This window comes from Onychomys torridus, chromosome 19 (genome assembly GCF_903995425.1).
Source record: "Onychomys torridus chromosome 19, mOncTor1.1, whole genome shotgun sequence".
Classification (NCBI taxonomy): Eukaryota; Metazoa; Chordata; class Mammalia; order Rodentia; family Cricetidae; genus Onychomys; species Onychomys torridus.
In genome coordinates, this window is record NC_050461.1 from 64,889,615 (window position 1) to 64,952,546 (window position 62,932).

General features: G+C 39.6%; 2 protein-coding genes and 2 pseudogenes across 2 annotated transcripts; 2 read left to right on the forward strand and 2 right to left on the reverse strand.

Moving 5' to 3' along the window:
• Positions 1-11,808: 11,808 nt before the first annotated feature.
• LOC118570505 (zinc finger protein 54-like) lies at positions 11,809-28,816 on the reverse strand. Its single transcript, XM_036169038.1, has 6 exons — positions 28,434-28,816; positions 25,656-25,819; positions 25,246-25,333; positions 21,419-22,426; positions 17,611-17,737; positions 11,809-13,709 (listed from the first exon to the last, which is right to left on the reverse strand). The coding sequence occupies exons 4-6, from the start codon at positions 21,446-21,448 to the stop codon at positions 12,655-12,657; spliced, it is 1,212 nt and encodes a 403-aa protein (XP_036024931.1). The 5' UTR covers positions 21,449-22,426; positions 25,246-25,333; positions 25,656-25,819; positions 28,434-28,816; the 3' UTR covers positions 11,809-12,654.
• A 4,062-nt stretch (positions 28,817-32,878) lies between these two features.
• On the reverse strand, positions 32,879-52,401 carry LOC118570367 (zinc finger protein 54-like). Its single transcript, XM_036168777.1, has 5 exons — positions 52,153-52,401; positions 42,161-42,240; positions 39,204-39,503; positions 36,428-36,554; positions 32,879-34,768 (listed from the first exon to the last, which is right to left on the reverse strand). Exons 2-5 carry the CDS (start codon positions 42,188-42,190, stop codon positions 33,120-33,122), a joined length of 2,106 nt encoding a protein of 701 aa, XP_036024670.1. The 5' UTR covers positions 42,191-42,240; positions 52,153-52,401; the 3' UTR covers positions 32,879-33,119.
• On the forward strand, positions 44,702-46,638 carry LOC118570368 (annotated as a pseudogene).
• LOC118570370 lies at positions 48,461-49,234 on the forward strand (annotated as a pseudogene).
• Positions 52,402-62,932: the final 10,531 nt, after the last annotated feature.

Sequence of the window (62,932 nt, forward strand, 5' to 3'; positions counted from 1 at the left end):
GTCTTTAATTTATTCATTTATTTCTTCCTTGACCCAGTGGTGATTCAGTTGAGCATTATTCAGTTTCTATGAGCTATAGGTTTTCTGTAATTTGTGTTGTTGTTGAATTTGAACTTTAAGCCATGGTGACCCAATACAATACATGGTGTTATTCCAATTATTTATATCTATTGAGATTGCTATGTGATTGATTATATGATCAATTTTAGAGAAGGTTTCATGCTGAAAAGAAGGTATATTCTTTTGTGTTTGGGTGGAATGCTCTGTAGATGTCTATTATGTCCATTTGAGTCATTACATCTGTTAGTTCCCTTATTTCTCTGTTAAGTTTCTGTCTGGCAGACCTGTCCATTGGTGAGAGTGGGGTATTGAAGTTTCCCAGTATTAGTCTATGGAGTTTTATGTGCAATTTAAGCTTGAGTAATGTTTTTTTTACATATGTGTGTGACCTTGTATTTGGAACATAAAAGTTCAGAATTGAGACTTCATCTTGATGGATTTTTCCTGTGATAAATATGTAATGTCCTTTTCTGTCTCTTTTTATTGATTTTAGTTTGGTCTATTTTGTTAGATATTAGGATAGCTACACCAGATTGCTTCTTAAGTCCATTTGATTGGAAAATCTCTTCCCAACTTCCCAGAAGTAGTTTCTGTCTTTGAAGTTGAGGTAAGTTTCCTGCATGCAGCAGAAGGATGGATCCTATTTTTGTATTCATTCTGCTAGTCTGTGTCTTTTTGTAGACAAATTGAGTCCATTGATATTAAGGGATATTAATGACCATTGATTGTTAATTTCTGTTGTTTTTTTGGTGTGTGTGTGTGAGTGTGTGTGTGTTTCCCTTCTTTGGGATTTGCTGGTATGGAATTATCTATTGCCTGTGTTTTTCTGGGTGCATCTAACTTCCTTTGTTTGGAGTTTTCCATCTAGTGCTTTCTGTGGGGCTAGATTTATGGATAGGTTATGTCATGAAATATCTTGATTACTTCTTCTATGGTGACTGAAAGTTTTGCTGGGTGTAGTAGTCTGGGCTGGCATCCATGCTCTCTTAGTGTCTGCATAACATCTCTCCAGGACCTTCTGGCTTTCAGAGTCTCCATTGAGAAGTCAGGTGTTATGTTGATGGGTCTACCTATATAAGTTACTTGGCCTTTTTTTCTTTGCAGCTCTTGATATTCTTTCTTTATTCTGTATGTTTAGTGGTTTGATTATTATGAAGCAAGGGGACTTTTTTGGGGGGTCTAGTCTATTTTGTGTTCTGTAAGCTTCTTGTGTCTTCATAAACATTTCCTTTATTAGGTTAGGAATAATTTCTTCTTTGATTTTGTTCAATATATTTTCTGTGCCTTTGAGCTGATATTCTCCTTGTCCTATCTCTAATATTCTTTGATTTTGTCTATTCATGGCATGTCAGTTTTCCTGGACTTTTTATGTTATGGCTTTGTTGGCTGTAATGTTTTCTTTGACCGACCAGTCTATTTCCTATCTTATCTTCAATGCCAGAGATTCTCTCTTCTATCTCTTGCATTCTCTTGGATATACTTGCATCTGTAGTTCCTTTTTATTTACTCAGATTTTTCATTTACAGCATTCTCTCAGTTTGTATCATCTTTATCGCCTCTACTTCAATTTTCAAGTCTTGAACTGTTTCCTTCACCTGTTTGATTGCTTTTTCTTGGCTTCTTTATGGAATTTATTGATTTTTTTCCATTTTTTTGTTTGTATTTTTCTTGATCTCTTTAATGGAAATTTTCATTTTCTCTTTAAATGCCCCTATCATCTTCTTAAAGTTGATTTTAAGGTCCTTAACAACTTCTGCTTCTTTTATATTGGGATGTCCAGGCTTTGCTGTTGTATAACCACTAGTTTCTGGTAGTGCCATATTGCTCTTTATGTTGTTGAGTGTATTCTTGCACTGACATCTTCCTGTCTCTTCCTCGAACCCATGCAGGTGATGTTTGTGTCTCAGGAAGCCATTCTTGGTCCAATCTCTTAGTCCAATTGGAGCTGGCAGAGTCTGTGTCTCAGGGAGCCACTGGGGTCACAGGGGATGGCAATCAAGTGTCTTTATGGAAGAAGGGAGTTTCTTCTGTGTATATGCACAAGAGTGGTATAGCTGGGTCTTGAGGTAGATTGATTCCCAGTTTTCTGAGGAACTGCTATATTGATTTCAATAGAGGCTGTGCAAGTTTGTACTCTCACCATCAATGGAAGGAGTGTTCTCCTTGCTCCACATCTTGCCAGCATGAGTTGTCACTTGTTATTGAACTTAGCCATTCTTACAGGTGTATGTTGACTATTTATCAGCCTTTTCCAATTCCTTTATTAAGAATTCTGTTAAGGCCTGTACCCGTTTTTTCATTGAATTATTTGGTTTATTGATGTCTTTTTTTTTTTTTGGTATCTATCTCTCAATTAGTTTGGTTTGAAGTCTATTTTGACAGATATTAAAATGGCTACACCAGTTTGCTTCCTAGGTCTATGTGGTGATTTGAAAGAAAATGGACCTGATAGGGAGTGGCACTTTTTACAAGCTTTGGCTTTGTTGGAGTAGGTATGGCCATGTTGGAGGAAGTATTACAGTGGGGGTGGGCTTTGAGGTCTCCTATGTTCAAGCTATGACCAGTGTGGTACACAGTTAACTTCTGCTATATGTGAATCAAGATGTATAACTCTCAGTTCCTTCTCCAGCACCATGTCTGCCTGCATGCCACCATGTTTCCTGCCATGACATCAATGGATTATACTTCTGAAAGTGTAAGCCAGCCCCAATTAGACATTTTCCTTTATAAAAGGTGCCATGTTCATGGTGTCTGTTCACAGCAATAGGAACCCTAACTATTTGCTTAGAATTGTTTTGTTTTTTTTTTACAACCCTTTATCCTATTTTTGATGTTGCAGTGTTTCTTGTATGCAGCAGAATGGATCCTGATTTTGTATTCATTCCTTTAGACTCCATCTTTTTATTGGGGGATTGAGTCTATTGATATTGAGAGTTATCAATGACCAATAATTACATGATTATTCTTTTTTTCTTGTTGTGGTTGATGGTGGTGGTGGTGGTTGTGTGTGTGTGTTTCCCTTCTTTTGGCTTTGCTGGTGTGAAATTTTTTTGTGTTTTCATGGATGTAGTTAACCTCCTTGGGTTGGTGTTTTCCTTCTAGTACTTTCTGTAAACCTAGATTTATGGATAGAGTGGTTTAAATCTGGTTCTGTCATAGAATATCTTGTTTTCCTCATCTATGGTGATTCAAAGTAGTCTGGGCTGGCATCTGTGGTTTCTTAGTCTATAAGACATCTCTCCAGACCCTTCCAGCTTTTAGAGTCCCATTGAGAAATCAGGTGTTAATTATAATAGGTATGAATTTTATGTTACTTGGGTCTTTTTCTTTTGCAGCTTTTAATATTCCTTCTTTGTTCTGTTCATTTAGTGTTTTGATTATTATGTGGTATAGGAACTATCTTTTCTGGTCAAATCTATTTGGTGTTAACATTTTGTGCCTTTATAGGCATGTACCGCTTAAGGTTAGCAAACTTTTCTTGTATGGTTTTGTTAAAAATATTTTCTGGGCCTTTGAGCTAGGATTCTTTTCCTTCTTCTATTCCTACTATTCTTAGTTTTGATCTTTTTATACTATCCCAGATTTCCTGGATGTTTTGTGTTAGGAAAACATTTTAGATTTAACATTTTTTTTTTAACAATGTGTCTGTTTCTTCTATCTTATCTTCTACACTTAAGATTCTCTCTTCCATCTCTTGTATTCTGTTGGTGATGTCCTGTAGTTTCTGTTTGCTTACCTAGATTTTCCATTTCGAGAATCCCCCTAGTTTTTATTTTCTTTATTGCTTCTATTCCCATTTTCAGGCCTTGAACAGTTTCCTTCACCTGTTTGTGTTTCCCCTCTTCCCCCTTGGATTTCTTGGCATTTTATAAAGGATTTATTAATCTTCCTCCCATTGTTTGTGTTTTCCTGGATTTCTTTGAGAACTTACTTTTTTCCTCAAGGATTTTTATCATCTTCAAAGAGTTGGTTTTATGTTTATTTTCCCATGCTTCAGCTGAGTTGGAATATTCAGGGCTTGCTACATTAGAATAACTGGGTTCTGATTGTGACATATTATCCTGACTCTTGTTATGTTCTCACTCTGGCATCTAGGCATCTGGGTTTGAGGCAATTATAAGTTTAGCTGATTTGAGCTTATTAGATGAATGCTTTTTTCTCTTGTTTTCCATTTCTTCTCTGGTCTTTTGGCCAGAGTCACCTATTGTTCTGGTGACTGTCAAGTCTTCTCATCTAGTAGGGTGCCTTCATTAGGGTTGTTTGTTTGTTTGCTTGTTTTTTGCTTTTTTTTTGTTGTTTGTTTGTTTGCCTGTGTGTGACCTCTGAACTTCTAGGTTTCTGGGTTCTGGCATTGCCTCTGGAGTCCTGAGATTCTGGGAACTCTTTTGGACTCTGGTAGAGCAGGGTCTTCTGGAGTTGTGGGCCTAGATATGGCCATAAGGGGAGGGGAGCTGCTAGAGAAAAACTTGGTCAGCTCTGAGGAAGTGTTGTTGGTGTGCAGTCTAGGTCTTACCTGGAGTTCTGGGAACCACTATGGCCTCTGGTAGATCAGTGGATTTCTGTTGGTGTTGTGGGCTCGGAAATGGTGAGGAGGGGAGGGAGATAGCTAGGGAAAAGCCGGATGGACTATGAGGAGTGTTGGCTGTCTATGGGTAGGGTCTTAATTGGGGTTGTGTGTACCCGTGTGGTCTCTGGTAGAGCAGGGGACTTCTGCTGGAGTTGTGTGCCTGGGGTCTGAAAAACAAGCATGGCCTCTCCTGTGTGGCCTCTGGTACAACAGGTACAACAGGGAGTTCTGATAAAGTTGTCAATTGGAATATGGTATCAAGGAGGGGGAACAGATGTTGGGGGAAAGATGAGTAGGCTCTGAGGAAGTGGTGATCTACAGGTGGCGCCTTACCTGGGGTTCTGGGAACCAGCCTGGTCTCTGGGAGAACAGGGCTACATATTATATATTTAACCAGGTTGTAATGACACCTAACATTACATAACTGTCCTTTGTACCACTGCAAACACATTAAAAATTTAGAATAGATGGCAATGTCCCTTGCAGGACGTTCTTTTAGTACCTTGAATTTAAATATGATAACCATTGATATCTCTTAATAGATGTTACAGCACAAATATTGGTACAAAAGCCATCCTTAACAAAATACAACAGAAACACTTCTGAAAACTATAATCCTCATTTAGGTTTTACACACATACCCACTCTAGCATTGCAATTTCCCTGAGCCTTAAAATCCCTTCATCAACACTAAGTCAACGGATATCAGGGATCCTCTTCAGTAGGCCATCTTTTGACATATGCTTCAGCCAACCATTCAAACAAATTTTGACACCTTTTAAACTGTATGATCTTTCATATTAAACCCAGAATCTCCACTCAATGCGTCCATATCAATGAACTCCGCCTGATCTAGTAGTATGTTCCTTCTACCATCATCCCACACCCTTGAAATCCATTCCCACACATATTCATTATTGTTCTGCTTGAATGAATCAGCAAAGTCATTAAGCTCTTTAGTAGCTTAGTGTACCTCCTTATGGACTGCACTTTCTTCCTCCCCTTTAAGAGCCTGCTCTGCCTTAAGTCTGATTATAGATCTAGAGGCAACTATTGGTAGACCCCAAGGGACATTAGTATTATCTTGCATGGCATTTCCCCCAGAGAAAGTCACTGCACTGCTGTTTTAGCAGACAATGGGGTTTAATTACTCAGCCAAGGTGTAAAAGGCAGTATTTCAAGGGTGGGGATACTATTTTCTCAGGTGAGATAAACCCTTGAGAATCTGAGGATTCCAAGTTCTCAGCTTCACTGGGGTCCTCCGACAAAGCCCCACCCCAAGTTATATGATCCCATTCTTTAGCAATTAATGCCATTACTTTAATCTTCAAAAGTCTCTGAGGCTGGGGCTTGAATTTTTGCTGTAATTCAACTAGTCATATGAGGACTTCAGTTTGATTTTCTGCAAGCTCTGTGGCTGTTGGAGGGAAGATTCTCTTTCAGGGCAAACTTAGAAATCTTTAGACTCTTATAAGGTGCATCTGTAGCTGATGAATTTTATCACTAAGTTCTTTGTTGTTCCTCACAGTATTCTGAGATGCTAGAAGTTGGTTGATTTTATCACAGAGCTCATTCCTGTCATTTATCAATTTACCCAGAGATGCTAAGACCAGCAAACCAGAAGCATCATTTTCCTTATTTTCTGTAAATTGTCAAAAATTTCATATATGGGGTCACCAAATACACTGCCAGTAACAACTGGTAAATCAGATAATCAAATGTATTTATCTCCTAAATTTGGGAATATAGTTCACACCATGTGCTTTCATTACTCTCCAAGTTCTCAGGAGAGGGACTGACAAGAGATGCTTCAGTAGTTGTAGGTGTTGGTGAATTGAAAATCCTAAATACTTAAAGGATTCATCCTTATTCTTCTACCAAAATCTGTATAGTCAGGCATCTCTAGAGTAACAGAACTTATAGAATCTCTCTCTCTCTCTCTCTCTCCCCACAAACACACACACAAATGATTTATGGGAATGACTTCAAGGCTGCTGTCCAGCTAACCCAACAATGGCTGGCTGTGAACAGAAAATCCAAAAATCCAGTAGTTGCTCACTCCCAGGTCTGGGTGTCTAGGCTGGTCTTCAAAATAAGCTGGAATCCCAAGGAAGTTGGCTCCAATGCCAGTGAAGGAATGCATGCACCAGCAAGGTGAAGGCAAACAGGTGATAAGCAAAAACTTCCTTCTTCCATGTCCTTATTTAGGCTTCCAGCAGAAGGTTGGGCCCAGATTAAAGGTGTATCTTCCAACCTCAACATCCAGATCAAAGGCATTTATTTGCCTTCCTAATTAAATGTGTGTCTTCCTACCTCAGAGGGCCAGACAAATGTGGATTCACCAACTTCAAACCAAGCAAAATAATATCTCACAGGTGTGCCTTCCACTTATGAATTGTAGTTCATTTCAGATGTAGTCAAATTGACAATCAAAAATAGCCATCATACCTAGCAATGCCAGAAGTTACACCTATAAAATCTTAACAACCTGACCACCCGAAAGTGCACTGAGCAAAGACAAAGCATTGGAGATGTCAAAGTGGTCAGCGAAAAGCCAACAGCCCTTAATCCTACAAAAAACTGGGGAATGGTGGTAGCAGGAGAAATAGTCTCCCTTGGGAGACTAGTTATTCAATCCCAGATGGTCAGCATTACAAAAATACAGAAAAATAACCTTAAAAGAGTTTACTTAGGAATATATATGTATGTATACAGAGAGAGACATATATGAATGCAAAAAAATTAATGAAAAAGCCACAAATTTGAAAGGAGAGGATTTGGTGGCAGTAAAGTGAGGGGAAGGTTCTAATTACACAATAAATTAAAAATGTAAAAAAAAAAAAAAGCAAAACTAAAAGGAACAAACAATACCAACAAATCCAAACTAAGACCTAAACAAAGAAAAATTATATGCCTATCCAGGAAATGGTTTTAGCTTCCATGCTACGATGGCAATGGCCATAAATAGAAATGATAACTAATGTTGGCAAAAATGTGGAGAAGGAAGTCAAACACTATTCAGTCTAGATGTCCCACACAATAAATGAATAAATGAAAAAAGAAAACTACTATGTGAGCCCATTACAGCACTGATATGTGACACAATTCCTATGTCAATGGCAAAGAATTCCTGGAAACAATGACAAGAATCTACTAAAGGCAGAAAAAGAGCCAATGAAAACCAAAGTTGGGAAATCAAAGTCTAATTTGGTGACTCAAAGAGGTTTCCTTTTTAGGAATGTTTTTTCTGAATATATGCCTCTGTACCTTGTGAGTTCCTGGTGCCAGCAGAGGCCAGAAGAGAGCATTGGATGCTCTGGAGTTGAGGTTATAGATTGAGTGCCCATGCGAGGGTCCTGGGAATTCAAAGTGAGTCTTCAGAAAGAGCAGACAGTGCTCTTAACCACTGAATCATCTCAAAAGCTAAGTGGACCAGTGAATTTTATTTGGGTGACAAGTCTGGGTGAGGGGTTACTTAAAGAAGACAAAGGATGGGCTGGGCGGTGGTGGCACATGCCTGTAATCCCAGCACTTGGGAGGCAGGAGCAGGCGTATCTTTGTGAGTTCGAGGCCAGCCTGATCTACAAATCGAGTTCCAGGAAAGGCGCAAAGCTACACGGAGAAACCTGTCTTGAAAAAAACAAAAAACAACAACAAAAAAGACAAAGGACATAATGACAGCTGCATCACCCTGTGAGGGTGATGGCTAATGAAGGTGAAACCTGGGCATCTCTGCACAGCTTGTAGGCAGCTCAAGGGAGGTTGGAAGTGTGTATTTCAAGCCACTCACTACCTCCTCCAGGCAGCTTGTGTTGTCTTGTCTGGTCCAGGCAGCTTGACTGGTGTCTGCTTCATGGCTGGTCTGAGCACCTTCTGTGCAGCTCAGTTTGTCTAACAATGTCAGCAGTTCTTACCAATTATATATACTTGAGGGCTTGAGGTGGGGAGGCATGAGTGAATTTTGCCAGTTTCTGTGAGTTCTTGAAGATATTGAGTCCTTTATTTCTGAGCTTAAAGAGCTGATCTGTAGGACTGAATTATCACCTCCAGTTATAGCATCTCATTAGTTTATCTCTTGTAAATCCTTGTATTTTAAAGAGCTTTCTCCAAGATGGAGGGGCTTCATTTCAGAGAAAATTGGTACACAGTAACCACTCCTGCCTATGAACTCCAAGAACTTGGCATCTTATCACTAAGCATTCACTCAACATGCTCATTGCTGCTTTTTTTTCTTCATACTAATGGAATCAACTCAGCTATCCATTGCTGTGGATATCGTTCTGTATAAGTAAAATGCTGATTGGTCAGTAGCCAGGCAGGAAGTATAGGCGGGACAAGCAAAGAAGAGAATAATTCTGGGAACAGGAATGCTGAGTCAGGAGATACTGCCGGCTGCTGCCATGAGTATCAACATGTTAAATATTGGTAAGCCACAAGCCATTGGCAAGGTATAGATTTATAGAAATGGGTTAATTTAAGATAGAAGAACAGACAGCAAGAAGCCTGCCATGGCCATACAGTTTGTAAGCAATATAAGACTCTGTGTGTTTACTTGGTTGCGTATGAGTGGCTGTGGATCTGGTGGGTGAGAGAGATTTGTCCTGAACGTAGGCCAGGCAGGACTGGAGAAAACTCCAGCTACAATCCATCAACTGACACATGGGTAACTGAACTGTCATACATATCCACAAAGCTGTGTTAGTTGCAAATAAAAATGAAAGTGTGAAATCTGGATGTAAATGTAGGCAATGGCAAATACAATGAGTGATGCCAACTAGATCTCAAATGTTAAACATCACGTTTTCTCTCATGTTAGTCCTAGTTTCGACCTTAAGTTTCCTTTGTTCAGTAAGAGTACACATAGAAGCCAGAAAGCTAGAGATGGACCATTAGAGGGAGATAGAAGAAGAGAGGGTAGGTAATAGAACATAGGTGAAATAAAATTGGAAGGCAGAATATTCGGGGCAGAATGGTTCAAATATGTACTATAGTGGTGGGGAAGAGGGGGCTGCTGAAATGTCAACTGAAACAAGATGTCCACAAAGAAGCTACATGGGAACCTATTATTTTGCAACCCAAGTAAAAAATACAACAAGAGTTTAGTAGAACACATACTATAAAAGAACGGAGTATTGGATAGTATTTGCTCGATGTTTAACTGGACATAAGGCAGGAAGGAAGAAGAAAAGTGGGTGGTTAACCAAAATAAAGATGTATGAAGAAGCCTCATGAAATCCCACTGTCTGTAGCTAGAGTTTTTCTGGTCCTGCTTGGCCCACAGTCAGGACAAATCTCTCACCTGCCAGTCCCACAGACACTCAGACCCAACCAAGTAAACACAGAGAGACTTATATGACTTATAAACTGTATGGCCATGGCTGGCTTCTTGCTAACTATTCTTATATCTTAAATCAACCCATTTCTATTATCTATATGTTGCCACATGGCTCATGGCTTACAGGTATCTTAACATGTTGCTTTTCATCATGGCAGCTGGCAGCATCTCTCTGCCTCAGCCTTCCACTTCCCTGAATTCTCTTCTCTGCTTGTCCCGCCTACTAAATGGAACTTTCTCTACCAAGTACTGGTTATCTGCCTAGGACTTACTGGTCAGGGAGGCCCTAAAGGCATCCCGAATAAAACAGGTCAGTCATTGCCAATGCTCTTGCTTAGTCACCATAAGTACATGGTGTTGCTGAAGACACCAAACTCTTTGGTAGCAAGACAAAGAGAAATCTTGAATTTACCAGGAAATTCTCCCTCCTGGTTAGCTTTTGCAGGACTGTAAAGAAAAGATGTCAATGGTCTTATCTACTCTTGCATCCTCTATCAACCTACAAGCTAGGATGTGTGCACTGGTGCAATACTGGCACAACTACTTATGGGCATAACTACCCATCTTGGATTTAATGCTTGCTTCATAAAGGAGAATTTGTGGCTTGTACTGTAAACACGATCAAAAAATCATGGCTTGGGGAGTATAGGCCAAGGACAGAACCTATTAATGTTTTCTTAATGATCATGTTGTTAATCTGCCATCTAAATATTCATGTTCATCAGGCTGGGGATTTAGCTCAGTGGTAGAGCGCTTGCCTAGCAAGCACAAGGCCCTGGGTTCGATCCTCAGCTCAAAAAAAATTTATGTTAATAATTATCAATTTGTACTATTACACCTTAGTGAAAGAAGCCTCTTGCAGCTGATAGTAGGTAATGCAAAGACTCATAATATTTAAAAACAAAATTGACTGCCAGGTGGTGGTGGTGCACACCTTTAATCCCAGCACTCGGGAGGTAGAGCCAAGTGGATCTCTGTGGAGTTTGAAGCCAGCCTGGTCTACAGGGTGAGATCCAGGACAGGCACCAAAAACTACACAGAGAAACCCTGTCTTGAAAAAACCAAAATAAATAAATAAGTAAAATGTGAGAACCAAACAACTGTGTTAGCTTGGGACAATTACAATTTCATCATGGCTAAGGGAGGGTCCCACGTATCTCCTTGAAGGTCTACTGGCAGTTAAGGGCAGCTATATTATTTTAGAGTTTTGAGTGAATACTTCCCCATTTCTCGCCACTATTTCAAAATTAGTTTCTGTATGCTCTTGGAGATTTCTTTTTTTATTGTTTTTGAGACAAGGTTTCTCTATGTAGACCAGGCTGGCCTTGAACTCACAGAGTTCAGCCTGCCTTTGCCTCCACAGAGCTGTGATTAAGGACATGTAGGACCACACTCTTAGCCTCTAGAGTTTTATAAGCTGTATGTGAGCATGCCCATGCTGTCACAGTCACAGCCAATCTCTTTACAGTTTCTCACCTTCTTGCTGTTTTTAAGGTTTGATTCTTGTATGAAGATTTTGAAGGTGAACGAAAGATGAGACTTTATTAGAGCATATTCTTGTTTCTTTCATAATGAATTCCTTGTATGTCTACAATTTCAGAACTAGGTAAAGGATTTATCAAACTGAACGCATTTCAAGAGTGGAATTTACAATGAACAGCAACACATGGGGATTATATACAGTATAACTTCATATTGTTTCTCAGAACTATGAATTTTGTGATGTACAGCAAAATTAGAGGGCTCTGTCACATTTCTCATCTTACTACATTTTGTCTTCATGTTTATGTAGTTCTGGCTGTCCTGGAACTCACTATGTAGACCAGGATGGCCTCTGACACACAGAGATCTTCCTGCTTCTGCATTCTAAGTGCTGGAATTAAAGGTGTGCACCACTTAGCCTGACATTATTATGATGTTTTTGCACATTGAACAAGATAAATGCTTTTATTACAGCATTTTCCACAGGCTGGAGATATAGCTTAGTGGTTAAAAGCACTGGATACTATTCCAGAGGACCCATGTTCAATTCCCAACACATGCACCGTTCACAACTTTCTGTTAATCCAGCTTCAGGGAACCTAATCACCTCTTCTGGCCTTGATAGGCACCAGGCATGAAATACTTGCATACATACAGAAGTACCTGCAGGCAAAGCAACCATATACATTAAGAAAAAACTTTTCCCATTACTTTTGCAGAATTTTAATAGAAACCCTGTGATATTTTTCTAATATTTAGACCTTCACTAAAGGCATTCAGAAGTTCTTATCTTCATGTTTCTATTATGTATATTGTTGGGATTTGTAAGCAGAGAGATTTGCAGATAAATGCTACATCACATTATTTACAATGGTATTTTTCTCTCTAGTATGAATTTACTGATATCTTCTAAGATTGGCAATATGGACATAGAATGTCAGTCTTTGCATTTGTAAGGTTTCTTTCCAGTATGAATTTTCTGATCTGCTCTAAGATAATTGCACCTAGTAAAAGATCTGTCACATTCCTTACAACTGTAAGTTCTCTCTCCAGTATGAACTCTGCGATGTGTTATGTGAGTCCTGGTTAAAGGATCTGTCACATACCTCACATTTCTAAGGTTTCTTTCCAGTATGGATCCTGTATTGCCTTTTAAGATATGATATTTCAGGAAAGGACTTACCACAATCTATGCCTTACCACAATATCTCTAAAGAATGAGTTTTATGATGCCTTCTAAATGGTTAATAGTGGGTAAAGGTACTGTTTCACAGTCATTGCATTCATAAGGCTCCTCTCCAGTATGGAGTCTGTAATGGCTTTTAAGATGTGAGAGCTGATGAAAGACCTTGCCACATGCTTCATAACTACAACGTTCCTCAGCAGTATGGATTTTCTGATGTCTCCTAAAACTAGAATAGTGGGCAAAGGATCGATTACATTCCTTACATTTGTAAGGCTTCTCTCCTGTATGCAATTTTTCATGGCTTTTGAGTGCTGAGGACTGACGAAATGACTTTCCACAATCTTTGCATTTATAAGGTTTCTCTCCAGTATGAAGTCTTTGATGTGTTTTAAGACTTGAGCACTGGGAAAAGGATCTGTCACATTCCTTACATTTGTAAGGCTTCTCTCCTGTATGCATTTTCTGATGATTTTTAAATGCTGACAAGTGACGAAATGACTTCCCACATTCTCTGCATTCATAAGGTCGCTCTCCAGTATGAAGTCTTTGATGTGTTTTAAGATTTGTGCACTGGGTAAAGGATTTGTCACAAATGTTGCATTTGTAGGGTTTCTTTCCAGTATGTATTCTCTGGTGTACACTGAGGCTTGTGGCATTACTGAAGTATTTCCCACATTCCTCACACTGGTATGGTTTCTCTCCAATATAGATTGTTTGTTGCATAAGATTGTACGTAGAGTCAAAATAGTCATCACATTCTTCCTGCTCTTTCTTTGCAATGTAGAGTCTCTGATCTTGAGTAATGTTGGAACACATATTTAAAGATTTCTCACAGTCTTTAGATTTGCAAGGCTCTTCTCCAGTTTGCATGCTTTCATGTCTATCTGGGTTTAATGAATCCATAGAGGCATCCCTGTGATTACTGCATCTGTAGTTACTGGCATTTTCTAGAGTTTCACTTGTTCTATAAAGTGCACATGTGGAGGGGTCATGAAGCACTTTGCCAAGATCAGTACACTGACAAGACTCCTTTTCATTATTCACATGTTGATGGACAGGATCACATTTGTAATCGTTCTCTGGAAAATGAGTACAATTCAGATTAATAGGGCTTGTTCCAGATTAAACATTTGATAAGTGACTGTGACTGTCTTCCTATGTTTTCTCTTAAGATATGTCAACCAGCAACTACTTCACACATAGCTCCTGATATTCGACATCTTCCTTTCACTATAATTGTATGGATTTTCCCAAAAACAGAGTGACAGGCTTCAAGGAAGAAGAAACAAATAAATTAGCTTGGGGATGGAGGTTACTGACTGATTATATTTAGAATACATGTCTCCATTTTTAATTTTTTTTTTTCTGTGAAATTGGTAAAGATTTTAATCCAATCCCAGGTTCACAATCTTTGTATTTACTAATGTACAGCAAGGAAGAGTACAGTTCAGAAGTCCCAGTTCCTTTGAAGATTAAAGGCTTACTTAAAAGCATCAAAGGAAAGCCAAGCAGTGGTGGCAAATGCATTTAATCCCAGCACTTGGGAAGCAGAGGCAGGTAGATCTCTGTGAGTTTGAGGCCAGCCTGGTCTATAGAGGAAGTTCCAGTACAGCCAAGGATACAAACCAAAACATTGTCTTGAAAAACAAGATAAAACAAAATTTTAAAAAAGCATCAAAGTGTTTATTTTTTCTAAAAAAACAAAAAACAAAACAAAACAAAACAAAACACATTAGATTCTTCAAAAGTAAGAGAAGCAAAGCAAGAATTTTGCTAGATCTGAATGGCTCTAGATATAGAGCCCAGAGTCTAGAACATTTGAGGCAGGGCTATCATGGACAGCTATTGCTTCTTTCTACACTCTACTGTCTGAGCTCCACACACTGCTGTTTCTTAACTTTCCTCATAGAGTTATTCTCAAGTCTACTCTGTATAACGACTCCACAGATTATTTTACAGAGGGTATGTGTATATTCTCTACTGGGAAGAAAATGAAGGATGTAATACGAAGACACACATGCATGGAAGACAGTTAAAGACTAATCCTACTTCATGGACTCACATTAGACTTCAAATCTGTAAGATTATTCCAATATGATGTGAGCATAGTCAAATAAAATTGCATTTTGTACTAGTATTCAGTCACCATAATTCAGGTGCAATAAGACATAATGTCTTCTAACAGCTACAATAGGCATGGATGTATCCTAGTGTAGTGGGTAGCCATCCCATCCTTGGCCTGGATGTTCCAACCCCCATTGAGGCTTCGGTAATGGTCACGCCCACAAGGCGGGGCTGAGGGAGGAAGCTGAAGACGCAGGATCGAGAGAGGAGGCACCTCTTGGTTCCAAGACCCTGGATGCTGGACGCTGGAGGAAGACAGAGCAGAGTTCTCCAGAGAGAACTGCTGGACTGCACCATACCTTTCCCAGACCCTGCAACCTATCCCTTCATTGGTAAGTTACCCCACAAAATAAACCTCCCTTTTAACTACATGGAATGCCTTAATTATTTCACCAATATCTGGCGCCCCACGTTGGGTGCCATATGTAGTTTGAGTTTTCTTGCCTAGCCCACCGTCAGGACAAATCTCTCTTACCTGCCAGTCCCACAGTCACTCAGACCCAACCAAGTAAGCACACAGAGACTTATATTACTTATAAACTTATGGGCGTGGCAGGATTCTTGTTATCTACTTCTTTGATCTTAAATTAACCCATTTCTATTAATCTATACTTTGCCACATGGCTCATGGCTTACCAGTACCTTATCTCTTTTCTTGTCATGGCGGTGGCTGGCAGCTTCTCTCCTGCCCCAGCCTTCCACCTTCCAGAATTATCTTCTCTCTTGTCCCACCTATACTTCCTGCCTGGCCACTGGCCAAACAGCATTTTATTTATACAGAGCGATATCCACAGCATCCTAGGACCAGGGCACTATACTAAGGTAAATGACCAGGAATCCTTTCAAATGAAACTGAATACAGCAAAAACATTTACAGCTCTTGGTTTGTCTTTCACACGAAGCCATCACTGTCATCCCACTCATTCACTACCCTGCCCTGCTTGTGGCTACTCTTTAGTCTCCACATTCCAGGGCAATCTCATTTGCTCGACAGGTGACCAGGCCTACCTTGCATACAATAATCCATATGTTCTGTGAGGTAGCCTATGAACCACGGCAGAGTTTTTAGAAAGAATAAAGATGTCTACTATGCTCAGTACGTGAAGAGAACACAGTAGAATATAGAAATAATTTCCTAATTTCTATTTCCAGTCAGATTTACAACATATTTAGGAAGAATTTTAAGTTAAATTTTAATTAACTGGGCTGGAGAGATGGCTCAGAGGTTAAGAGCACTGACTGCTCTTCCAGAGGTCCTGAGTTCAATTCCCAGCAACCATATCTGTAATGATATCTGGTGCTCTCTTCTGGCTTACGGGATACGTGCAAGCAGAACACTATAAGCTTAATAAATAAATAAATCTTTAAAAAAATTTTTAATTAACTAATTTTAATTTTGAGTTTTTCTCACAATGTGAAATGCAGCGATGGCCATGGAGCTTTAAGATAATGGGTGGAACCAGCCACAAAACCTGTGACCTAGTAGAGTCTGTCCTGCTTACAAGATATGCTAGGGCAATGGTAGAACAGAAATTGTGGGGGTAGCCAACAAATGCCTGATTTTAAGGCTCAATCCATAAGATGGAACCCATAACCAACACTGCTTGGGTAACTAAGGACCAGTGACTATATAGCCCAAAGACCTAGGATAAATCAACAACTACTAAAGTAAAGAGAAAAAAAAAGGGGGGTTATCAATAAAATGATTCCTAATGATATTCAGCTATATTCCCCAAAGGAATAGTTTTAAGCTTAGTATTATCATGAAAATGGAAAGAAAACAACAAATATCAAGAGCAGGAGATGAACCAGATACAGAGACCTATAGTCAGACAGTATGTGGAGAGAGTCTACATGTGATGTCTCCATCAAACCCCTCCCCTCAGAGCTCAGGGAACTATGCAGAGAGGCGGCAAAAAGAGTGTAAGATCCCGAGGAGACAGAGGACAACAGAAGAACAAGGCCCTCTGAACCAACTAGCTGAATGTAAGAGAATTCAGAGACTGAAGCAGCAGGCAAAAGGCCTACATGGGTCTCCACCAGGTCCTCTGCATATGTATTATAGCTTTAAACTTAGTATTATCATGAGACTCCTGAGTGTGAAAACAAATGGGTCTCTGATGCTTGTATCTTTCTTAGGACTCTTGTTGGGTTTCCTTATCCAACTTCAATATAATGTTTTTGGTTTTATTTTATTTTGTCATGCTTGGTTGTTTTGTTATCTCTTAGAAGCCGCCCTCCTCTTCTTCTTCTTCTTCTTCTCCTCCTCCTCCTCCTCCTCCTCCTCCTCCTCCTCCTCCTTCTTCTTCTTGTCATGCTTGGTTGTTTTGTTATCTCTTAGAAGCCGCCTTCTTCTTCTTTCTTCTTTTCTTCTTCTTCTCCTCCTCCTCCTCCTCCTCCTCCTCCTCCTCCTCCTCCTCCTCCTCCTCCTCCTCCTCTAGGACTAAAGCTGTGTGCCACCACACCTCATTCCAAGTCTGTTCTTTTCTAATGAAAGAAAGAGAGTGGATGTAGGGGAGAAGAAATGTGGAGGAATTGGGAGGAGTATTGGGAAGGGAAAGTATAATCAGGATATACTGTATGAGAAAGGAAAAGAAAAAAAGAAAAACAAGATACGAGTGGAAATGTTATATGCTACAGAATTTCTGAATGCATCTTGGAATCAAAGTGAAGGGTACATGACACCTCTAAAACGGAAAACGGAAAGAAAACAACAAATATCAAAAGTTCTTTTCTACTACCAAACGTTCCCTAGTCTCCTGTTGTTTCCAAGACAGCTTGACAGAGAGTTTACAACCTATAAAGTAGGCACATACAAAGGATGAGTTAGGAATTCTAGAAGCAAAATGTTCTCACCCACAAAGACCAGGTTGTTGTAATTCTCCAACATCACATCAATGTACAAAGACCTCTGAGCAGAGTCCAGGCATTCCCACTCCTCCTGGGAGAAGTCCACAGTCACATCCCTGAATGTCAACAGACCCTGAAATGAAAATTTACTGTTTGACCATGTGATACCAGACAGAGTGCTTTCCTGGATATAAGGAGACTTAAGGAAATCAGGGATTTAGATGAGCAAAGACAATTACTCAAAAAGACGACTTCTAATATAGTCATATTCTACAGTGGGTTTTCTAACTCTGTGAAAACAGAATACTACAATATTCACAATATTCTCACAAGCAATATACATGAAACAACACACATTTAAGGTCTGGACAAGGTCATCCATCTGTTATGGAAGCTGTGTTTATATCACGCAGGATCACAGCATACATGTGTCAGAAGGAAAATTCATGATGAGGAAATGTGACTTTAAATGCTGTACCTGTAGCTCATGCTAAATACGGACACTGAATCAATCCTGTCTGTACTTGGGTCTTACATGACTGTATTCTAACAAGCTTAACTGGTATGTTTAAACTCTAGGTCCAATGTCACACCATTACAGAGCAAAGGGGTAGATATGGAAGGCAGAATTCATGACTGACCTTATAGGCCAAGAATTTTGTTTTTGTCTCCACAGTAAGAAAGAGTGTAGCAATACTTCAAACTGGCTATTATAACATTAATATACAAAATCATGTAGTTTATTAATTAATTTTATAAAAGTATTTGAGCTACTACCAAGCAGATGTAAAATCCACATCAGCCATGTTTGACATAATCTAAAATTGTCCTAACAATATGCATAAGGCAACTTAGACAAATAACAATTTCAGAAGTTTAGGAGAAAATTTCTCCACCGAAAAGCTATAAAAATTGAGGGAAGTCCAAAAACACATTAAATAATATTTAAGCTACAACTAAGTATATACACATAAGTGAAGTAACTTTGGTGTATTCAGGAATGACACAGATTTCCTGTGAGTAAATGAATATATTAAATTGTGTGAAGATTATTGTATTTGCAAAGCACTGAAAGTGAGTATATAGTACAGAAGAATGGCTTAGGATAAAATCTGAGCTATTGTGTCTGAATTTGTAGTCCTCAAGGTGTTCCTTTTAGTACTTACGCTGTATTGTCTAATAGATTTTAGGTTAGTAGTATTTATGATAATTCCTTTATCTCTAGAAATGCAAAGTGGTAACATATTTTGTTTGAGCCATGAGTCAGGGATAGAAATGTACACCTGCATCAAAGCCTATTCCCCAAATTTCTACTTTAAAACACTACAGCTTCAGGGTAGGGGAGTGAGAGTCATGACTCTCACAGGAACTGACTAGAGGAAGGTAATCATGATGAAAGTTCTCTCTGTATTAAATGTGATGACTTATGCACATCAATCAGTCAATACCCCAAGACACTTTTACTGATGCATTCCACATAGTGCTACATAATGAGTCACAGAAAGAAAGGGCTGCACAGTGGGATCCTGTTTGGAGCAAAAAGAAAAAGAGAAATAAAAATACTGATCTCTCTACTTTGGGAAGTTACCACTGAGCTTCCTAACCAGGTGAGGATATGAGCAGCTGTTCTTCTGAGAGAAACAGATATCACGTGTCAACAAACAGATGGACACATCATCACTGTTGTGATATTAAACAGCAAAGAGAAATACTAGTAGATTACAGTCTGACTCTACCCTCAAGAACATCAGTTTCATGGCAGGATCAAGCCACATGTTCCTGTTGTGTTCTGCCCTCTATAGTGTGCTTAAATCAGTATTAGGAACACAATATTATTTAGTATTAAGAACCAAGATATACATCTCTTTAGTTTTATACATTTCTAAGATGTTATGGAAGCTAGCCCATGTGTTCAACGTGCATTTTTACTACCATTATTCAAAGAAATGGGACAGACCCCACAAGCAGGGCCTACACGGCAGATGAGCCATCACAGAATAATATATACTGATATAGTACATTCACTGTAGCAATGGGGCACCAACATATGTTTGTAGTTCATGTGTCACAATGGAAATATTTTCAAAGTTATAGATCATAAGTTCATGTGGAGTATTTGCCCTCAAAAATAGAAAAAAATGGTGGTATGGTAGAATTATGAAAAGTAGTAGAAGATATGTGGAATTATGGAATTGTATGGTATAGCTGCAATCATAAAGATAGCCTAATATGGTCATAAAATAGACAGAAGAATAAAAGAATAGAAGTCCCAGAGAAAAAAACAGAAAACTATGCCTACTTAACATTTAATAAAGGCAGCAAAAAGAGATTATAAAAATATGGCCTTTTAAACAAATGGTGTTGGCAAAACTGGATCCAGTAGAAGAATAAAATTAGATTCTTACCTTTCATCTTATATAAAAGTTCACTAAAAAATGTATCAAAAACCTTAATTAAACCAGAAACACAGAAACCTAGAAAACATAGGCAATACCCATTAGGATCCTGGAAGGGACAAGTACCTCTGGATTAGAAAGAACACCAGGAAATAAGCCCAAGTATTAACAGATGGTGCTACATCAAAGTAAGAGTTTATGTTTATTAAAGGAAACAGTCAGCAGAGCACACAGACACCCCACAGAATGGGAGACAGTCTATATCAGCGGCACTTTGGATAGGGGTTCATACCTGGAATTTACCAAGAATTACAGAAATTAAATAACAAAGAAATAGAAATACCAATCAACAAATGGGAAAATGAACTGAATAGGAACTTTTCAAAGGCAGAAACACAAATGGCTGATAGATACTGCAAAAAGTAAAAAATCACTGAAATGGCATCATGAAAATGTAAACTAAAACGACTTTGAAATACTGCCTTACGTGAGCAGGATAGCTGTCATCAACCAATCTGACAACAAATGTTCGTTAGGATATCATGACAAAGAATCTTTCACTAACTTTAGGTGTGTAGGTATGTGTGAGGGTTGTGATACAAATTAATGCAGCCATTATAGAAATCAACTTGGAGACTTCAAAAAAATTAAAGATGGAATTAATGTATAACTCAGCCATTTCAGTTCTGGGCATATACCCAGAACTCCATACCCCACTATAAATCTTTTTAATGCTGCTATATTTACCTTAGGAAAGTACTAGAATCATTCTAATTGTCTATCAACAGATGATTAGATAATGAAAATGGTATACACATAAAATGGAATACTATTTAGCTGAAGAGAAAAATGTAAAGAAAACTTGCAGGAAAATGGCTGGACTTAGATTGTGTCCAATCTAAGTGTCACAAAGGAAAGAAATCATGTTTTCCCTCATATGTAGAATCTAGCCAATATCTAGTAGATATTTATGGAAATAACATACACGTGGGCAAAGTAGAACATGGAGAAAAGAGAATAAGAAAGGTTATATAACAGGGGTTGAGGTAGGACTGAATGCAGGTAATGAATATCAGTTTTGAAAAAGGATATAAAGTTAACTGCTTTTAGTTCTAATTCTGTCACTGGTTTTTATCTTTTTTTGTAGTGGATAAGTTCACAAAAATATATTTGAGGGTAAAAATATAAATTCCCATGTGTGCCTGCAGAGCTTCTGTTCCCAAAGACTATTCTAACTGCAAAACAGTATATTGAGTTGTAGAGTCTTTGGGTCCAGTGAATTTTAGCGTGTGATTTTTGTTGTTGTTTGTTTGTTTGCAGCACTTCTGATAACATATTTAAAAAAAGGATCACAATTAGGGCATGCAATAAATCAAACTATAACATTTCTAGCAAAAAGAGTGGATATGACCACTGACCTGGGACAGATTAACTGGAGAATCAGCCATTTCTTAATGTTTTTCTTCTTTGCGTTTCTCTTTCACAAACAATGAATAAATGGCTTGCCAGCCTTTCATATTAAGGGGTCAAAAAGAAAAAGCAAAAATTAATATTGAAATTAGTTAAAGAACAATGTCAAACCATATGAAAAGACTCAAGCAAAAGAATACAACCAGGAGTTCAGACAATCCCAAATCCAAGATAGCATGGAAAGACATTTAAAGCTTAGAGAAAATCACTGTCAATCATATTGTTACAACTAGAAAAATACTTTCTTAAAATTGGTGGAGACACAAGTGCATTTCAAGATAATCTGGAATTAACACAACTGATTTCAGAAAAGCAGCACTGTAGATAATAAACTAGAGGCAAAACATACACGAGAGTCAGAGGAACTATCCATGAGAACATGAGAAATAATAAATTTCATGCGAAGAACAGAGAAACACAGAAGAACTGGGAAATAACCACTGATGGTTACTTCCTTCTCATAGAGAAGGAAGAATACTACCAATAATCCAACTAGCAGCAACATAAAAAACAAAAGCACAGGGAATAAACACCCTATGAACAAAGTATCTAGCCATTCTAGAAATCAATATGGAGAATCCTCAATTAAATAAACAAATTCTGAAGTTATAAATCTAGCACATGATTCAGCTGTTCCATTCCTTGGTATATTCTCAAAGGACTCAACATCTACTTCACAGATACTTGCTCACCCATGTTCATTGCTGCTCTACTCACAATAGCTACAAAAAGGAAACAACCTTAATGTTCTTCAATTCACAAATGGATAGTAAAAATGTGGTACATATATGCTATGGAATACTATCCACCTATAAAAAAATGAAATCTTGAGCTTTGCAGTTAAATGGATGGATCATATTTAGAGAGTTACCTCAAGCCCAGAAAGAATGCATGTTCTCTCTCATAGGAAGTTCCTAGCTCCAAATCTTCAGATGTGAGTCCACAACCTGGAGTAACTGCAGTAACCAGAAAAGTAAGAAGAGATCACTGTGGGGTGTGAGGGAGTAATAGAGATGGAGTAACAGGGAACCAGTGATTTGAAGGGGAAAAAAGAAAAACAGGGAGGGATGTCATTATAGAAAAAGGACAGATATAAACACAGAAAGAGGGCAAAATAACAGTAAAGATGTCTGAAACAGTCAAAGAATCATACTGTTATCATCTAACTAAAAATGCCTATAATACACATTAGTCTGTCTAAGTATATATGTTTAGTGTGTAAATGAAAAGTTCTCATCTGGGTGATAATTCTCCTCACAAGAACATAGATATTCTAACAAAACCACTAACACCGGGTGTAAGAAGCCTGCTGTGGGATAATGCTCTGTACACTGTAAAAATTTGTTACTCCTATTGGTTTAATAAAACGCTGATTGGCCAGCAGCCAGACAGGAAGTGTAGGTGGGGTGACTAGACTAGGAGAAGGCTGGGGAGAGGAAAGGCAGAGACAGAGTCACCAACCAGATGCAGAGGAAGCGATATGAGAATGCTGGACTAAGAAAAGGTACTAGGCAACATGGCTAAACACAGACAAGAATTATGGGTTAATTTAAACATAAGAGCTAATTAGTTATAAGCCTGAGCAAAAGGCCAAACAGTTTATAATTAATATAAGCCTCTGTGTGTTTATTTGGGACTGAATGGCTGCAGGACTGGGTGGGACAGAAGCTTCTGCCTACAGAAGCCTGCTTTGAAATTGTTGGTAATAGATATCTAAGACATTCCCAAAATATTATATAGGCTATTGCTGTTGCCCATGTTTGCTTCCCAGGGATAGAAGGTGAGTCCCTCTTATTGAAGAAGCCACAAACTTCAGACACAAATCCTACAGGACTAGAGTTGGATATGACCTTAAAGCCTTAGACCCTGGGGACTAGCTTTCACAGTACTACAAGGCAACATGCAAGATTCCTAAGGAGCCAAAAAACAGACATACCTAGCTCTGACACCTGTCTATAACCAGTTCTAGCATGCCACTCATATGTGCAAGCAAAACACTAATATACATAAAACATAAATACCTAAATGTAAAATGTTATGAAGCTCAAGCTATCCCAGTGTGATCCCAGATGGCACTGCAGATCCACACAACCAACAGCATCATGGGAGTGGAGGAAGACAGACAAACAGCCCATGTAAAACAGCAGATCCAGAACCTGCCCAACAGCAATGTGAATATTATCAAAATACCATGAACTTGTGTTGCAAACTAGACAGCCTCTTCAAACAGTGGTATTAGGAAAAGTATCTAGACCACATATAAAAACATGAACCTAGGTTCAATTATCTTTTACCATACAATGAATCACAGACCTTCATGCATGATCTGAAATCATGAATCCTGCAGAGCAATACAAAGGGGCAACACTTGATACAAGAGCAGGAACTGACTAATAGTACTGTGTAAAATTTAAAAAAAAAATCCAGTGAAAGGGTAATAATTAAAAATATGAAGAGACACCCTACACAGCAGATACATTTATTAGCTAGCTATTTATACTACAATAGATAAAAACCCACCATCTATCAAAAGTTACAAAGGAAGCAAATGATAATCAATAAATAAGCAAATGAATTAATAGGCCATGGTCAACAGTAGTCGAAATGGCCAGTATGTACATATTAAAAAGCTCTACAGTGTAGGTCATAAGATAATGTAAATTTAATATATAGAGATTCCAATTCTTTCTAGTCAGTGTCTACACTCAAGTTCCTAAACAATAACAAATGCATTTCTTTCAGTAATTTCTTGAAACGTAAAAGGATAATATTCTCTAAGCAAATGATATAGACTGCAGTATTCAAAAAAAGACAGGTGAGAAAACAAACATATTTTCAACCAAAAAAAATTTCATCTCATATCTAAAGATACAAATACTGAGAAAGAAGGGAAGTTTTTTTTTTTTTAAATGCCATAACTATGGACAGCTGTTAAAGATAACTGATGATAGTCATTATAATAATGACAGAAAAATCAAAATTATCAAAATACAAAATAAACATTAGCAAACAACAAAATAACAACAGCAGACAGAAAATAGGAAAACACATAAAACATGTGAAAACTGGCACATCGCTTCATGTTCTTTTCAAACACAAGACAACCTAGAAGGAGGTCTGTCTTCTCTAAGACTCCAAGCAACTCCCGTTATAATCCTATTGAATGTTTTACAGAAAATAATCCTGAAAGTACCAAGGAACAGCAAAGAGCCAGAAAATACTAAGAGGATCAAATGTAGAGGTGAAGTCACAGTATGTTACAATTACAGCAACGGAAACCACTTGGAATTGTCATGACCACAGACAATAGGAGATATCCATGGGAAGACAGTATAGACAGAGTTTAGCATGCTGTAAATATACTTCCTGATTTTTATCAAAACTCTGTTGGCATTATTTTCAGGAACAGAGACACTAAAAGGGACAGAATGTGCTAGAATACCAAAGCTCCAAAATTTGAAAACAATAAATTTAGAGGTATTAATGTTCATTATTTTATAAAATCATTTAATAATGGTATGAAGACATGATTAGTGATGTAAATAAGGACAGCAACACGCACATGCTTAGTTAAATAAAATTTTATTTGCTTTCATTATCAATTCTTCTGTGGAAAGTCTTCTCACACCTACAATAGGATAACCATGAGACCTTTCTCAGTGGAAGTCTCCAGAATTATTTCCAGTGAAACAGAATGTGGCAAAACTAAATTCACGTCCCACTTACACAGTCACTTGAACCCCTTGCCATCCCTTCACCAATGTCTCCACCATACCTGGATCCTTAGCCACTGTCTCCCCCCTCTCCACCTTCCAGGGCTCTTTGCTCTGCTCCACAAGTGAGCAAGATCTGTGAGGCCTGACCTGAAAGTGAGAATGAGATTCTTTAGTAACACCTGAATTTCTAACACAGTACTGTGCTCAGTAGATGAAGAGAGGAATCTACAAATGATTCTGCAATTGTCATGCAGTGTCAGAATACTGAAAATATTTACAAAGCATTTTCAGTTCGTGTAACTTGAATGCTACTTCTAATCACAGTTCAGTCAAATCTCAGGGGCTGAAATGGAACTGAATAATTGGAATGACAATTTTATACACAAATGAGCTAGTGAATTTATCATGGATCAAATATGATAGAAACCTTACATTTCCCAAAAGGACATACACTTGCAGAGTAATTTACCAAGAAACTTTGAGGAGGAGCAAGGAAGACTGCAGGCAAACTGTTCTCAGCCACAGACACCAGACTGCTCTAATTCTGTAACATCCACTCTCTGTACAAAGCCCTCTGAGCAGGGTCCAGGCATTGCCCCTCCTCCTGGAACAAGTCCACAGTCACACCACTGGCTGTCAACAGACCACAAAGTAAAACACAAGAGTGAGAAAGACTGTTTTGGTGCCCGTCTTTAATCTTAGTAGTGGGGAGACAGATGTGGGGTGGAATTCTATAAGTTCAGATCCAGCCTGGTCTGTATCATGAGTTCTGGGCCAGATAGAGCAACACAGTGAGTTTAGGCCTCAAACAAAGCAAAGGTAAGAATAAAAAAGTAACAGTTTGGTCATCATCCATGAACAGAGTCCTTTTCTTGAACCAGAAAAAAAAAAAAAAAAACATTGCAGACATTTTTTTGATGTAGATGAGTGATCATATTTATTCAAAAGATACTTTCTTATCTATCCTATATTAAAATACCTTTTCATTTCTTCCATCCTTCCCTCTCTTTCCTTCTTTCTTTTTCTCCCCTTGAGATAGGGTTCCTCTGTGTAGCCCTGACTGTCCTTAAACTCACTCTGTAGACCAGGCTTGTGGTGGTATTGTGTTCCCTGAAATATTGTACACGCTAGTAAACTTATCTGGGGTCAGAGAACAGGACGGCCATAATATTAAACATAGAGGATAGGCAGTAGTAGCACACGCCTTTAATCCCAGCATTCCAGGGTAGAAATCCCTCTGGATCTCTGAGTTCAAGACCACATTGGAAACAGCCGGGCATGGTGACTCACGCCTTTAATCCCAGAAAGTGAGTCTTTAATCCCAGGGAGTGATGACAGAAACAGAAAGGTATATAAAGTGTGAGGACCAGAAACTAGAAGAATTTTGGCTGGTTAAGCTTTTACTTTGAGCAGCACAGTTCAGCTGAGATTCATTCTGAATGAGGACTGAGAGGCTTCCAGTCTGAGGAAACAGGATCAGCTGAAGAATTGTCGAGGTGAGAAATCTGTGGCTTGTTCTGCTTCTCTGATCTTCCAGCAGTCACCCCAATAACTGGCCTCAGGTTTGATCTTATTAATAAGACTCTTTAAGATTCATGTTACATAGGCTGGAAAGGAATTCCAAGATCTACCTGTCTTTGCCTCCAGAGTGCTGGGATTAAGGTGTGTGCCACCACCCCCCCAAACAGGTTTATCATACCCTTTCTAACTTTGAAAATATTGTGACCTGATACCTTCAAACAGCACAGTGTGCGTTTCCAGGCTCTAAGTTGCAACATTAAGAATTCAGCACAAGAAGCCACATTTCTTTTTTCTTTTCTTGTCTTTCTTATTTATTTATTTACTTGTTGTTTTGAGACAGGGTCTCACCATGTAGTTATGGGTGTCCTGGCACTCACAATGTATACCTGGCTGGCCCAGAAATCACTGAGATCCACCTGACTCTGCTTGCTGAGTGCAAGGATTCAAGGCGTGGGCCATCAGGTCTGACCAAGACTGTTTTCAGAATGCTCTATTTACATCACAGAGTGCTTATGTTTCAGTTGGAAAATTAATTGTGGGTAAAAAGTTTACTTTTAAATGTTAAATGTTTACAACCATATCTGTGGAACTCTCAAAAATATATCTCCGAATTCAATTTAATCTGCAGGCATTCCTGAAAGTTAACAGGCCAGGGGAAAATCACTCTGCTCATGTCCTGCCCCAGAACTCTCAGATTGGTGCAAGCAAGTGTCTGGGGAGTGGAAGGCTGAGACAGAGCTGCCAGCCACTGCCATGAAAAACATGATGTAAGATACCGATAAGCCACAAGCCACGTGGCAAGGTATAGATTTATAAAAATGAGTTAATTTGAGATATAAAAACTAAATAACAAAAAGCCTACCATGGCCATACAGTTTATAAGTAGTATGTCTCTGTATGCTTGATTGGGTCCGAATGGCTGTGGGATTGGTGGGCAAGAGAAATTTGTCCTGACCGTGGGCCAGGCAGAACCAGGAAGGCTTCAGCTCCACAAGTGTTACATTTGAGATGGGAAAGGTATGATGGAAGATGGAAGCCTTACAGCTCTGAAGGGAAAAGTATCCTGCCAGTCAGGAGCCAAGGAATACCACAACATCAAACTGAAAAAACAAAACTCACAGAAGAGATTTATTGGGAGGGAAAAACACAGCCTCTGTGCTGAGGAGAATCACCAAAGAACTGAGCATGAGGTTCACTTGATATATTTCTTGGGGGTGGGGGGTGGGGGCAGGGACCGCAGAGCTTTCCAGGGTGGCCTGACCTAGCCCTCCGCCCTGTCCCCCCCACACCCCCGTAAGGCAGGGCCTGGACACACTTCAATCTCAAGGGCTGGAAATGTTAATACCCTTAAAGATTTCTAGGGGATGGGAGGTGGGGCAGGGCCTAGCCACTCCTTTGTCTCAAGGGGCTTGCTGTCTGGAAATCAAGCCCTTTGATTAAGTGTTAATAGACACAACATTTCAGCATAAAGCAATACTTCAGGCCCCACTGTACTTTTCCACTATCTCACTGCACATGATCCAAAGACGGTATAACACAGTAGTAGAGATGATGTAAATTTCAAGAGCTTTGTCCTTACCATCATAACAAAGGAAAAATCCCTTGCAAATATCAACAAATAGATTCAAATGTTCTACTAGAGTATTCTTATAAGTATATTTTGGCAACCAGAAAAATCGATGAAAAAGAATCAGGATTAGTCCAGTTCATATGATCTAAAATTTACCGACAAGGGAAAGACATTCACAGCAGAACTTCGGAGCCGGCTTCCTTAGGAACAGCAGAGAAACTGCTCGCACCCCGTCCTTCCCTCCCGCGTCCCAGCCCCGCAGCTCCTCTGACCTGGGAGGTTCCAGGGCCGCCGGGCTGCGGTTCCCGCCACTGCGCTGTGACTGTGACTTTCCCAGGCCGCCCGCGCGGAGACTGCGGCTCCGGGAGATTTCGTGTCCCCGCGACACCCCGCCGTGTCCTCCGCACCCAGGTCTGCACCACGCGGTTCCCCACCGGGCAGGACCCGGAGCAGCGACAGGGAAAGGACACTTGGCACTTCCTTCTGTAGGTTCCTCAGCTCAACTAACCGGGCCTCAGTAACAGGACTTCCCAGCTTCCGTTACGTCACCCTGTTAACCCCTCCCACTCACGTACTTCCTCTACACCTTACCAATGGCCAACAACCTCCACCATTGGCTGTTTCCCGGAGAGTGTGTGTCTCTCACCGCCCCCCCCCCCCCCCCCCAGCTCCCCGGGGGACCGTCCCTCCCACTGGGTCTCAGGCTGCCTTCCACACAGCTCCAGCTGTCAGCTGCCCTGGACCCGCTCTGCACAGCCTCCCCACATGCTTGCTGCCAGCCTGGACCAGAACTGCATCTAGGAGGATGCTGCACCCTGGTATCTGACCCCCACAGTGAGTTCTGAAACCTTCAGATTAAACACAGGCAGCCTAACCTCGACTTAACTACTACCAGCCTCCCTGGTTACATACTTAGGCAAACGATTAACATACTAAAATCAGATGCCAGCGTCCCAGCGCTAACACAGACATTACAAGGCAAGGCCAAATACTGCAATTACGACTTGGGGAGAGACATTTCAGGAACTTGGATGTTTAAAACAAATAGATGTCTCCAAAGTCAGTGGTCAGGCTAACAACAGCCCAGGGCTGAATTCATCCCGCGAGGTATTGCTTTCATCACCAAAGGTGGTTTTGTCATTTTTCTAACTCAGAAACAAGTTTGTCTTCTGTGACTCATGCTAAAGGTGTTTTGAGATAAAACGTAGAAAAATTCTTTGAAAAAAAAATGCACTGGTGGATGCAGAGACTCTTGTCCCAGATGCAGAAAGTAAGTAAGGTATATGTCCCAACCCTAAAAACGTTAGTTATACCATCCCATCTATGACTCTGGTAACACTTGAGAAAGAGGAAGAGGAAATAAGAAGGGAAAGAGGAGGAAGGGCTAAGACATGCTGTTCTCCAGACTCCATACAGATACTATAATCAGTAACCAACAGCAACTATACTAACCTGAGGTGGCCAAACACAAGACAGCAATTAATGTAGGAAAGGGAAAGGCTCCACTCATGAGCTCTTAAATGTTTGCTATAGGGAGCCTACTTTGTTGTTTTGTTTTGAGACAGGGTTTCTCTGTGTAGTCCTGGACGTCCTGGAACAGGCACTGTAGACCAAACTGGCCTTGAACTCAGAGATCTGCCTGCCTCTGCCTCATGAGTTCCGGGATTAAAGGCATGAGTCCCCACTGCCCAGCTATGGATACATTTAAAGAGAAGAATCACCACTGCCCGGCTACTTGTTCACTTTTGACTATCAAATATTTTGTCAAGTTGCCTTGGGGAATTGTCAAGACATAATAACAAAAAGTGACGTAGTTGGTCCCTGGTGGCGCCTGCCTTTAATCCCAGCACTCAGGAGGCAGAGTCAGGAGGATCTCTTTGAGTTCAAAGCCAGCCTGGTCTACAGAGCGAGATCCAGGACAGGCACCAAAACTACATGGAGAAACCTTGTCTAGAAAAAGAAAAAAAAGTGATGTATAGTTGGGCAAGGTCATGCAAGCCTATAAATCCAGCACTTAGGAGCCAGGGGCAAGGAGAAGTCTGAGTTCATTGAAAGCTCAGCTGACTAGTGAGTTTTACAAGAGTGGTGGTGAGGGGTTACTTATAGAATCTCCAAGGACTCAATGACAGCCGCAGGACCTTGTGAGGGTGATAGCTAATAAAGCTGGAAACCTGGGGATCACCGCACAGCCTGCAGGCAGCTCAAAGGAGGTTGGAAGTGTATCTTTCAAGCTACTCACCACCTCCTCCAGGCAGCTTACCTGGTGTTTTCTTCATGGCTGAAAGGACAACTCAAATGAGATATCCATGAAAAAGCTACATGAGAACCTATCAATTTGCAACACAAAAAGTGTAAGAGAGGATAAAAGAACACAGGAGCTATAAAAGAATGGACATAGCGTTGGATAATATGTGCTAAATGCTTAACTGGGGAGGTGGTAGGAAGAAAAGTGAAAGAATGGGTGGGTTAACCAAAAGTATATATGAAGAAGCCTTATGAAATCCTACTCACTTACAAGTTAATAGTAAATATGATCTTAAAACTTTGAACACAGGTTTCCCACGTGGGCAAATGCTGCTGCTCTCAGTCACAGGGGTAATAAATGGAACTCTGTACCAAGTACAGGTTATCTGCCTAGGTGAGGGAGGCTCCAGTATAGTCCCAAATAAAACAGGTCACTGCCAGTGTTCTTACTTGGCCACCATAAGTACATGGTGTTGTTGAAGACACCACACACTTTGGTTACAAGATGGAGACCAATCTTGAACTTAGCAGGAAACTCCCTGCTGGCTGTTTCATATCACTGCAAGGTCCCATGAGGGCTCCTGGCAGAGAAAAGATGTCAATGATCTAACCTACCCCTGCACTCTGGTGCAACACTGGCAGGACTGCTTATGGGCATAACCAACCTCTCCCTTGATTGAATTTGAGGCTTGCTCCATAGAGGGGTCATGCCTTGAACTATAAAAACATGGCAAATATTTATATATATATATATAGCTTGGGGAGTATAGGACAAGGCAAGTACGATTGATGTTTTGTTAATGATCATGGTTGTTAATCTGCCATCTAAATATTTACGTTTATTCTTACTAATTTATACTACTCTCAACCTTGGCGAAAGAAGCCTCCTTTGCATTTGGTAGACTCATAACTGTTCAGAAAGTAGTAAGAATAACTGTTCTTATTGTTCATGGCCAAGGGTGGGGGGCATCCCATGAGTCTCCTTTCAGTTCATGAGCATCTGCTCGCTGTTAAAGGCAGCTATATTGTTTGATCAGAGTGAATACTTAGCCATTTTTTTTTTTTTTAGTACTTCAAAATGAATTTCTGTATGCCCTTGGGGGTGGGTGTTTTTGTAGTTTTATTTATTGAGACAGGGTTTCTCTTTGTAGACAAGGCTGGCCTCAACCTCACAGAGATCAGTTTGCCTTTGCTTCCAGAGTCCTTGGATTAAAGACATGCACCATAACCTTAGCCTTTGGGGTTTTGTAAGCTATATATAAGCATGCCCATGTTATCACATTCACAGCCTCTCTCTTTACAGTTTCTCGCCTTCTTGCTATTAGTAAGTGTAACAGGGTTCCAACCTTAGTAGGCCCCTAGACCTTAACACAACTGACTCCATCTTGGAAGAGCCATTAAGGATGTAAAACTCAGCACATAGACACCACAACCTGCCAAAACTAAAGTCCTGATATTACTGCAAAAGTCTCAAAATTATACTAATCTTGCCTTTTAGCTCCTATAGCTCTGCTTCTGGCTAACTGTTCTTGTTAAATGAAGTGTGTCAACCCAGAACATGGTTTTTGTGCTTAAAAGGCTAGGTGCTACACTGGGATCTCCAACACCCAATGTAGTCACTGGTAGACTTTCTATTGGCTTAAACTTTCTATTGGCTGAGTGGTCTCCTCTAGAAAACACCAGTAAGGTTTGACTCCAATAGCAAGATTTTGAAAGTCAACAAAAGTTGAGATTTTATGAGAGCATTTTCTTGTGTTTTCTTTCATGGTGAATTTGCTTTTATGTGGGCAATTTCAGAGCTAGAGAAAGGATTTATCAAATTGAACTTCACACATGGGGATTGCATATGGTTTCTCAGAACTATGAATTTTTTCAATGTACAACAAATTTAAAGGGCTTCATCACATTTTTTAGGTTACTACATTTTGTCCTCATTACGTTTTTTGTTGTTGTTGTTTAGACAGTGTTTATGTAGTCCTGGCTGTCTAGAAACTCACTCTGTAGACCAGGATGGCCTGACTCACAGAGATCTTCCTGAGTTTGCCTCCTGAGTACTGGGATTAAAGGTTCTCACTACCACACCCACCATTGTTATGAATTTTTAGATGTTGATTACAGCTTTTCTGAGGGCTGGAGATATGGCTTAGTTAGGTGCACTGGCTACTCTTCTAGAAGACTGGGTTCAATTCCAAACATACATACCAGATCATAATTTTTTGTTAATCCAGCTTTAGGGGATCTGATGACCTCTTCTGGCCTCTCCAGGTACCAGGAATACATGTAGTGCACAGAAATACTTACATACACAAATGTAACCATACACAAAAACAAAACAAACAAAAAACCTTTTCCTGCAGAATTTTATTTTCTTATAAACCCTGTGAAATTTTTTAAGATTTATACCTTCATTAAAGACATTCACAAGTTTTGCATTTTCTTGTTTCTATTATTGTGATTTCTAAGTAGACAATTCCAGATAAAGCTATGTCACATTATTTGCAATGTTTTTATTTTTCCTCCAGTTTTAATTTTCTGATGTTTTCTAAGTTTCAAAATCTGAATAAAGGACAGATCACATTATTTGCACTTGTAAGTTCTCTATCCAGTATGAATTTTCTGATGTATTCTAAGATGTGAGTTACGGGGAAAGGATTTGTCACATTCTATACATTTGTAAGGTCTCTCTCCAGTATGAATTTTCTGATGTTGTCTAAGAGTAGAACACTCAGTAAAAGATTTGTCACATTCTCTACATGTGTAAGGTCTCTCTCCAGTATGAATTCTCTGATGTGTTCTAAGATGCGAGTCCTGGGTAAAGGACTTGTCACATTGCATACATTTGTAAGGTTTCTCTCCAGTATGCATTTTCTGATGGCGTTTAAGTGCTGACAACTGAAGAAACGACTTTCCACATTCTCTGCATCTGTAAGGTCTCTCTCCAGTATGAATTCTCTGATGTATTCTAAGATATGAGTCTTGGGTAAAGGACTTGTCACACTCCATACATTTGTAAAGTTTCTCTCCAGTATGAATTTTCTGATGCGTTCTAAGATTTGAGGTCACAGAAAAGGATTTGTCACATATCTCACATTTATAAGGTTTCTCCCCAGTATGGATTTTATGATGCCTTCGAAGAGTTGAGTTCAATGTAAAGGATTTATCACATACCTCACATTTGTAAGGCTTCTCACCAGTATGGATTCTGTAATGCCTTTTAAGATGTGATAAGTCAAGAAAGGATTTACCACATTCTTTGCATTCATACAATTCCTCTAGAGAATGAGTTTTCTGATGTCTTCTAAATGATGAATAGTGAGTAAAAGAACTGTCACACTCATTGCATTTGTAAGGCTTCTCTCCAGTATGGAGTCTGAAATGTCTTCTTAAGTGTGAAAGCCAATGAAAGACTTTGCCACATTCTTGACACCTATAATGTTTCTCAGCAGTATGGATTTTCTGATGTCTCCTGAAGTTAGAATAGTGAGAAAAGGATTTGTCACAGTCCTTACATTTGTAAGGCTTCTCTCCTGTATGCATGTTCTGATGGCTTTTAAGTGCTGAGGACTGATGAAAGGACTTTCCACATTCTCTACATTGGTAAGGTTTCTCCCCAGTATGAAGTCTCTGATGTGTTTTCAGACTGGAAGACTGTGTAAAGGATTTGTTACAAACGGTGCACTTGTAGGGTTTCTTTCCAGTATGAATTCTCTGGTGCTTTGTAAGAGTTGACTTCACAGTAAAGCATTTGTCACATTCTTTACATTTGTAAGGTTTCTCTCCAGTATGAATTCTTTGATGTACAGTGAGGCTTAAGGCAGTACTGAAGTATTTCCCACATTTCCCACATTGGTGTGGTTTCTCTCCAACATAGAATTTTTGTTGCAAACAACTGTATGTAGAGTCAAAATAGTCATTATATTCTCCCTGCCTGTGCTCTTTCTTTGCAGTGTACAGTCTCTGATCTTCAGTAAGGTTGGAACACAAATTTAAAGACTTCTCATGGTCTTTAGATTTGTAAGATTCTTCTTCAGTGTGCATGCTTTCATGTCTATCTGGGTTTGTTAAGTCAATGGAGGAATCCCTGTGGTTACTGCATCTGTAGTTATTAGAGTTTTCTGTAGTTTCACTTGTTTTATGAAGTGCACATGTGGAGCAGTCATGAAGCACTTTGCCAAACTCATTACACTGACAAGACTCCTTTTCATTATTCACATGTTGATGGACAGTATCATATATGCAGTAGTTCTCTGAAAATGAATACAGATCAGGTTAATAGGGCTTGTTCTAAGATTAAACATTTGCTAAATGACTGTCTCCCTAAATTCCCTCTTAAAGTAAGTCAACCAGCAATTATTTAGAATATACGTCCTAGTAGTTCACATTTTTTTGTCACTGTAATTTATGGACTCTCAGAAACAACAACAACAACAACAACAGTGATAGCTTTCAAGGAAGTTGAAGCCAATAATAGAGGAATCAGTAATTAGTTTGGGGATGGAGGTTGCTGACTGTTTAAATGTAGAGTATATGTTCCTACTTTCAAATATTTTTTCTCAAATATTGATGAAGAGTTTAATCCAATCCTAGGTTCACAGTGTTTACTTACTAATGTACAGCAATGAAGATTATAGTTCAGAATATCCAATTCCTTTTAAGATTAAAGGCTTATTGAAAGGCATCAAAGGGTTTATATTTTTTTTCCTAAAAAACACATTAGATTTTTCAAAAGTAAAAGATACAAAGCAAGTATTTTGCCAGACATCAGAGGCTCTAAATCAACAGTTCTCAACCTGTGGGTCATGACTATCTGAAAATACATTATTTTCAATGGTCTTAGGAACTGAGGCACTGCTTAGTAACAAAGTTACAGTCAAGAATTAGCAACAATAATAATTTTATGGTTGGGGGTCACCAAAACATAAGGAACTCTATTAAAGGGTTGTAACATCACCAAGGTAGAGAACCACTGCTCTAGACCATTTGAAGCAGGGCTATCATGGGGAGCTAGTGCTTATTTCTATCTACCATCAACATACATGCAGGGAAGGCAATTACAGAATAATCCTACTTCATTTACTCCTGTTAGAGTTTTGTAAAATAATTCCAATCTGATATCAGCATAGTCAAATACAATTGCATTTTGTACTAGTATTGTTACCACAATTCAGATGCAATAAGAAACATCTTCCAACAATTCTAAAAGGAAGGAGGCATCCCTAAGCCAGGAAGGTCACTATATAGTTCAATTATCAGAAATCCTTTCAAGTGGAATTAAGTATAGCAAAAGCATTCTCAGCTCTGTCTTACTGTTTCACTTGAAGATATCACTGTTGTTCCATGGGTACTCTCTCCTCTCCACATCCTAGAACAATCTCATTTGCCCCAAATAGCTGACCAGGCCTACCTTGAATAAAATAATCCATGTGTTCTGTGAGGCTGCCCATGATGCATGCTAGAATTTTTAGAAAGAATACAAACGTCTAACACAGCACTGTGCTTAGTACATGAAGAGATCACAAAGGAGAGGAATCTAGGAATAATTTCCTATTGTTATTTCCTGTCAGAATCTTCAGCATATTTTGGGAGAATTTTCAGTTTGCATTTCTGGAATTTTTTTACAACTAAAATGATGTCAAGTACAATGATAGACATGGAGCTTTAAGATATGGGTAGAAATATTATATGCTACTGAGTTTCTGAATACATTATGGACCCTAAATGAAGGGTACATGACACCTGTAAAATGGAGAATAGATAGAAAAAAACAAATACCAAGAAAAATTTCTTTTGTACTACCAAGCATTCCCTAGTCTGCTGTTTCCAAGACAGCCTAACAGAGTTCATAACCTATAAAACCAGTACATAGAAAGCCTGAGTTAGGAATTCTACAAGCAAAGTGTACTCACCCACATAGACCAGGTTGCTGTAATTTTCCAACATCACATCTATGTACAAAGTTCTCTGAGCAGAGTCCAGGCATTCCCACTCCTCCTGGGAGAAGTCCACAGCTATATCCCAGAAGGTCAACAGACCCTGAAACACAAAGTATAATTTGTGTTTTTACCAGACAGAGTGCTTTCCTGGATATAAGGAGACTTATGGAAATTAGGGATGTAGATGAGTGAAGACAATTACTCAAAAAGATGATTTCTAATACAGTCACATTCTGTAATGGGTTTTCTAACTGTGAAAACAAGATGACACACTATCTCACAAGCAATATACACAAAACAACACATTTAAAGTCTGGACATGGATAATTTTCTTTCTTTCTTTCTTTCTTTCTTTCTTTCTTTCTTTCTTTCTTTCTTTCTTTCTTTCTTCCGTTCTCTCTCTCTTTCTTTCTTTCTTTCTTTCTTTTTTTTTTTTTTTTTGAGACAGGGTTTCTCTGTGTAGCTTTGCGCCTTTCCTGGAACTCACTCTGTAGCCCAGGCTGGCCTTGAACTCACAGAGATCTGCCTGCCTCTGCCTCCCGAGTGCTGGGATTAAAGGCATGCACCACCACTGCCTGGGGATATCTTTCTTGTATAGATGCTGTGTTATGTCGCACAAGATCAAAGCGGCCATGTCTCATACGGAAAATTTTTGTGAGGAGGTCTAAATGCTGTACCTGAAGTTCATGCTAAAATATTGACAGTGAATCATCCTGTCTATTCTTGGGCCTTACATGATTATATTTTAACATGCTCAATTCATAGGTATAGACTCTAGGTCCTATACCACACCATTAAAGGGCAAAAGGGTAGATAGGGAAGGCAGAATTTATGATTAACTAGATAGTCAGAGTTTGGGTTTTTCCCCCCCTCACAGTAAAAAGGAACACAGCAACACTGCATACTGTGAATTTTAATCTTAACATAAAGTCAAGTACTATATGTAATTAATTTTATGAGAATATTCAGCCACTACTAAGCAGACAGAAAAAAAATCAGCACTAGCCATATTTGATATAATCCAAAATTTTAAAAAAATATTCAGAAGCTGACTTAGATAAATAACAATTTCAGAAGTTTTGAAGATTTCACTTGCAAAGAGTTATAAAAAACTGATGGAAGTCCAAAAACACATCAAATAATGTTTAAGTTACAGCTCAGCATGTATACATTGGTGTAGTTACTATGGATGTATTCAGAAGTGACATATATTTCCTGTCAGTAAATGAATATATTAAATTCTCTGAGAATTATAGTCACTTTGCAGATACAATATAGCTGAAAGAAAGGCTTAATTGAAAATTTGCACTACCATGTCTGAATTTTATAGTTTTCAATGTGTTCTTTTTTGTACCTATGCTGTATTGTCTAACAGTATTTTAGGTTAATAGTGTTTATGACTCTTCTATTTCTCTGAAAAAACAAAGATGAGGTGACATACTCTGTCTGAACCATGAGTGAGGGCTAGAAATACAAACCTGTGGGTCAGAACCCATCTCCTAAATCTCCACTTTAAAACACAGCAGCTCCAGGGTAGGAGAGTAGAGCCATGGCTCTCAAAGGAACTGACTAGAGAAAAGCAATCATGGGAAATGTTCTTTCTGCATCAAATGTGATGGTTTATGCACATCAATCAATGTTCTCAAGACATTATTTCTCATGTATTCCACATAATGCTACATAACATGTCCCAGCCATAAAGGGCTGAGATAAGAATAGCTGGTAGGGCTCTTGGGTATTTCCCTCTGGAGAAGATATGTTCTAGACCTCCCTTTCCTGAGAAGTAGTAGACTTGGGGAAGCAAGTCCACAAGGATGTAAAGGTCTGGGGTAGAAACTAGTATGACTAGGTTGATGCATGATTTCAACCCTGTTGAACATGCAAACCAGAACTCATGGGAAGGGACCATGAAGTTAAACATATATCCTGCATCTGAACTAGAAACTGGGATGCGGGGCTGGGACAGATGGCTATGCCTAACATAGTATGGGGGCCTAGGCTTAATGCAAAGCTAGCAGTCAGCAGTAGCATTAGGGTTAGTTCCACTTAGGAACTTGAAGGTTCTGTCAAGAATCTCAAGCTATACTTTCTTTAGGGGACATCTTAACTGGTAGGTTGGCATAGTGGGAGGTGGCCAGTCCTCTGCTGGGTGAGGACACCCAAGATGGATTATTGGGCTGATAACCTTACTGGTGCCCATTGACAATTTTGGTTGCTTGGGCTGAGAGCACTGAAGAGTAAACTCAGTGTCAGCATCTGGTCCTAAAACAAATAGCCAGAGGTACCATGTTTACTCTGACTCCTATCTTTGGTCAACAATAACAGTCAAGATACTCTTTCCTGAAGATGACAGTATGCATAATTGTAAGTAATAGTCTTCATCTTTGGGTTTAACCCAGGAAGCCAATGTCTCATATCACCATCCTCACACAATCTCATATCCGTCCACCTCACAAGGGGGTGTTCTATCTGAGGAGCAAGGGTAAACTAGCATACCTCTTTAATTTTTCACAATTAGCCAAGTGTTGCAACCTTCTGGTGTGTGCATAATCTTCTACTAGGTCACAGAGATTTATAGTCAGAGACAGAGTCAGTTAAGGGGAGGTGGCACTGGCTAAAATCTTGCCATCAGATATTAGGTTGAGTCTCCAGTCACAATACATAGGCATATGAGCACCTAAGTGGGGGAAAAACATCAGCAGGAGAAAGACAAGCATTATGGGTCTTTTCCCTGCCTAGTTAATTGTACCTTGGTAGGTCCCAGGGGCCTTACCACCCATTCCTTGGGCACATGTTCAGGTTTTGTCAGCTGTAGATGATTTTGCTGAATCCAGTAAGGCTTGTCAGCTACTTTAACAGCAGTCAGTGTGGCCAAGATCACCTGGACCAGTCCAGTATACCTTCCTCCTAGCTGCTGGGCCATACATTTCTTGACCCAAACCCAGTCAATAGGTTGTATCTCTGGCTCATCTGGTGGGTGTCCCTCCTGGCAGGGTAGCTGATCCTCTTTGACAGTCTCACTGATGTTGGGCAAGACTGCCTGGAGTGCCTGCAAGGATTTAAGAAGTTCTTGGTTAGTGACTCTGGGGGAAGACTTACCCAGGTATCACCTGTCTCCACAATCAATTTGGTAAGAATGTCTTTTAAGGTTTCATTCATCCTCTCTACCTATCCTGAACTTTGAGGGTGATACAGATAATGAAGTTTCCAATAAACTTAAGTTAAACCTCAGTAATGTTGGCATCAGGCAATCCATCCTGTCCCAGAACATATTTGTGAGCCTCAATCTGGATCCAGCCTGCCTCCTCTGAAATAAAAAGGACCTGCAAGAGCTGTTGGCAATCTTCCCAGGTGGGTTTGTAGGTAGTAAAGATTGTACTTATAAGAGAGGGTCCTCAGAGAAAGGGTTCTGTGGTTTTCAATTATAAAGGTAGGTGGTAGAAAAGGGAACGTAAACCTTTGAGATTTATGGGGTGCTTCCTCTTCAGTAGCCCAGGGCGATGAAGCTGGCATTGCCTCTTCCAAGGGGAGGAGGGAAAGGAGAGTAAGGAAACTCTGAGGGCAGTAACAGCAACCAGACTGGGAGGAAAGTTGAGATGGAGGAGCCCCAGACAACAAAAGTGCAAGGTCCCCTTGAAGTTGGGAAGAATAAAGGGGAGGAATAAAAACATTTTCATCTTCCTCAATCCTCTTGAGGATGGGTGGTCAGGGCCCTGATTTATGGGGAGAATAGAATATGAGGTTTGGCACTTTTTTCAGCCATGAAAGGAGAGTTTCTAAGAGATCAGCCCAGTTACAAAATAAGGTATCTGATCAGGAGGACTCTTTAAGTAATAGGCACTGAGTTTATAACCCAGAGTCAAATCAATGGATCCTTGTGGAGGCCAATTTATACCCAAACTAGGCCATTCCACTTCAGAGTGTTCGTAAGTGCGGCCCTTTTGGATGAAAACCAAAATTCTTGGTTCTGGCCCTAAAGGTAGAAAAATTTACTAACACATATTCTAATAGAATTAGACAAGAGCTCTGCTTCTGTCCCATATTTGAGATAGAGAAACAACACCAAAACCAAAGTGAAACTGCAAAGGACAGTTAAAAGGCAGATGAGCTCACAAAAGACAACAGACCAAGGGTTACTTGGATATCTCTGAGGAACCCTGACCAGGCAGAGTATAGCCACACCCAGCCAGCTTCTCAGATCCTGATAGTGTACCCCAGAATCTGAAACTAATGCCTTTTAGGGGTTTGGAGGACCAGGGCAGAGGAATCTCTCCACAGAGCTCTCCCTGACCAACTGGCCTCCAGAAAGTAAAAAGGCCCTAGAGCCATGTACATTTTTCTCAAGGTGTAGGGATCTCTCGGTGGGACCTCCAAAAGTAATGGGCTAAATCCAGAACACAAACACTATAAAAGAATGAGCACCAGATGGTAAAGCCTAAAGAGTTTATTGTCTGGTGGCACTTCTACTTGGGAAAGAAATGCATGCCATTTGCAGAAAACATCAGTCTTTTATATAAACATTGTTGCTGGGTAAGAAAGAGCAGGCAAGCAAATTACAAGGGCCAAAGACAAGCAGTTAGCTTGAGCTATACCACATTTTTTAAAATTTGAAATAACAGACATGGCTGAAGCTGTAACCCAGTCTGAGCAACTTCCTATGTTATCGCCTTCCTGTGTGAGCCAGTCTGAAGGACTTTAGATGCTATCTTTTCCCTATTATAGCACTTTCTTTACAACACACTGAACCTAGGTAAAGAACAATGTAAACCTTGGGTTGATTTCCTTTCTTTTAGAGAAGACAGTTTTCTCCTAAGTCACATCAAAAGGAAACCTTATTCATTGTTGGTGTGTGGGGGTGGTGGTGGTGCAAATTAACACACCCAAATGGGAATCAGTCTGATGATTGTTAAAAAATTAAAGACAGAACTAAAGTAAGACCAACCTCTGACTCCTGGGCATATACCCAGAAAACACCGCACCCCACTATAGAGATATTTACACCCCATGGTTAAATGCTGCTGTATTCACATTAGCAAAGAATTAGAATCAACCTAATTGCCTATCCCTAATGAATAGACAAATAAAATACTATTTTTCAAATGGAATACTAGTGAGCTGAAGAGAAAAGTGTAATAAAAATTTGCAGGAAAATAGATGGACTCATAATATGTATAATTTTGAGTAAAGTCATACAATATCAGGGAAAAGATACCACATTTTTCCTCATATGGAGAATTTAGCATTAATATATGTTTATGGAAACAACGTAAATGTGGGCACAGCAGAATTTGGAGAAAAGAGAACAAGAAGGTTTAAGTATCAGGGATTGGAGGTAGGATGGAATGCAGGTAATGAACACCATTTATGAAAAAGGATATAAAGCTAATTGCTTTTCTAGCTCTAATTATATCACATGATTTTTGGTTCTTGAGGGAAAATAAGTACATCAAAATATACTGGATACTGAAACTATAAAATCAAATATGAGGCTCCAGAGCTTGTTCCCAATGACTCCTCTAATTGTAGAAAAGTATTTTGAGTTGTACAGTCATTGGGTCTGGTTAATTTCAGCATGTGATTTTTGCTTGTTTGTTAGCAACATTTTTCATAATAAAGTTAAAAAAATAATTAGAAGCAGAAATTTAAAGGCTTCCAATGTTTCAAACTATAACATTTCTACAAAAAAGGGGGGACATGACCACTGACCTGGGACAGATTAACTGCAGAATCAGCCATTATTTCTGTTTCTTTCTCTTTCAGGAACAATGAATAGATGGCTTGCTGACCTTTCATATTAAGGAGTCAAAAAAAATGCAAAAATTAATACTGAAAGTAGTTAGAGAACAATATTAAGCCACATAAAAAGACCAAATAGAATACGACCAGGTGTCCAGACAATGATCCCAAATCCAGGAGAGCATGGAACAACATTTAAGCTTGAAGAGAAAATCACAGTAAACAATATTGTTGCACAAAGAAAAAAATTCTACCTTAAAATTAATGGAGACATGAGTGCATTTGAAGAAAGTAATGAATTAACACAGTTCATTTCACTAAAGTAGCACTACAGATAATAAATTAGAGGCAAAACATACACAAGAGAATCAGAGGAATTATCCATGAGAATATTGGAAATAATAAATCTCATGTGAAGAGTAGATAAATACAGGAGAAATGGGTAGTAATCATCCATGGGCAAGACAGCAAAGCACTAATTCTCAGACAAAAGAAAGAAAATTACTCCCAATATAATCCAATCAGTAACAACATAAAAAACAAAACCATCAGGAATAAAAACCCTAAGAAGAAGAAGAACAACAAAAAAATCTAATGATTCTGGAAACCAATATGGAGAATCCTGAAAAAGTTAAAGAAACCTAGCACACGGACCAGCTGTACCACTTCTTGGTATATGCTCAAAGGACTTGACATCCTACTCCACAGAAACTTGTTCACTCATTTTCATTGTGCTCTAGTCACAATAGCTATAAAAGGGAGACAACCTAAATGTCCTTCAACCGACAAGTGGATAATGGAAATGTGGTACATATGACCTATATATTATTATTCAGGGATAAAGAAAATTGAAATCATGAGCTCTGCCAGTAAATGGATAGACCTAGAAAAGGTTATATTGAATGGAGTAACCCTGACTAAGACAGACAGACACAGCATGTTCTCTCTCATAGGGAGTTCCTAGCTCCAAATCTTCAGATGTGAGTACACAACCTGGAGTGACTGGAGTAACCAGAGGTAAAAGGTGAATTCCTAATGTTGTAGAAGCCATACACTTCACACATAGAACCCAGAAGATGCAAGATGGATATGACCTTAAAGCCTCCTCCTTGGGGACTAGCTTTCATGTACTAGTAGGCAACATGCAAAATTCCAAAGCAGGTCCTATCCAGCTATGACATCTTATGAACCACAAGGATAATCTGCACTGCATGATAGCCCTAAGGGTACAAAGGTAACCTTTAGTGGTAACCACAGTTTCTAATTGGATTAAGACCCTCTCAACAAGAGGGAAAACATGCCTGGTACTGTAAATCTAGCCTGTTTCCCCAGGGTTAATGAAGTCAAGGATCCTGGAACAGGATCCTACAATCATTACTTTACTAAATCAGCATAATCCCTAACTGCAATCTAAATATTTATCCTTATTCCCACAGAAAAATGTAGTTCTCACCCCTTATCAATAAAAATAATTTATAGAGTTGGGGATTTAGCTCAGTGGTAGAGCGCTTGCCTAGCAAGCACAAGGCTCTAGGTTCAATCCTCAGCTCAAAAAAAAAAAAAAAAAAAAAAATGTATGCAATACATGAAGATTGTTACAGAAAACAACAATCAGTCAGAATGTAGAGCTGTGATGCTCAGTCCCCACTGACACATAAGCAATACAACTCCTTTACCTCAGGCTCAGGGGTCACTAGGAAAGAGGGACAGAAATACTGTAAGAGCTAGAGGAACTGGACATTTACTGTGAGATTGCATCCCCTAGAAATGTCAGAGAAGCTACATGCATGAAATCATACAAACATGCTGATTAAACATGAACATAACAAGAACACCACCAAGAGACTTGCTAACATGAAAGGAGGAAAGCTGACTAGGCCTCACCCCTAGTAAAACACTAAGGTATTCTGAGAGCTGGAAAAATTCCTCAGGGAAGAAGGCACCATATGGTTACCCAATACCAAATGTTCATCCCTGAAAACATAAAGACTGAGTAGGTTGTATTTTTATGTTTAGCATACACACAAACATACAAAACAATGGAATAAATAGTTATTAATAAATAATAAATGAACATGAAATTCTAAAGTCTTATTAAATAAGAAACACAAAGCCAAATACAGAGTTAAAAGTCCCAAGAGATCAGAACACTTAGCTTTTAGCTTACCAGTCGCTGCAGTCCTTCAGCTGAGAGAGACTTCCTGTATGACCTGTCTTTTTATTGCCTTTCTGTTCTACCTTCTCATTGGCTCTAAACCCAACCACATGATTTCCTCGTCACTGCCTGTTTATACAGACCTCCAAGTCTCTATGGTTCGTACTGGGATTAAAGGTTAGGGCCGCTTGGCTGTGTACTTGACTATGCAGAGACTCTGCCTGCCTGGGGATCAGAGCTCAAAGCAAGCCATTTAGCAGAAGTCTGGCAGTAGTGGCACACACCCTTAATCTGATCACATGACAGGCAGATTTTATTAACACTCAAATAAAATCACATTTCAGGCAGAGCGCCAGGCTCCTGTGAGGAGAATTGTGGGGTCGCTGAGGTGTGGAGAGCTCTCAGCGTGGGTTCCTGGCCGTAGTGGACGCCAAGCCAGCAAGACACTGAGGAACGCCGGAATTCAGTTAAAATGATGGCAGCTTTTATTCCAAGGAAGAGGAAAAGACATACTCTGAATGCTGATAATTGCAATAGCCTATTAACAGATTTCATCAAAACAAAGTAAGCTTTTCTGAATTTTCTGAAAATCTGTTTCTGTCACCTAAAAAAACCAAACTTGTCAAAGCAGTGACCAAAAGGAAGAAAAGTCATGCTCCTACCAAGGCCATTTCACTTCAAGTCCTCTCAAAACAACGGAAAATAATAGGCTGTCATTTGCAAACTACAGTTCACTATTTAAATCTGCTGTGTCTACTGTATCTTTCTACAATAAAAATAAGCAATACCTCAATCCACTTGAGAGGAAGTTGATAAGAGAGTGTAGATCTATTTGTCTAGCAACTAAAAATGAAGACAAATCTTTTTCCAGTGTGACAGAAAAAATGCAGAGAAAACCCATCTGTACCAAGAAGAACAAAAAAACACAGAAGAGTTTAACTGCTAATTATCAACCAAATTATAAGCACATCAAGTCTCTTTCAAGAAACCCTAAAAACTCCAAGCCAAATTAAATGATCTTTAATAAGCCAGTTGTGGATAAAGAGAATAGTTGTTATCCAGCAGAAAACCATCCAAATACTCCACCTCGGGTTCTAAGCCAGAAAATAAAACCACAAGTTACACGCCAGGGTGGAGCAGTATTTTTGTTAGAAAAAGAAACTCTATTAAAAAATCATCCCTAAAAGATACGCCATTACCAATACACTTACAGAAAAATGGACCAGAGGTGACTGAAGATTTTGTCTCCGAGGCAAAGCAAGTGCCAAAGTCCTGGTTAGTGAAAGAAAAATGGAATATTGACCTACTGGATGCAAGAAGTAAAAATGAGAAACTAAAAAAAAATCCTCAGGTGCTGTAGTTTCTTCAGAAGAATGTAAACTTGATGAACGTAATTTTTCTTCAGAGAATTCACTTGGTGAGAACAAGACAATTTCTCCTGAGTCTGTTGTCTTTCCCATCTTCAGTGTTTCTTTAGTGAGTACAAAAAGGTCTCCACCTGAAGAGCAGTCTTCCTTGGGATCCACTAACTTCTTGCATGTACTAACTTCTTGCAGCAGACAATTGTGCAGGAAAATCTGAATTCCACAGATACAAATAAAGGAGGAAAAGACCTGCTCATCATTGATGCAGGTCAGAAACATTTTGGGACGACTATGTTTAAGTCTTGTGGTATGATCTACACTGCTTCCAACCCTGGAGATGAAATGCAACACCTGCAGCATCACCACAGGTTTCTGAAGGGAATTAAATATGTGGGCTGGAAAAGAGAACGGGTAGTAGCAGAGTCTTGGGATGGGAAGATTGTGCTGGTCCTGCCACAGGATCCAAGTTATGTCATCAAAAAGACAGAAGATGTCCAAGAACTTGTGGATCTGGAATTGGGCTTCCATCAGGTTGTTCCCAAGTGTCCAAAGACAAAATTCCCTCTTTATTGATGAAAAGAGAGTAGTTGGATGTTTAATAGCAGGCCTTCCGTGTCCTGTCAGAACCAAGTGCCACTAAAGAATGTTCTTGAGCTTAGAGGTGTTCAGATGTACCAGACCCTGCAGTCTGTAGGATAAGTAAATCTGGGTCTACAGACTGAAAAGAAGAAAACACACTGCAAGACAACTGGTAGACACTGTCAGGAATTGCTTCATGTGTGCCTGTTTTCTCAGCACTAATGAAATTGCATTTTCTGACCCAACACCAGATGACAAATTATTTGCAACCAAGTACTGCAACACCCCTAATTTCCTTGTATATAATTTTCATAGCTAAAGCCATTTGCAAAACTGGTACAGTATGGAGTTCAGCTAGATAACTAATTAGTATCAAATGAAAAATTATAAGACTTGTATACATGTACATACCAATTTTATTTCTTATATGTTAGAGAGGTAATTTGTTTTGAGATTCAGAGAAAAAAAGATCTTTGGATACACTGAGTTCTTAATTTTGAAAACTTTACAGCAAGTTGGCTTCTGCAGAAAGTTAGCCACTTTATAAAGGAACACGTGAACACACTCAGACCATGATTGTCTCATGCTTTATCAGTAGAAGCAAATCTCAACACAGACAATAAGATAATTTCAGAATTCCTTATGTAGTGTTCTCACTTTATAAGCATACTGTAGCAGCTAAGTACTTAGAAAGTATTTTGAATTTCCTATGTGTAATAAGATACTAGGAACCAGCCGGGCAGTGGCGGCATATGCCTTTAATCCCAACACTCGGGAGGCAGAGCCAGGCGGATCTTTGTGAGTTTGAGGCCTGCCTGGGCTACCAAGTGAGTTCCAGGAAAGGCGCAAAGCTATATAGGGAAACCCTGTCTTGAAAAACAAACAAACAAACAAACAAACAAAAAGAGATACCAGGAATCATTATCTTATATGCATTAATGTGAAATAATTCTATCACTTAGTATTTTAATACCTTAGGATATTAATAAAAGCACACATCATAAAATTTAATTAAGACTGTAAAAAAATCAGATTTCAGCACAAATAAAATATCACCATATTTCCCCCTTCTAATAAAAAGAAAAAAGTTATAAGAAAAACTATATACAATAAGTACAATAACTATATATAATATATACAAGCAATAAATGTCTAAACAATGTCTAGTCCATTTGCATTTGACAAACTAGAGAAAATATTCCATTATCTATCCTATTTTGTTAAGTCCAAAATGTATCTGATTCACTTTCTATCCTAACTTATATTACTAACAGAGAACTATCTTACAATGTCTTTCAAATTTATACTTTATATCTCTTTAGTGAGTTTCTTTTCTGAAATTCTTAACAAGGAAAACTATAACTATCTAATCTCTAACTCTAACTCTAACTATCTAATCTTCAACTCCCTCAGAGACCCAAGAAGGAAATAATATTACTAAAAAAACAGGAAGTGCATGAAAGCGGCTTCCAAAAAATTGTGAGTTGACAGAAACAGCCAGCTGCCTGGACTGTCACCTGAGATTTTTCCACAACGTTGGGCCATCATCTTCAGGCTATAGGCTTAGCATATCTGACAGATTTATCTGTGAAGTAGGATATACACAAGGCCTACAGTTCAACCTCACATTTAGTGAGAGTAGTCCATGTACCACAACACCTGAATTCCACCAATGTCCTGCATGATTCAGGGCTTTAAATTCTGGAAATTGTTGATGTTTTCTGAATTCAGCTGTCTATTTTTCTCAGCTTGTAGGTGGCTTCATCTTGACATCCCATTCTTCTCCGCATCCCTTTCTTCTCAGCTTGTGGTTGACTTGACTTCATCTCTTTCATTAAATGCCAGCCTACCATTGAGAGGTTAGACTCCGTCAGCTTAGTTACTCTTTCAAGAATAACTGTTTCAGCTGCTGTTCCACTGCACACCAGAAGCCATTGGTCCACTGCCAATTCAGCTGTCTTCGAAGAAAGGGGAACTGTACCTTTTCTGGATTGCGAAGGCCATTTCAGGGATGGTGCCATATAGTCCTGGCCTCAGAAGATACCTGTTGTTAAAGCCACAACCACACTTGTCTTGGCAAGAATCGATAGTCCTTTGTTTTGTGTCCTGTCTGTCCATTTTGTTCTGTTTGTCAGCAGTCGATTCGAGGATACTTTGTTGGCCAGTGGCTAACTTTTGACACAGTGAAAGTTAACTCATATGCAGTGACAGAAAATCAAGGCAGAAGCTGAAGACAAGGAGTGGATACCTGTCACCAACCCTGTCTGCCTAGTTAAGGACATGAAGACCAAGTCCCTGGAGGAGATCTACCTGTTCTCCCTGCCCATTAAAGAATCTGAGATTATTGACTTTTTCCTGGGGACAACCCTAAATGATGAGGTTCTAAAGGTCATGCCAGTGCAGAAGCACATTCAGGCTAGGTAGAGGACCAAGTTCAAGGCTTTTGTCACTACTGGGGACTACAATGGTCATGTTGGTCCTGGTGTTAAGTGTTCCATGGAGGTAGCCACTGCCGTCTGAGGGGTCACCATCTTGGCCAAGTTTCCTATTATCCCTGTATGGCAAGGCTACTGGGGGAACAAGATTGGCAAGCCCCACACTGTTCCATAAAAAAGTGACAGGCAACTGTGGTTCTGTGTTGGTGCTTCTCATCCCTGTGCCCAGAGCCACAAGAATTGTCTCTGCTCCTGGGCCCAAGAAGCTTCTGATGATTGTCAGTATTGATGAATGCTGCACATAAGCCAGGGTTTTCACTGCTATCCTGGGCAACTTTGCCAAGGTCACCTTTGACACCATCTCCAAGACCTATATCTACCTTACTCTTACCATTGGAAAGAGACTGTTTTCATCAAATCTCCTTATCAAGAATTCATTGACCATCTTATGAAAACCCAGAGCAGAGTCTCTGTTCAGAAGAACCAGGCTCCATTTATGACCACCACATAAGGATTTTAATATAAGAAAAATAAAGTGAATTAAGTCTGTTAATACACACACACACACACACACACACAAATAAGCACTATTACCAAATGATAAGTTAGTCCATTGATAGAAAGTTGTGATCAACATGGGTGCATGTCACAAAACCCATAATGCAGACAGCCACAGCAGACAGAAAACAGAAGAATACATAAAACATGTGAAAACTGTCACATTGCTTCATGTTCTTTGCAAACATAAGACAACTGTCTTCTTTAAGACTCCAAGCAATTGCTATCACAATCCTATTGCACGTTTTACAGAAAGGAATCCTAAAAATACCAAGGACCAGCAAAGAGCCAGAAAATACTAAAAGGATTAGCCTAGAGGTGATCTCACGGTATATTACAATTACAGCAATGGGAACCACTTGGAATTGTCATGACCACAGACAATGGGAGATATCCATGGGAAGACAGTATCGACAGAGTTTAGCAGGCTGTAATATATACTTCTTGATTCTTATCAAAACTCTGGAGACATTAACACTAAAAGGTAGAGAATGTGCTAGAATACCAAAGCTCCATAATTCTGGTAACAATATATAAACCTATAGGTATTAATTTTCATCATTTTGTAATACATTAAAATCACAGACATGACAACCACTTGATCATAAAGACATGATCAGTGATATGAATGAATAAGGACAGCATCACTCACATGCATAGTCAAATAAAATTTTATTTGACTTTATTATCAATTATTCTGTAGAAAAATCTTCTCATGCCTACACTGGGATAATCCTGAGGAAATTTTTCTCAGTAGGAGTCTCCAGAATTATTTTTAGTGAAATAGAATGTGGCAAAACTGATTTCATGTCCCACTTATATATTCATTTGAAACCTTGCCACCCTTCACATATTCTACACCATATCTTGATCCTTAGCTACCGTCTCCTCCCTCTCCATCTCCCAGGCCTCTTTGGTCTGCCCTACTGGTAACCAGGGCTGGCTGATCAGTGAGTCTTGCATATAAGAAAGAAATACTTAAAAAAAACCTAGATTTTTAAAACTGTGTACAGTAAAGAGAAAACAAAACTCAGGATTATACAAGTGTTTCCCCAATTGTCATGCAGTGTCAGAATACTGAAAATATTTAAAAAGCATTTTCGGTTAGTATAACTGGAATCCCATTTCCAATCACAGCTCAGTCAAATCTCAGTGGTAGAAACGGAACTGAATTATTGGAATGTGTATGTTATACACTAGTGAGGTTCTGAATTTATCATTGACTCAATATGATGAAGCCTCACACCTCCCAAATGGACACACAGGAAGAACAGAGAATATTTCATGTAGATTTTCATTTTCCCTCTGAGGATTTCACTTTACTTTGTGAGATGTGAGAATCATTCACACAAAGCTCACACATTTGCGCAGAAATCTGCCAAGAAACCCTGAGGAGGAGCAAGGGAGACTGCAGACAAACTGTTCTCGCCCGCAGAAACCAGACTGCTCTAATACTGTGACATCCAGTCTCTGTACAAAGCCCTCAGGGCAGAGTCCAGGCATTGCCACTCCTCCTGGGAGAGGCCCACAGTCACACAACTGCCTATCAACAGACCACAATCTAAAAAGACAATGGTCTGAATGGTTGTGTTGATGCAAACCTGCAGACACAGAACTGGGTGGAGCTCTGTTAGTTTCAGTCCAACTGGTCTACAGTGTGAGTTCTTGCCCAGACAGAGCCACCCTGTGAGATCTCATCTCAAATGAAGGAAGCCCAATAACAAAAAATAACAATTTGGCCATATGTTCATGGGCAGAGTACTTTTCTTGAACCAAGAAGACAAAAGACTATTGCAAACATTTTTGATATAGATGAGTGATTGTAATTATTCAAAAAATGCATTCTAACAATGTCCTATACTGAAACACTTTTTTTTTTCTCTTTTGGTTTTTTCAAGACAGCATTTCTTTGTGTGGCCCTTGCTGTACTGAAAGTTTCTCAGTAGACCAGGCTGGCACTGAACTCAGTGATCCATCTGCCTCTGCCTCCGAAGTGATAGGACTAAGGACATGTGCTACCACCACCTGGCTTATAATGCTTTTCTAACTGTGAAAATAGTCTGACCTGATACCCTTAAACAGCATAAAATCATTTCCAGAACCCAGGTGCAACATTCAGAACTCGGCACAAGAAGACACATTTTGGTTTCTGTTTGTTGTTTGTGAGACAGGGTCTCGAAATATAGCTATGGATGTCCTGGAACTAACTATGTGAACCAGGCTGGCCTCAAACTTACATCTGCCTGCGTCTGGTTTCAGAGTTCTGGTATTCAAAGCCTGTGCCACTAACCCTGAAAAGGACACTTTTCAGAATGCTGTATCTACACTACAGAGTGCATTTGTCTAACACGAAAAATTAATGATGGATAAAACGTTTACTTTTAAATGTTAATGTTTACAACCATACCTGCGGAGCTCGCAAAATAATATTTTTCTCAGAATAAATCAAATCTGCACGCATTCCCTTCATGACTAATATCTAAAGCTCTCCAGGGTTGCCAATTCCCCAGGTCCTGACGCCATTCTTTTGAACAGGTGAATGATTTAACACGGAAGTTAGGGTGATGAATGTGAATTTCAAGAGCTCTTTTCTATCCATCATAGCAAAGAGAAACACGTTTGCAAATACTCTACTAGAGTAGTCTTATAAGAATATTTTGCTCCCAAAAAAAAAGAGAGGAAAAATTAAAAGAATATTTTGGCAACCAGAAAATTAATGAAAAAGAAGTAGGATTCATATGATCTAAAATTTACCGACAAGGGAAAGACATTCACAGCAGAGTTTCGGAGCCGGCTTCCTTAGGAACAGCAGAGAAACTGCTCGCACCCCGGTCCTTCCCTCCCGCGTCCCAGCCCCGCAGCTCCTCTGACCTGGGAGGTTCCAGGGCCGCCGGGCTGCGGTTCCCGCCACTGCGCTGTGACTTTCCCAGGCCGCCCGCGCGGAGACTGCGGCTCCGGGAGGTTTCAGGTCCCCGCGACACCCCGCCGTGTCCTCCGCACCCAGGTCTGCACCACCCGATTTCCCACACTGCAGGCCTGGTGCAAACGCAGAGAACCGGCACTTGTTTTGGTTCCTTCAGCCCAACTAACCCGGCCCTAGTAATGCGACCTCCCAGCTTCCGTTACGTCACTCTGTTAACTTCTCCCACTCACGTACTTCCTCTGGACCTTTCCAATGGCCAACAACCTCCTCCAAACGCTATTTCCGGTTGTGTGTCTCCGCCTCCGTGAGACCCGTCCCTCCCACTGGGTCTCAGGCTGCCTTCCACACAGCTCCAGCTGTCAGGCTGCCCTGGACCTGCTCTGCACAGCCTCCCCACATGCTTGCTGCCAGCCTGGACCAGAACTGCACCTAGGAGGTCGCTGCACCCGCATATCTGACCATCTTATTCTGAATTTTGTCCACATTGGGTTGAAATTTTTCAGTCTAACGCCTCATTTTGGGATTCCAGTGTCCTGTCCTATAGACTCAGAAAAGAGACAACAACCACGATGCTAGCTCACATACCCCAAACCCTAACATGAAATATTGCTGCCCCAAATCACCATTTCCGACACACATAATTAGGTGTCAATACCAGCTAGGCATTCCATACCTGCATTACAGAAAGAGTGCCATTCACACTTTAGTTCTCTGATTCTGCTAGATATGCTTTTCCTATAGTGAAAGCCCAGCATATACATACAAGTCTACATATCAGGTCCTGGGACATAACCCTTTCCCTACAACCAAAGCCCACATATAATACCTAATTATGTGATACATCCTGCTACATAATAACCTCTCCTACAACCATAGCCCCATATTCACACAAGTCAAGTGTTAGGTTTTTCTGTTTATCTCTTCAAACAAAATCTCCAAATGCACATATATGGTTAGGTGTCAGGTCTTACTGTGCATCCCCTTGCCTACAAATAGAGCTTATCACACAGGTATGTTTCAGGTCTTACTCAGTACAAACTTCCCTACAACACAATCTACACATAAATGCTCTCACACACACATACCTACACACAAGCACACATGCATGGAAAGTGTCAGATCCTGCAAGATACCTCTCCCCATACCAGTACAGTTACACACACACACACACACACACACACACACACACACACAGAGAGAGAGAGAGAGAGAGAGAGAGAGAGAGAGAGAGAGAGAGGTGTAGTTATATTACATATCCCCTCCCTTATAGCTGAAGCTCCACACTCAGGTCTATGTTTCAGATCCTGCTAGGCATCCTCTTCCTTAAACAGACCACACATACAGGACTAGGTGTCTGGTCCTGATAGGTACCTCCTTCCCCAATTCAAAGGCTCAATACACAAACATATATCAGTACTGCTCGGTACCCCCATCCCAGTGAAAAAATACTCAGTACACACACACACACACACACACACACACACACACACACACACACACACACACACGTGCAGCTAGGTAGCAGGTCCTGTTAGATTTCCAATTTCCTTAGGGCCAAAGCCTTCCAAACAGTGTCAGCTTCTGTTAGGTCATCCCTTCCCTACAGTCAATATTCCTCTTATCCAGATAGGTATTATGTCCTCCTAGAGATCCACTGACATACAGTAAAGTCCCACACCCAGGGCTAAGTGTCATATCCTGCTAGGAACCCCCTCACCTATAGGCAAACACCCCGACACAGCTTCCTTATTCCTATAAGGCAAGTGACAGGTTCTGGTATTTATATCTACTATTTCAACTAAAGTTCCATATACACAAATATGGTTATGTTTTAGGAACTGCTTTGCACCATACCCCATACAGCAAAATACCAGATCCACACATACAAATATACAAACACACAAATGCATGCATATACACATGCACATATGCAACAATTATGCAAGTAGGCCCCCAAGAACCCTCACCAGGCTATGAGGACCCACTAGTTTTCCCTAGCTTTTGGATAGAAAGAGCTTTGGATTTAGGGGAAAGGTACCTAGTAGGACCTGGTACCTACCTCTGAGTGTGTGACATTGCTGTAGAAGCCAGGATTCCTAGCAGGACCTGATAAGTAGTCATGTTTGTGTTTATGGCCTTGGCTGTAAGGGTGGGACTACATTGCTACCCCTGACACCTATCCCTGTGGGGAGAGCTAAAGGTGTAAAAGAGTAAGAAATCCATCAGGACCTGACACCTAATTTTGTGTGTATGAACGGCAGTGCTTTAGATATGCTGATGTGATACCTAGTAGATCTTGAAACCTATCCTACAGCCAAAGGCCCTCACTATCAGGTCCTGCTGAACAGACCCTCCCTTATAGGAAAAGCCAAACCTACACAAATTTCAGAGCCTGCTAGATATACCCCCTTAGAGTCAAATGACCCAATACATGACTAGAGTATCATGTCTTCCTCAGCATCACCTCCCCTAGAGCAAAGCTTCAAATACACATTCATGGCTAGTTATCACATCATGTTAGGTACCTCATTCTCTACAGCCAATGCTTCACATATGTACACAGGGGTGGTGTTAGATCATGCTATGTCCTGCCTTACAATCAAAGTGCTCTGTCTCTGTCTCTTTCTCTTTCTATCTCTGTCTCTGTCTCTCTGTCACACACACACACACACACACACACACGCGCACACACACACACACACACACACACACACACACACACAATCTATTTGCAGGTTCTGTTAGGTAACACCTCCCCTCAGGCCAATCCTTTATACACTTATACAACTATATGTCTATTACTTCTAAACATTTCCTCCCCCACAGCAAAATACCCACATACACACACAGGGCTAGGTTTCCACTTCTGATAGATACATGCTAGGAGGGTCTCAGGAACTAGGAGAAGCAGATATCTAGCTGTGTAAGAGGAATACACATAGGGCTAAAGCTTAACATAAAAAGCTATGTGTCAAGTATTGTTGGTATCCCATCCCCTCTCTGTTCCTCCATATTTTATACTCACTTCAGAAGTTTGGGAGACAGAAACAGGTGATGGAAAGTACTCTTGGCATTTGGCTTTCTGGATTTGTGTTCTCTCACTCAATATAATATTTTCCACATCCATCCATTTACACAGAGAGATGCCTCAAAAAGAAAGAGGGTATTGTGCTGAGTGTCTGAAACTAGGACTATGATTTTGCAGTTGAATGCAGGTTACAGCACCCATTTCTTTATTAATGCCTAATGTAGGAGATCCAGGCCCACTGTGGGGGCTCCACCCCTGGAATTTGTTCCTGAACTGTGTAAGAAAGCACACTGAAGCAGCCATGAAGAGCAAGCCAGTAAACAGCTGTCCTTTGCATCTGCTAGAGTTCCTACAATACCATCCCTAATGATGGAGTTTGAACAGGACATGGGAGCCAAATAAACTCTTTCCATCACATTGTTTTTTTGTTTTGTTTTGTTTTGTTTTTTCGAGACAGGATTTCTCTGTAGCTTTGGAGGCTGTCCTGGAACTCGCATTGTAGACCAGGCTGGCCTAGAATTCACAGAGATCCACCTGCCTCTGCCTCCCCAGTGCTGGGATTACAGGCGTGCGCCACCACCGCCCAGCCACATTGGGTTTTATCAGGATATTTCAATCATCAATAAAAAGTATACTAGGACAGTATCCCAGGACTGGCCTCAATTTGGAATCCTCCAATCTCCACCAGTTGAGTGCTGGCTCTAAGTATGTAATATATACCTACATGAACAAATAGAGTTTTAAGGTTGGATTGATGTCATGGGGAAGACAAATTTTGCCCAGGAAAATGCAAGGTTAATTATAATGAAGTTAATCATAGAAAATATCTTAAGCAGATAGATTTGAGGAGTCTTGCTGAATGAAGGTGGACACAACAAAAAAGTGCCCAATGATGTATACAGAGCTAGAGGAGAAATCTGAGGTTTGTTTTTTTTTTTTTATATATGTTGAGCACCCATGAGAAGATAAAAACAGAAGAATGAAATCTTTTGACTTGAGATAGTTAATCATCTATCTCAAGAGGCTGCAAGAACTCTGATAACATCACAGATGATTTATCACCTAGTCCTATTTTAAAACCTTGATGAATAGATCCACTATGCTGTGTACAACATGGTTCACAAGGTCAGAATATATGTTAACACATAGTAACCAGCACCACAACCATTGTAATACATATAACCTGGCTCATGAGATCAGAGGATGTGGGACATTCTGAACCCTGCCCTAGCACGCATCTCATCACAATTCCTGAAGCCTGGTTTGTGAGGTCAGAAGGGATACTACTCTAGGTCATCCAGCATCATTCAGCTATCCCACCTACACCAGCACCATGTGTCTCACACCTGAGCTCAAGCAGAATACAGACAAATTAAGCACAACCAAACTAGGAACACCAAGCACCAATCCAAACACTCCCTGAACACAAAGGTATCAGAACCACTTAACCAAAAGCTAAATCCAGATGAGCAAGCCCCATGACAAAAAAGGAAGCAACATGAAAAACCAAAGTCAACATAACTCCACCCAAGATGACCAACCTCATAGTTGTGGTCAAATTCAAGGCTAGGTAACAAGGAAGGCCCAAGGGTGGACACATGGATCTCCCTGGGAAGGGAAAAAAAGAGAGATCTCCTGGATGGACTGGGGGCAGTTTGGGATGGGAACTTGAGGGATCTGGTTGGGAGGTGGATGGAGAAAGAGTGTACTGAAAGAGATGATTAGAAATGGGGGACCATTTGGGGATCAGGTAGAAACCTAATGCAAGGGAAACTCCCCAAAATCTACAAGAATGAACCCAGTGAAGTGTTCTAGCTATAGTGGGTACAAAATCTGAATTGGTCATCCCCTATGATCAGATTGGTGGCTACCCCAATTGTCATCAGAGAGCCTTCATTCAGTAACTGATGGAACCAGATGCAGATACCCAAAGCCAAGCATTATTCTGAGCTGAGGAAATCCTGCTGAAGAAAGGGAGGAAGGATCATAGGAGACATAGGGGCCAAGGACATCACAAGAAAACCCACAGAAACAACTAACCTGGCTCATAGGAACTCACAGAGAGCCTGCATGGGAGTGACCCTGGCCCTTTACATATAAGTGACAGTTGTGTAGCTTGGTCTACTTGTGGAACTCCTAACAATGGGAACAGGGGCTGTCCTTAATGCTTTGGCTGGCTCTAGGGAACCTATTCCCCATAGTGGATTGCCTTGCGCATCCTTAATACAAGGGGAACTGCTTAAGGTTACCTCATCTTGATAAACCACGCTTTGTTGATAACCATGGGAGGCCTACCTGTTTCTGAACAGACCCAGAGGAAGAGGGACTGATGGGGTGGTCAGAGGGGAGGAGAGAGGAAATGGGAGGAGGGGAGGAAGGGAAATGGAGATATGGGTGTAAAACAAATTAATTAATTAAAATTTAAAAAGAATGATTATGAATATATTCAGATAAATGCATCAATGAATTTATTGTGGTACAAATAATTCTGAGGTACAAATAACTTCCTGAATTCTGAAAACAAATGCACAGTAAAATGAAAGCAGGAAGAAATTTAAGATATGAAAATAGAACTCAATAGAAAGACATAAGTACTAGAGAATAAAGTTATCATAGAAATGAAAAATAGGGTTGGGGATTTAGCTCAGTGGTAGAGCGCTTGCCTAGCAAGTGCAAGGCCCTGGTTTCAATCCCCAGCTCAAAAAAAAAAAAGAAAAATAAATAAGTCTAACTAAAAGCAAAGTAGAAAGTCTTGAAAGATAGAATGGTATGCATGGAATACACGGCTAGAAGACAAGAGAAATTTAATCATTTAAATAATTTTCAGTGATAATTTTTTAGTATGAGGAAACATGAATGCTTAGATAAACCATAGAAAAAATATGAATTTTGGTAATTCCATGTGTACAAATGCCCAATTTGTATAAGACATTTCTAATTCAAATACCACAGTGGTTTTGTTAAATATATGTATGTTAGATGTGTTGAGAACTTGGTTTCTAGTTTGGAAATTTGTGGAACACATGGACATGGAACTAGCTAGAGGAACTGTGTCACTGGAGGATAGAGAACGTCTAAGGCAGGGTCACCAGCCACCTAACAACTCTGTAGGGAACAAGATGCTCCCAACATAACGTCTTCTGTGTCTCCTGAAAGCCTGTGCATAAACAAACCCTTTCATCCCTGAAGTTGATTCTGGTCTGGGATTTGGTCATAGACATGAGAAAAATACTCTGGGAACTAGTTGTGGTACAGAACCTGATAAAAATCGCTGTCAGTTCTACCAAGCCGTGATTGGTTGGTTGCTTGTGGTGACATCACAAGGAGGCATTCTGAAGAATGATAGCAACTAGTCCACTGCCTGCACTGGGCTCCTGTCCTTGTATCTTGGAGTAGCTGTTGGTTCCCTTCAGAGTGGTTGGACTTAAAATTGGCTCTAACAAACTAGGAATCACCTATTGGTGAAATTATTAAGGCCACTCCACATAGGTAAAAGGGAGGTTTATTTTGTAGGGTAACTTACAAGTGAATGGATAGTTTATAGAGTTTGGGAAAGGTGTGGCACAGTCTGGCGGTGTTCTCTGGAGAACTCTGCTTGGTCTACCTCCAGCATCCAGGGTCCAGGAACTAAGAGAGCCCACACATCTGGAACTCAGGTCTTCAGCATCCTTTCTCAGCCCTGCCTTGTAGGCATGATCATTACCGAAGTCTCAATGGGGGTTGGAGCTTCCAGATCAAAGCTGGAATAACTACCCACTACATTTCCCCCGTCTTGTCTAAATAAGAAGGTTCTAACCTAGTACAAGACTATATACAAAGGAATGGTTATCAAATATTGTCCAGGAGTAATGAGGGATAATGACCTAGATAAGGTGTAACTATAATCAATGCAAACAATATCAAGCAAGAAACTCCAGAAAAGTCTAGAGCGTGGGTAAACAGCATGTTACAAAAACCATTCCAAAAGGTGTCCTATCTTACAGAACATGAATCTAATACTTAATATATTCTAAGATATTATATATATATACTAAGTTGTAACTATAACTGCTAGTCTTCAATCTCATTAAAGATGAATGAGAAGAAATATAATGGTACCTGAGAAATGGAAGATGGATGCAAGCAACTTTCGGGAGTCTTGCAAGAGTAGACATAGACAGCTGGCAGCCTGGACAGTCACCTAATGTTTCTCAGCATTGTTGGTGCATTCAAATTGGCTACAGTCCTAGAAATATCTGACAGACCATTTTCAGAAGCAGGAATTCTGAAAGACCATCTTACCTTGTCTTGGCAGAGTTCAGAAGTCACTTTTCTTTGCATCCCACTTGTCCAGAAGGACAACACTCGTATTGTCAGCAGTTGAGGCAAGGGCAGTTCTTTGCTCAATCGGCCATTTTGTGCCAAGAAGACAAACTTCCAAATGGAAATGTCTTAGAAGCCCAACATTCTCTCAGCATCAAATTGGTGCTGCCAGGAGCAATTGTGTCTCACGTCAACAGACTTCTAAGTTACTTACATGCCATATTCTCTAGGTCTATGTAGTGTTTGAAGATTACCTGTCCATCTGACCTGTGTATCTGTAAATCTGGATAAGCTAACTAGCATAACTATTAGAGATGACAAGCATAGGTGACTATAAATCTATAAGTCTTATCTACCTAAATAACCTAAGGACTAAGGCTTCATGTAAACAAGGTAAACAGTCTGTAAGCAAATGTATGGTAAAGGATGACGACTTCAAAATTGAGACAATACACGAGATATTTATTACAGAGGTAGGAATGTATAGTGCAATATGCAATATGACAATAATCTTAAATATATATACATATATATACAAATATATATATATATATATCAGTATACAGAATATCTTAGACAGAAGTAGAACATACATACAGTATGACAGATACAAATTTACATTTGTATCAATATACAAATATTTCAAATAAGAGTAAAAATATGTGTACATTACAACAAATATAGTTCTGTATTTGTATCAGTATACAAATTATCTTAAACAGGAATATAAAAATAGTTTATATTTGTATCATCATATAAGAATTCATAACAGTGCAAATTACAGTGCAAATTATCTAAGGCTGCTATTTTACTAAATTTGTTTACTAGTGTATACAATAGTCTACCATAATATCTTATACCTATTTATTCCATTTCTTCTTTTCCTTTTTTTTAGACATTTTTTTTAAGGAGAATACTGAGTTTAATAGTTTCTTCTACCTCCAACCCTATAACCATCATCCATAACCCTGAGAAATATGAAACCTTAGGGAGAAGGGGTGTTATTATCTTAGAATTGCTTTCTGCTGTTTTGGGGGCGATGGTTTCTCTGTTGGGTACTGTAAGAAAGCTCAGATACTTAAATCTCAGTTAGACTAACTGTAGATGCCACAGCAAGTCTCAGAGTAATGGGTAAGATTGTCTGAAATTCTGGCAAGAAGTGTAGTATGATGATGATTACCATGGCATCATTCTGGATTGGGTAGAATTGTTGTTGGGGCCCCATCTTCCTTCTGGAGACTTTGAAGATTGCTATTGGAAAAACTTATTTTTTATCAAAATGGAAAGGTGTGGATTTAAAGATGACATGACATGTAAGAAAGGATCTGAGAATTCAAGAGTAAGCATGGAGAAGTTAAAACCTCCCTTTTTTTAAAAAAAAGAAAAGGGGAAGTGCTGTGGGATGTTCTGTATGTCAAATGTGTTGCTCTGATTGGTTAGTAAATAAAACACTTATTGGCCAATAGCCAGGCAGAAGTATAGGCAGGACAAGCAGAGAAGAGAATTCAGGAAAGTAGAAGGCTGAGGCAAAGAGAACAGCCAGCTGCCGCCATGACAAGCGAGATGTAAAGTACCGGTAAGCCACAAGCCATGTGACAACTTATAGATTAACAGAAATGGGTTAATTTAAGATAGAAGAAGTAGATAACAAGAAGCCTGCCACGGTCATACAGTTTATAAGTAATATAAGCATCTGAGTGATTATTTTATATGTGGGTTGTGGGACTGTTGGGGGCTTGGTGGGAGATAAAGAGAAAAACTCCAGCTACAATCACCAATCTTCTGGACCTTGCTAGAATGAGACCTTGCTAGAATGAGTTTGTTTCTGGTTTGTTGGTTTTGCTTCCAGGGGTTAAGGTTTGCTGTTTCATGTTTATCTTTATATTATTGGTTTACATCTTGTCCTAGGTTTGATTTGTGAATGTCTTAATCCATTTCTTCATTATTACCAACTTCCTATTTGAAAACTCATGCAATCTTTTTATAAAGTTGGTTTTAATTATCTTCTGTTAGAACATGTGTTACTGTATACAATTTCATTATATCATTCCAAAACATGCCTACACAGCAAATAGTCATACTCTTCTGCTCTATTTCAATTCCTCCACTCCAGCTCTGTGACTAATACTCTTTCTTTTATAAATGTCAGCCCTCTTCTTGCTCATGTCCACAGGAGAAAAAATGTCATATTTCTGTTTGTGGAATTGGTTTGTTTTATATGATACTAACTCTAGTTGTAGCTATTTTGTGTATAGCAACAGTTCAGTGGTCACTGTGTTTAAGTATGGACTTTTACCCAAGTCTGAACATATTGTATACTATTGTTCAGTTTATGTAAATTATCCTCAATTTATCTTGTATTTCTATGGCCTTAAAGGCATCATTAGGTTGCTTGGGATATCTTAGATTTTAAGACAGAGAATTCATAGCTAAAAACTTCCATCCTAAAACTACATTAATTTTTCCTAGCCTTTTGTGTCCCTGAAATTTCTCACAAAATACAGTGGTTGAAATTGAGCTGAACATCATGGCAAGGCCCTGGGAAGAGGAAATTCTTGAACAGGATTTTAGGATCTTATAATCTCTAAGTTGTTGTGCATTTGGGAAAGTGATGCTTACCTGCCACCTTCCCATACATGTACAGGTGGCAATCAAGGTCCTTGAGAAAAATCACAATGCTCTGGCTCACATCAGTTCTGAAGTAAACATCCTTCAATATTTGGAACATTGTAACATAGTAAAATTTTTTTACATCATTGACACACCGACAACAACTTATGTGGTCGTGGAATATGTTGCTGAAAAAGATCTGGAGATGTTCCTCAGGGAGACAGGCTATCTAATGGAGGAGGCTAGACCAATATCCCAACAGGTCATGTCATGAATGTGCTTTGGTTTTGTAGTTTGATGTACATTTCCACATCAATAAAAGGCTGAATGTCTATGACAAAAGTGGTTAGGCCTTACCTGGGATGACCTTCTCATAAGATTGGCTGAAGGGCCAGCTATTCTGCGGGAGGCTGCTTGGGTACTCCACAAAAATAGTAAAGAGAAACCTAGAATTTACAATGACCCAAATTCCCTGGGTACAGAGCATTCCCAGGAAAAAATATTGGAGTGTATGAGATATCCAGTGTGATTCCAGACCAGCTCAATGCAACAGAGCAGCAGATCCAGAACCTGTCCAATAGCAATGACCATGTGAATGTCACCAGAATACCACAAACATATTTTAGACAGCCTCTTCAAACAGTGTCATTGGGAAAAGTATCTATCTGCATATAAAAACATGATCCTGCATCCAGTTCTCTAGTAATATATAATGAATCACAGACCTTATGAGAAACAGGTGGGTGAAACTGTGATTTCCCGTCTAGCCTGGTCTGCATGGTGAGTTC

Excerpts from the sequence above, each read along its gene's own strand:
- LOC118570505 (XM_036169038.1), bottom strand. The coding sequence starts at position 21,448 with ATGGCTGATTCTCCAGTTAATCTGTCCCAG. Across the intron at positions 17,738-21,418 it reads CTCCAGTTAATCTGTCCCAG|GGTCTGTTGACATTCAGGGA; the intron begins GTCAGTGGTCAT and ends TTTTCATTTCAG. Across the intron at positions 13,710-17,610 it reads CAACAACCTGGTCTTTGTGG|AGAACGATTACAAATGTGAT; the intron begins GTGAGAACATTT and ends CTCATTTTCCAG.
- LOC118570367 (XM_036168777.1), bottom strand. The coding sequence starts at position 42,190 with ATGGCTGATTCTGCAGTTAATCTGTCCCAG. Across the intron at positions 39,504-42,160 it reads CTGCAGTTAATCTGTCCCAG|GCACTCCAGGCAGTCTTGCC; the intron begins GTCAGTGGTCAT and ends AAATCCTTGCAG. Across the intron at positions 36,555-39,203 it reads GGCCCCTGGGACCTACCAAG|GGTCTGTTGACCTTCTGGGA; the intron begins GTACAATTAACT and ends TTTGTGTTTCAG.